The following is a 72,089-nucleotide window of genomic DNA, read 5'->3' as shown; positions in this document are numbered from 1 at the left end:
CCTTAATCTGGAAACTCACAGCAGAAGTGGCTCCAGTGCAGGCACAAGCAATCCATAGACTTTGTCTTTCACCCCTGCATGGATCTAGGTAGCTCCACCACACCAGAGAGGATCTGGCTGTTATATTGCAAGGGTGAATCTGTTTGAGGCCTGATTGTAACTGTTTCACCTGTGAGGTAGAGAGGCCGGTTTGGATGTTTGATACCATTCTGCCTATTATTTTTTTTCACCTACCCATGGCAGGGGCCTGAGGACTGCAGGCTCCAACCACACCATCTAGCCACCTGTGAAAGGGGTCCAAGGTTAAGTGTTGCCTACCAGTCCTTACAGGTAAAAGCATTGGGTGCCTATGGTATGGCTACAGAACCCTCCCACCAGAGTGCTCTAGAGAACAGGGATGTGTGTTCCTCACAGACGCTCAGGGGAAGGTTGTTAGCCCCCTGCCTTCCTCAGAGTGTGACTCCCCTGCTGCTACCAGAAAGCTGTGCATACACCCATCACAACTGCTTCTCTAAGATAGTAGGTGAGAGCCTACATTACACACTAGGTGATAGACTATCAGGACACCTGTGCTGAATCTATACAAGAATAGTGAATGGACTCCTAGGTTCATATAGCAGGTAATAGCTCTAGCCATCTGGAAACAGGACGTTAATGCTTCAAAGTTTCCAATAATCAAGTTAGCTCACTCTAGTAGCCTATCTGGGTATATCAAAACAAAACAAAGCAAGAAACTAGAACACAGAGGCAAACATAAAATAAATTAATACAATAACTCATAGATGGCTCGGAGACAACATTCAATATCAAGTTACATAAAGAAGAAGACAGAGATTGCTTCAATAAACTCCCAAAACAAAGAATCAAGGACTCTTTCAGACGAAGATGTATTCCTAGAATTACCAGATGTAGAATACAAAAGATTAATATACAGAACTCTTCAAGACATCAGGAAAGATTTCAGGAACAAGATCAGGATGAATGCAGAACAAGCCAAGGAACACTCAGATAAAGCAGTTGAAGAAATTAAAAAGGCTATTCAAGAACATAATGAAAATTTAAAAAGCTGCAAGAATCCATAGAGAGACAGCAATCAGAAATGCAGAAGATTAACAATAAAATTACAGATTTAGACAAGTCAATAGAAAGTCAGAAGAGAAGAATAGAGGATGTGGAAGGAAGAATTAGTGAGATTGAAGATAAAACAGTTTGCAACAATATATTTGAAGAAAAATCAGATAAAAGAATTTTAAAAAATGAAGAAACTCTAAGAATCATGTGGGAACTTATGAAGAAGAATAACTTGTGAGTGACTGGAATACCAGAACAGGGAGGCTTAACAGAAAATACAGAGAGAATTGTTGAAGATTTATTGGCAGAAAACTTCCCTGACATCATGAAAGATGAAAGGATATCTGTCCAAGATGCTCATAGAACCCCATACGAGGCAGATACCAAAAGAAAGTAACCAAGACATATTATAATCAACCTTGCCAAAACCAAAGATAAAGAGGAAATTTTAAGAGTAGGCAGCGATAAGTGAAAAGTCACCTACAAAGGAAAATCAATAAGTTCAGACTACTGGGAAGAAACCATGCAGGCAAGAAGACAATGGGATGACATATAGAAAACATTGAAGGAGAAAAATTGCCAGCCAAGAATCATATATCCAGCAAAACTGTCTCTCAAATATGAAGGCGAAATTAAGACATTGCCAGGTAAACAGAAGCTTTGAGAATCTGCAAAAACTAAACCAAAGTACAAGAAATACTAAAGGCAATTCTCTGGTTAGAAAATCAATATCGGATATCATCCCAATACCAGAACACAGGACAGAGCAACCAGATATCAACCCAGCTAGGGAAATCACAAAAATAAATCAAGATTAAAAAAAAAAAAAAGTACACTGAAAACAGAGAATGAGTGATGTCATTATTTAAAAGATGACCACATTAAATCAATAAACAGTGAGTAAATAAAGTAGGCATAGATCTCCCATATGGGGCAGAAATCAAGGCAATATAGAGGGATACAAGTTAGCTTTAAACTTAGAAAAATAGGGGTAAATATTAAGGTAGCAATAAAAAAGACTAACAATCCTACACATCAAGATAAAAAAAACAAGAAAAACATAAAGGCTCAGCAAAATCAAAATCAACTAAAATGAAAGAGGAACAGACAGTTTACAAAGAAAAACTACTCAGCACAAAAAAAAGTGCAAAAATGAAACTGTCAACAACACACAAAAGGTGTCAAAATGACAGCACTAAACTCATACTTATCTATAATCATGCTGAATTATAAATGGGCTAAATGCATGACTAAAGAGACAGAGTTGAGGAATGAATTAAAAAACATAATTTGTCTGTATGCTGCCTACAAGAGACAAGCCTTAGGCTTAAAGACAAAAACAAACTAAAACTCAAAAGATGAAAAAAAAATATATCAAGCAAACAACAATCAAAAAGAACAGGACTGGCTATACTAACTTCTGACAAAACAGACTTCAAACTTAATCTACCACAAAAGATAAGGAAGGACACTACATAATGACTAAAGGGGCAATATACCAGGAGGATATTACCATATAAAATATTTATGCACCCAACAACAGGGCTTCAAGATACATAAAACGAACTCTAAGAGCATTGAAAAGAGAGATAGATAGCTTCACAATAACAGTAGAATTCTTCAACACACCACTTTCAGTGAAGGACAGAACATCCAGAAAGAAGCTCAGTAAAGACACAGAAGAGCCAAATGCCACAATTAACCAACTTGACCTCACAGACATATACAGAACACTACACCCAACAGCATCCAAGTGTACTTTCTTTTCCAATGCACATCGAACATTTTCTAGAATAGGCCACATATTAGGCCATAAAATAACCCTTAACAGAATCCAAAACATTTAAATATTACAAAGCATCTTCTCTGACCGTAAAGCCATAAAACTAGAAGTCAATAACAGAAAAATCAGGGAAAAGAAATCAAACACATAGAAACTAAACATCACTTTGCTCAGAAACAATTGGATTACAGAACAAATTAATGATGTAATAAAGAAATTCATAGACTCCAATAAGAATGAAAACACTTCCTATCAGAACCTTAGGGACACAATTAAAGCAGTGTTCAGATGTCAATTTATATCAATAAATGCACACACACAAAAAGAGGAAAGGGCCAAAATCAAACAGTTGTCCCTACAACTTGAACAAAGAGAAAGAGAGCAACAAAAGAAACCTTCAGGAACCAGAAGAAAGCAAATAATAAAAATTAGAGTGGAATTAAAGGGAATAAAAAACAGAAAAACAATAGAAAGGGTTAACAAGACCAAAAGCTGGTTTCTTGAAAAGATTAACAAAATCGATAAACCATTGCCAGACTGACAAAAGAAAAACAGGAGATGAACCAAATAACCCAAATAAGAAACGAGAGGGGTTATATCACAACAGACCCAATAGAAATTAAAAGAATCATAACAGATTACTATAGAAGTTGTACTGTAACAAATTTGAAAACGTAGAGGAAATGGACAAATTTCTGGAAATATACTACCTACCTAAACTAATAGAAACAGAGGCAGAACAACTAAATAATAAACCCATAACGAAAGAAGAAATTGAAAAAGTAACCAAAAAAATCCCAACAAAGAAAATCCCTGGCCCTGACAGCGTCACTGGAGAATTCTATCAAACTTTCAGAGAAGAGTTAATACCACTACTACTAAAGGTATTTCAGAACATAAAAAACTATGGATAACTCCCAAATTCATTCTATGAAGCCTGCATGACACTGATACCAAAACCAGGTAAAGACACCACAGAAAAAGAAAATTACAGACCAATATCTGTCATGAACATAGACGTAAACATTCTCAACAAAATTCTAGCCGATAGACTTCAACAACATATAAAAAAAAATAATTCACCATGACCAAGTGGGATTCATACCAGATATGCAGAGATGGTTCAACATTAGAAAAACAATCAATATAATCCATCACAAAAACAAAGCAAAAGACAAGAACCACATGATCTTATAAATTGATGCAGAAAAAGCATTTGACAAAGTCCAGCACACATTCACGATAAAAACTCTCAGCAAAATAGGAATAGAAGGAAAATTCCGCAACACAGTAAAGGGCATGTATACAAAGCCAACAGCCAACATCATCCTAAATGGAGAGAGACTGAAAGCATTCCCCTTGAGAAGAGGGACCAGACAAGGATGCCCTTTATCACCACTGTTATTGAACATTGTGCTGGAGGTCCTAGCCAGAGGTATTAGGCTAGATAAAGAAATAAAGGGCAACCAGATTGGCAAAGAAGAAGTAAAAGTATCTCTGTTTTCAGATGACATGATCTTATACACAGAAAACCCTAAAGAATCCTCAAGAACACTACTGAAACTATTAGGAGAATTCAGCAGAATATCAGGATACAAGATAAACATACATAAATGAGTTGGAGGCCTCTACACCAAAAAAAAAAAGGACATCAAAGAGAAAATCACAAATCAATACCATTTATAGTAGCCTCCAAGAAGATAAAATACTTAGGACTAAATCTTACCAGAAATGTAAAAGACTTACACAAAGAAAACTACAAAACACTTCTGCAAGAAACCAGAAGAGAACTACGTAAGTGGAAAAACATACCTTGCTCATGGATAGGAAGACTCAACCTTGTAAAAATGTCTATTCTGCCCAAAGCAATCTGTGGATACAATCTAATCCCAATCCAAACACAAGTGGCATTTTTAATGAGATGGAGAAACAAATCACCAACTTCATATGGAAGAGACAGAGGCCCCAGATAAGTAAAGCATTTCTGAAAAAGAAGGACAAAGTGGGAGACCTCATTCTACCTGATTTTAGAACATATTATGCCACCACAGTAATCAGAACAACCTAGTACTGTTACAACAACAGGCACATAGACCAATGGAACAGAATTGAGAATCCAGACATAAATCCATCCACATATGAGAAGCTGATATTTGACAATGGTCCAAAGTCTGTTAAATGAGGAAAAGACAGTCAGTCCCTTTAACAAATTGTGCTGGCATAACTGGATATCCATCTGCAAAAAAAAAAAAAAAATGAAACAAGACTATACCTCACACCATGCACCAAAACCAACTAAAAATGGATCAAAGACCTAAGTATAAAATCATAAACGATAAAGATCATGGGAGAAAAAATAGGGACAATGCTAGGAGCCCTCATACATGGCATAAACAGTATACAAAAAATTACTAGAAATGTACAAACACCAGAAGAGAAATTAGATAACTGGGAGCTCCTAAAAGTCAAACACCTATGCTCATCCAAAGACTTCACTAAAAGAGTAAAAAGATTACCTACAGATTGGGTAAAAGTTTTTAGTTATGACATTTCCAATCAGCAGATGATCTCTAAAATCTACATGTTACTACAGAAAGTTAACAAAAAGACAACCTAATTAAAAAAATGGGCAAAGGATATGAACAGGTACTTCACTAAAGAAGACATTCAGGTAGGTAACATACATGAGGAAATGCTCACGATCAGTAACCATTAGAGAAAAACATATCAAAACTATACTGAGATTCCATGTCACTCCAACAAGGCTGGCATTAATCCAAAAAACACAACATAATAAATGTTAGTGAGGTTGTAGAAAGACTGGAACACTTCTACACTGCTGGTGGGGATGTAAAATGGTACAAACACTTTGGAAATCAATTTGGCTCTTCCTTAAAAAACTAGAAATAGAGCTACCATTAGGATCCAGCAATCCCACTCCTTGGAATATATCCTAGAGAAATAAGAGCCTTTACATGAAGAAATATATGCACATCATGTTCATTGCGGCACTGTTTACAATAGCAAAAAAATGGAAGCAACCAGGGTGTCCATCAATGGTTGAATGGATAAATAAATTATGATATAGTCACACAATGGAATCAATAAAGAACAGTGAGGAATCTATGAAACATGTCATAACATGGAGGAATCTGGAAGGCATTATGCTGAGTGAAATTCGTTGCAAAAGGACAAATATTGTATGAGACCACTATTATAAGAACTCAAGAAATAATTTAAACAGAGAAGAAAATATTCTTTGATGGTTACAAGAGCAGGGAGAGAGGGAGCGACTCAAGGTAATTATGAGCCCAAGAGACAGAAAGGGCCACATAAATCAGAGACTACATCAGCCTGAGACCAGAAGAGCTAGATGGTACCTGGCTACAACTGATGACTCCCATGACAGGGAACACAGCAGAGAATCCCTGAAGGAGAAAGAGAGCAGTGGGATGCAGACCTCAACTTCTCGTAAAAAGACCAGACTTAATGATCTGGCTGAGACTAGAAGGACCCCGGAGGTCATGGCCACCAGACCCTCTGTTAGCTCAAGATATGAACCATTCCCAAAGCCAACTCTTCAGACAGGGATTGGAGTGGACTATAAGGTAGAAAATGATACTGGTGAGGAGTGAGCTTCTTATGTGGGCAGCTCCTGTCTGAAGGGGAGATGTGAAGACCGAGGGGGCCAGAATCTGGCTGAATGGACACAGAAATACAGGATGGAAAGAAGAAGTGTGCTGTCTCATTAGGGAAAGAGCAACTAGGAGTATATAAACCAAAAAAACCAAACCCAGTGCCGCCGAGTCAATTCTGACTCATAGTGACCCTATAGGACAGAGTAGAGTTTCTAACGAGCCCCTGATGGATTTGAACTGCCGACCCTTTGGTTAGCAGCCATAGCACTTAACCACTATGCCACCAGGGTTTTCAGGAGTAGCAAGGTGTACATAAGTTTTTGTATGAGAGACTGACTTGATTTGTAAACTTTCACTTAAAGTACAATAAAAATTAAGAAAAAAAAAAGATAACAGGGTTTTTTTTTTTTAACTAAGGAATTAGTATGCCTGGGCCTGTGCTCTAGAAATACTGCGTAGTGTGCATGTGCATTGCAACAATATTAAACTTGTCTCAGTGCTGTGATGTGTTCATGTGTGTCTCTTTTCATAAAATTGCATGCAAATATGGTTACAGAATTAACAGTACATGTGTATTTCTTCTATATATTATATACATAAATTTGTATATATTTCTTGAACTTAAAAATAGTGTTATAGCCAGATTTAGTTTTAATTTTGTTTTTATATAATGTACTATTTCGTATTGTATTTCTGCTCAAAGGAGGTCATTTCAATTCTGTTTCATTCTCACACACGAGGGAGCTTAAATAGTGTGCAATACCAACCTGGGCCATATTAGAACTACTGGCTTAGAAATGAACATTGGCCAAAAGTCATTAGAAACAGATAGCTGTTTAGTGGTGTGTGGGAAATTAGTTGATGGTTGCAGTCCAGTTCCTACTTAACAGGTGTCTACCTCATAAAAACCACCATCATAATCAGCACTTATTGGCACCCTTATCCTCAGTGTGAGAAGAGAAGCCAAGATTTAAGGCTGCTTTTCCTTCTCAGTCTGTCAGGTTTGTGTGGGAGCTTCCCTTCAGCCTTTGATAGTTGCCCAATATTTTTCTTCTAATAATATTAATTGCTAATGTGAATTTAGTGTCTCTTTAAGAAGTCATCAGATATTAAATTCATCTTAGAAATTAATATTGCTAGAAGGAAAACATGGAGTTATTATAAAAGGTGTTTACAATGAGACCATTTGAAGAGATACAACTTCAAATCAGCAGTTTTAAAGACAGACATATGCACCCACCACAGGGGCCTCTCCTACTGCTTGAAAACTAGAAGAAAATTCATTACTTAAGGTCATTAAAGCATCACACTCAAACCTAATCATGATTTACAGAGTGAAATCCACAGGTTTATTCAATGTTGCTTGGTTGTGACATTGAATGCTACTTAGTGGAAGGAAAATGTATTTTTTCATGCTTGATCACATGTCATCTTCTATATTTTCATCCTTTAAGCATGAAATCTAGTGACAACAAAATAAGAAATATTCAAACCAATTCATTTGCAATAGAATCAGTTAAAATCTTCATTCACTGCCTGACTAGTGTCACAACTCATCTTTTGCACAATGCAGTATTTATACGTAAAAATAATACTTTATAAACATTCCGTTGTGCAGCATTTATCCATGATTGCTCTCATTTAAAAAAAAAATGTGTTTACTACGGTGGCAATCGGAAACAATTAGGTCCATTTAAATGACTTTGTGTGATGATTTGATGGCAGTTGTTTTATAGCATCTTTTGAGGAGTGACAAGGAAATGAACTTGAATGCATTCTAATGATTGATGTATTCCATTTTCACTGGCCTTTCAATTTATAAGACAGGACAAAAAGTAAAATTGGCTTTATAACATAAGAAAATGCATTCACGATGCATTTGTATTTATTACATTAACAATAAAAATCAAAGGACAATTTGCAAACACTTATATTAGCAAGAATATTATTTTAAATGTATAGATGGGAAAGAGAAAAAATAAGTATGAGAACTTTCTGAGTAGAATTAAAACAATAAACCATTGTATTTCCCCAATAAATTCTTAATTAACATAATGGTACATTTATTTAATGAAAATTTACAATACAGGAAATATAGGGTTGCTATGAGTCAGAATGGACTCGATTGCAATGGGGTTGGAAATATTGAAACTGTCTTATAAAACAAAAGGTAAAGCATTCTGAATATGAAAGGTGAAAGTGTATACATGCCTGATAATTGATTAGAAACAAAACATTACTTTCCATAATCTTTGATTCATTTTACATTGTGTTGTATCCTTCCTTTAACTCTGCCTACAAATACAACTTATAAGGACATGAGATTTTTTCACACAAATGGATAAAATAAAAGCTAAAATAAATTTCTAGATGTTGGCTTAAAATCTTGACATTATTGTTGCTCCACAAAGAGATAAAGTATATGATTTATACAATTTGAATAACAGAAAGATGTTTACCTGTGGTTTATTGACTATGCAAATACATTTGACTGTGTGAATCTTAACAAATTATGGATAACATCGCAAAGAATTGAAATTCCAGAACACTTTATTGTGTTCATGAGGAACCTGTACTTATATCAAGAGGCAGTTGTTTGCACAGAATGAGGGGATACAGCATGATTTAAAGTCAGGAAAGTTGTGCTTCAGGGTTGTATCATCCACCATACTTACTTGGTCTGTATACTGAGCAAATAATCTGAGAAGCTGGACTATATAAAGAAGAACATGGCATCAGGATTAGGAGAAGACTCATTAACAGCCTGCAATATGCAGATGACACAACCTGTTAGTTGGAAGTGAGGAGGACTTGAAGCACTTATTGATGCAGATCATAGGCCACAGCCTTCAGTAAAGATTACACCTCAACATAAAGAAAACAAAAATCCTCACAACTGGACCAATAAGTAACATCATGATAAACAGAGAAAAGATTGATGTTATCAAGGATTTCATTTTACTTTGTCCCACAATCAATGCCCATGGAAGCAGTAATAGAGAAGTAAAATGACGCTTTGCAATGGGCAAATCTGCTGCAAAACATCTCTTTAAAATGTTAAAAAGCAAAGATGTCACTTTAAGGACTAGAGTATGCCTGCCCCAAGCTGTGCTGTTTTCAATTGCCTCATATGCATGTGAAAGCTGGACAATGAATAAGGAAGGCCAAAGAAGAATTGATGCCTTTGAATTATGGTGTTGACAAGGAATATTGCTTATACCATGGACTACCAGAAGAATGAACAAATCTGCCTTGGAAGAAGTACACCCAGAATGCTCCTTAAAAGCAAGAACGGTGAGGCTTCATCTCACATATTTTGGGCGCGTTATCAGGAGGGACCAGTCCCTGGAGAAGGACTTCATGCTTGGTAAAATACAGGGACAGCAAAAAAAGAAGACTCCAATGAGATGGATTGACACAGTGGCTACAACAATGGGCTCAAGCTTAACAACGATCATGGGAATGGCTAGAGACTGGACAGTGTTTGTTCTGTTGTACATAGGATCACTATGAGTAGAAACCAATTGGATGGCACCTAACAACAACACAAAAACAACATAATTTGAGAAAGAAGGAATATGAAAGTACATTTGTAAATGGGAAAAAATTGTCCAAAGTCATAAATCCAGTTAAAAACAAAGTCAAAATGAGTGTCCCTGATTACAATTTTCATTGTGTAATAACACAATCACTCAATACTGGTAACCATGGCCTAACCAAGTGTCTTAGGCTGGGTTCTCTAGAGATGCAAAACCAGTAAAGGGTATAAATATATATAGAGAGAGATTTATATCAAGGAAACAGCTTACTTGATTGTAGATGCTGGAACGTCCCAAGTCCTCGGATCAAGATAAAGTCTTCTCTTAATTCATGTAGCTACAGAGGCTGGTGGACCCAAGATCGGCAGGTCGGAGATCAAGGCTTTTGCTCACAGGTTGTGAAGATCAACAAATCCCAAGACTGGCAGGCAAGACCGCAAGCCTTCTCCTGATTCACATAGCTGCAGGGGCTGGTACACCCAAGATTGGCAGATGGAACAGCAGGGCTTCCATTCACAGGCTATGAAGTTTGACGAATCCCAAGATTGGCAGGCAATGCCACAAGGCTTCTTCTGGTTCACTCAGCTGCAGGGGCTGGTGAACCCAAGATCGGTAGGTCAGAGGCGAGGGCTTCCACTCAAAGGCTGTGATGATCAACGAATCCCAAGATCAGCAGATAAGCCGATAGCTCACATCCCAAGAATCAGAGGTTAGACAAATAGGAGGCAACCACAGGATCCAGAGCTAGCAAAAAGCCAGAACGTCTGCTTATATTCTGATGCAGGCCACATCCCCAAGGAAAATCCCCTTCAACTGATTGGCTACTCACAGCAGATTCCATCATGACAGTGATCACACACAAACACGGAGAATCACGGCCCAGACAAGTTGACGCACAATCTTAACCATCACACCAAGATGACACACATTTTTAGGAGACACAGTTCAATCCATGACAAACTCAATTCATATTTATTAATTTTGTATTGATTAAGATAGAAAAAAAAGTGCAGGAATTATTCCAAAATCCATAACTAATAAATCATATTCCATATCGTGAAGATAGTATAAGACCGGGCAGTGTTTTGTTCTGTTGTACATACTGTCTCTGTGAGATAGAACCACCTTGACAGCATGTAACAACAACAATATTCCATACTGTGGTGTGATGATTAATTCTGTGTGGCCTCTCAAGCCATGGTTTTGTAACTCCCACCAATGTGATAATTGTGGCCCACCAAGAGAATTGGTCAGTTTTGCCATCCTGCTCGGCTTGACGTGAGCCATCCCAAAGGTGGGAAAGAGCGGATCCCACTACCAAAGAAGGAGAGCCAAAAGCAGAGCATGTCCTTTGGACCCGAGATCCCTGTGCTGAGAAGCTCCTGGAACCAGGAGACCAAGACAGAGAGAGAGGGAGAATGAGCTGAAGACAGCAAGAAGTGGTGGCAGAGAAATGGCAGCAGGAGAGACAGGCAGGAGGCTGCACAGTAGGCCTCCCAGCCCATGGAGTAAGAAAGCTGAGTACCTTTGGGCTGAGGCTTACTGGTGGAGTGGGGTACCTCTGGCCACTTATTGGCAGGGGCAAAAAGAACTTTGTAACACTTGCCTGAGAAAGGCAGAGGCGAAGAGAACAGAGAGGCATGTCCGTGGCACAACTGGGAAGAGGCTGTCCTGATGGAAGAACTGTATCCTAAGTGTTCCTGAACCTGAATTGTAACCTGTTACTTCCCTAATAAGCCTCATTGTCTGTGAGTTCTGTGTGGCCATTACAATGAATTATTGAACCCAGCAGAGAAGTAGAGTGCTGTGACAGGGACTATTGGTGTCAGAATTGGTAATGATGGTGCAGAGAGGAGGCATGTCTGACCCTCACCTCATAGAATCAGCCTTGGGTTGTTGAACTTGATTCTCCTTCACCCTTGTGAAGTTAGAGGAGGTATGACACTACCCCCACACAATTTTTACACACACAGAAAGAAACAAACAGCAAACAAATCTTACCTGGCTGATAAATTATTCATTGGGACAAGGATAGAAGCAAATTTATCAATTTCATTCTATAATAAATTGATATTATTTGAAAATACATTTTTCCACTTAAAAAATAAGAGCAAAAAACTTTTACATGTCCCCCTATTTTTTGACTGATAAGATTATTTTTTCAGTTCATAGTTTTTTTTTTTTTCTTTTTAGAGAGAATCCACTGGAAATGTTATTGCTTTACACTTTTTAACTCATTTTAGGAAGCGTATTCTGAACATTTAGAATACCCCTATGCTTGGAGGAAGAGCTAACATGGCAGTATAGACAGAAGAACCATGCCATCCCTCTAGAGAGCAAAGACCTGCAAAACTAAGTAAAACAGAGACAAACATCAATCCTGGAACCCTAAGCATCACATAAAAAGATAAAGAACTCAACCAAGCACTGAATGGAATAAGAAACTGACAGAGAATAGAGAGCAAGGATAGATGTACATTGGAGGTCCCCTCTCAAATAATGCAGCATGGATTTGTCATCTTGGACTCCTCAGCCACCGAGAGTGGTGGACAGGAAGTATAGGAAGACAGCTTCATGCAGCTCCCAGCAAGAGACAGAGCACCAGTAACTAGAGATACATGCTTCTGCCCCCATCCTTCTTCCTAATCTTGGCCTCCGCTGCTTCCCAGAGGACTGCAGTCACTTGGCCAGGGAGGCGTTGGCTCTTACTGCTTAGATTTGCTCCACCCACACTGGACAGACCCAAAGGGTAATTTTGTTGCTTTTTTTGGCTTCTTTTGGTTTCTTCTCTCTCTCTCACTTCCTTCCTTTCCTTTCTCTCGAACGTCTGACTTTGTGTGCCATCTACACTCTTTCCTGACAGGTTGTGAAGCACAACTCAGCCAGGGAGCCACTTCCCCAGTCCTTACCTCAACACCAGTGGGATCCCGGGGTGCATTTTTTTCTTTTTGTTTTTCTTGGTTTCCTGTCTATCTCTACTTTCCTTCTTTTCCTGTCCCCTGAATTCTTGTCACTGTGTGCCATCTCTGCCCCTTCTAAATGGGCTGCGCAGTGCCACGGCTTGGGAGCCACTTCCCTGGTCTGAGCCACAAAGCCACTGGGCTACCTTGGAGATTGTTTTCTTGTCTCTCTCTACCATCCTTCCCTTCTTTTTTCCTGAACACCTGTAAACATGTGCCATCTCTGCTCCTTCTGCATGGGCTATGCAGTGCAGCAAGGCTGAGGAGCCACTTGCATGGTCCACGTCACCATACCAGTGAGCTCCCTTGGGGATTTTTTTTTTCTTTTTCTCTTCTTTCCTTTTTCTTCTTTTCGTGGTTTCTTGTCTCTCTCTACCTTCCTTTCTTACCCTTCTCCTGAACACTCAGTGCCATGTGCCATCTCTGCTTTTTCTTGACAGGCTGTGCAGTGCCACTCAGCTGGACACCCACTTCCAGTGGGCTCACTTGGGGCATTTTTTTTTCTTTTTTCTCTTTCTACTTTTTTTTTTTCTTAGTCTCTTTTCTGTCTTTACCTCTCTTGCTTACCCTTCTTCTGAACACCTGGTGCCATGTGCCATCTCTGCTCCTTGTTGACAGGCTGTTCCCTGCCTCTCAGCTGGGAACCTGCGTCTGGTGGGCTCCCTGGGAGTATCTTTTTTTCTTGGCTTTCTGTCTCTCCCTACCTTCCTTCCTTACCCTTCTCCTGAACACCTGGTGGTGTGTACAATCTCTGCTCCTTCTTGATGGGCTGTGCAGTGCTGCTCAGCTGGGGACCTACTTACAGTGCGCTCCCTTGAGGCATCTTTTTTTGTTGTTCCCTTCTTTTTCTTTTTTTTTGTTCCTTGCCTCTCTCTACCTTCTTTCCTTACCCTTCTCCTGAACACCTGGTGCCATGTGACACCTCCGCTTCTTCTGGATGAGCTGTAAAGCTCTGCTCTGCTGGAGACCTGCTTCCAGTGGGCTTCCTTGGGGCATTTTTTTTCTATCATTCTTTTTTCTTGGTTTCTTGTCTATCTCTACCTTCTTTGCTTTCCTTTCCCCCAGCCATCTGGCATCTCTTTTTTTTTTTTTTTTTCTCAGTTTCTTGTCATTTTCTTTACATTCCTTCCATTCCTTTCTCCTGATCACCTAGCTGTGTGTGCCTTTCTCTCTCCTTTTTTATTTTATATATAATTTTTTATTACTCTCTCCCTTCCTTCCTTCCCTTTCTCCTGACCGCCTAACTGCATGTGCTGTATCTGCCCCTTCTTGATGGACTGTGCCTCACCACCTGGCTAGAAAGCCACCAGCATATGGATTCCTGGGTATGCATCACTGCAATGGTAGGCTCACTCAGTAATTTCTTTTGGTTGTATTTTTTGTTCTTGGCTCCTGTTTCTCTCTCCTCTCTCTCTTTTTTCCCACACCACTTAGCTCCACACATCACAGTCTCCTGCCTTCTTCCTGCCTATCTGCAACATGTACTGAGCATCACACCCCTGAGCAGCACAGACATGGTCTACCAGAACCTGCTCTGCACTGACCCCTAGCCCTGCCCTGTTGAGCCTGATACATGCCACAGACAATCCATCCCAGTACCTCCCCTTCCCCCAGACCTACCCTGCTGCACCGTAGCTGAGCAGCTGGCCTCGCCCATTGGACAAGGTGGTAAGAAATATCATGCTCCCACAGATGAGCAAACGACAAAGAATGGCCTGTCTGCCTACTCAGAAACAACAAAAAAATGAGACATAACAAAGAAATCTACAATCAATAATGAAGAAAATAACTACTGAATGCCCCAAAGACAACAGACAATACCAAAATATATTAAAAAAATAAATAAAAGAAAAATTTTAAAAAGGACAGGATGGTTCCAGTAAGCATCCAAAATGAAACACCAGATGACACTCCAGTAGAAGAAAAGGTACTGGAACTCCCTGATAGGGAATTCAAATCTCTAATATTCACAGCTATCCAAGAGTTAGCTGTGAATATTTTTTTTTATCCAAGAGTTGAAGGAAAAAAATAGACAACAAAAGAGAAAAAATAGACAAAATCAGGAAAAGGCAGAAAAGGATCATGGAAAAGAAAGACAAAACAATGGAAGAATTCAGAGAAATAACACAGAAACAAAATGACAAAATAAATTCACAACTAGAAATCACACAGAAACAGCAATTAGGAATCCAAAAATGGACAGTGTCATAGAAGGTCTGAGGAGCAAGCTTGAAACAATGGAAGACAGGATCAGAGAAATCAAAGACAAATTCTTGGATACCACTTTGTATGAGCGAAAAATCAGAGAAAAGAATGAAGAAAAATTTAAAAACCCTGAGACTGATGTGGGATACAATCAAAAGAAAAAAATTGCAAGTCATTGAGTTCCAGAAGAGGGGGAGAAAATGGAAAACATAGAAAGGATCATGGAAGAATCACTGACAGAAAGCTTCCCTAATACCATGAAAGATGGAAAACTGACCACCCAAGAAGCTCAATGAACCCCATATATGGTAGACCCCAAAAGAAAATAAGACATACCATAATTACACGCACTAAAACCAAAGACAAAGAAATAATCCTGAGAACAGCTCAAGAAAAATGAAAAGCAACATACTGAGGGGAAAAAATAAAACTAAGCTCTGATTACTTGGCAGAAACCATGCAGGCAAGAAGACAATGGGATGACATATATAAAACTTTGAACGAAAAAATTACCAACCAAGAATAATATATTCTGGAAAATTCTCACTCAAACATGTTGGTGAAATTCGGACACTTTCAGATATACAGAAATTAAAGGAATATGTAAAAGCCAAAACAAACTTACAAGAATTATTAAAGTGAGTCCTTTGGTTAGAAAACAAACAACATTAGATAATAGCCTGAACTTGGACACAAGACTGCATCAGCCAGATGCCAATCTAGGTAATAAACTCTCAAGGATTAATCAAAACTAAAAGATTTATAGTAGGCAACCAGAGAGGTTATTCGGTAAATGACAACAATATCAGAACAATAAAAGAAGGAATAAACAGTGTAGGTATACTTTCTAATGGAAAGGAAGGCAAGGTGATACCAAGTAATAAAGGATTGCTTTTTAAACTTAGGAAGATAAGGGTAAATTTCAAGGTAACCACAAATAAAATTAGCAAAGGTATTCATTAAATAAAGAAGAAAAACAAAGTCTCAGTAAACACAAAATGTACAAAAACAAAAGAAATGAAAAAAAAAAAAAACCCACAAACAAAAGGAATTCAGTACAGGAAGGTAAGACAAAGACGTCAGTAAGACAGAAAAAAGTACTACAAAATGACAGCAAAAAATTCATATCTATAAATAATTACACTGGATGTAAATGGCCTAAATACACCATAAAGAGGCAGAGAGTGGCAGAATGGGGGTTGGGGGGGAACAGGATCCATCAATATGCTGTATAAGAGATACACCTTAGAAACAAATAAATATATTAACAATCAAAGGATGGGTAAAAATATGTCAAGCAAACAGCTACCCAAAAAAGAGCAGGAGTGGCAGTACTAATCTCAGATAAAATAGACTTTAAAACAAAATCCACCATAAAAGTCAAAGTAGGGCATTATATAATGATTAAAGGGACAATTTATCATGAAGACATGATTATAATAAATATCTATGCACTCAATGACAGGGCTCGAAAAATACATAAATTCAAACAGCACCAAAAAAGAGAAATTGATAGTTCCACAGTAGTAGTAGACTTCAACACTTTGCTCTCAGTAAAGGACAGAACATCTAGAAAGGAACTTAACAAAGATACAGAAGATCTAAAGGCCACAATCAGCCAACTCGACCTCACAGACATGTATAGAACACTCCGCCCAAGAGCAGCAAAGTACACATTCTTTTCCAGTGCAAGTGGAATATTCTCCAGAATAGACCACATCTTAGGCCACAAAGCAACCCTCAACAAAATCCAAAACACTGTGGTAATACAAAGTATCTTCTGTGATTACAATGCCATCAAAGTGGAAATTAACAAACAGGTAGAGCAAGGAAAAACAAAAAAATCAGATAAATAGAAACTGAATAACACCTTGCTTAAAAACCACTGGGTAATAGAAGAAATTGTTGTTGTTGTTGTTAGGTGCCATTGAGTGGGTTCTGACTCATAGCGACCCTATGCACAACAGAACGAAACACTGCCCAGTCCTGAGCCATCCCCACAATCTTAGTCAAGCTTGAGCTCATTGCTGCAGCCACTGTGTCAATCCACCTCGTTCAGGGTCTTTCTCTTTTCCGCTGACCCTGTACTCTGCCAAGCATGATGTCATTCTCCAGGGACTGATCCCTCCTGACAACATGTCCAAAGTATGTAAGACGCAGCCTCGCCATCCTTGCTTCTAAGAAGCATTCTGGTTGTACTTCTTCTAAGGCAGATTTGTTCGTTCTTTTGGCACTGCATGGTATATTCAATATTCTTCGCCAACACCACAATTCAAAGGCGTCAATTCTTCTTCGGTCTTCCTTATTTATTGTCCAGCGTTCACATGCATGTGATGCGATTGAAAATACCATGGGTTGCGTCAGGCGCACCTTAGTCTTCAAGGTGACTTCTTTGCTCTTCAACACTTTAAAGAGGTACTTTGTAGCAGATTTACCAAATGCAATAGAAGACATTAGGGACAGAATAAAAAAATTGTTAGAATCAAATGAGAATTAAAACTCATCATACCAATACATTTGGGACACAGCAAAGGCAGTAGTTAGAGGTCAATAAATGCACATATCAAAACAGGAGAAAGAAACAAAATCAAAACATTAGCTATACACCTTGAACAAATAGAAAGGGAATAGCAAAAGAAACCCACAGCCACCAGAAGAAAGGAAAAAATAAAGATCAGACCAGAAATAAATGAAATAGAGAAAAGAAAAACAACAGAAAGAATCAACAAAACCAAAACTTGGTTCTTTGAGAGGATCAACAAAAATTGACAAACCACTGGCGAAACTGACAAAAGAAAAACAGGATGCAAATAACTCAAATAAGTAATGAAGTAGGGGACTGTCTTAGTCATCTAGTGCTGTTATAACAGAAATACCACAAGTAGATGACTATAACTAACAGAAGTTTATTCTCTCACAGTGTAGTAGGCTAGAAGTCTAAATTCAGGGAGCCAGCTCCAGGGGAAGGCTTTCCTCTCTCTGTTCATTCTGGAGGAAGGTCCTTGTCATCAATCTTTCCATAGTCTAGCAGCCTCTATGCAAAGGAACCTCTGTTCCAAAGGGCATACTCTGCTCCTGGTGCTGCTTTCTTGCTGGTATGAGGCCCCCATGTCTCTCTGCTCACTTCTGTCTTTTATATCTCAAAAGAGATTGGCTTAGGACACTAATCTTATAGATCTCATCAATATACCTGCTGCTAATCTTTTTTTTTTTAATCCATTTTAATACACCATTTTGTTAGGATTTATGACATATAAGGAAATCGCATGAGATGATAAAATGGTAGACAATCATACAATACTGGGAATCATAACCTAGCGAAGTTGACAGATTTTTTGGGGGACACAATTCAGTCCATGACAGGGACAATATGACAGATCCAACTGAAATAAAAAGGATCGTAACAGAGTACTATGAAAAACTACACTATTTTCAAACAAATTTGAAAACCTAAAGGAAATGGACAAATTTCTAGAAACACACTACCTACCCAAACTAACACAAACTGATGTTGAAAATCTGAACAGACCCATAACAACAGAAGAGATTGAAAAGGTAATTAAAAAAAAAAAAAAAAAAAAACTCCCAACAACAGTAACAAAAAGCCCTGGCCTCGATGGCTTCACTGGAGAATATTACCAAACGTGGAGAAGAATTTACACCAGTACTACACAAAAAATTTCAGGAAGGGATACTTCCAAATTCATTCTATGAAGCCAGCATAACCCTAATACCAAAACCAGGGAAAGACACCATAAAAAAAAAAAAAAAAAAGAAAAGAAAATTACAGACCAATATCTCTCATGAATATAGATGTAAAAGTTCTCAACAAAATTCTAGCCAATAGCATTCAGCATCATATCAAAAATATAATATACCATAACCAAGAGGAATTCATACCAGGTAAGCAAGGATGGCTCAGTATTAGAAAATCAGTCAACATAATCTACCACATAAATAAAGTAGAAGAATCACATGATCCTCTCAATCAACACAGAGAAGGCATTCTACAACGTCCAACACCCATTCCTGATAAAAACTCTTAATAAAATAGGTATAGAAGGGGAATTCCTCAACAATCTCTCAACAACATCATTCTTAATGGAGACTGAAAATAGCCCCTTTAGAACAGGAACAATACAAGGTTGCCTTTTATCTCCACTCCTATTTAACATTGTGCTGGAAGTTCTATCTAGATCAATAAGGCAAGAAAAGAAATAAAGGGCATCCAAAATGGTAATAAAGAGTAAAATTGCCCCTATTTGCTAACAATATGATACTACACATCGAATACTCAAAAGATTTCATGAGAAAACTACTGGAAATAATAGAAAGATTCAGCGGTATAGCAGGATATAAGATAAATACACAAAAATCAGTTGGATTCCTGTACACCAATAAATAGAATGATGACAAGGAAATCAGGAAAACAACACCATTTAAAATAGCCCTTAAAAAAATAAAATACTTAGGAAAAAATCTAACCAGGGATGTAAAAGACCTATACAAAGAAAACTACAAAACACTACAGAAAGAAATGAAGAGATCTGCATAAATGGAAAAACATAACATGCTCATGGATAGGTAGACTCAACATTGTGAAATGTCAATTCTACCCAAACAATCTACATATACAATGCAATTCTGATTCAAATACCAACAGCATTCTTTAAAGAGGTGGAAAAATTAACCGTTAACTCTATATGGAATGGGAAGAGGCCCTGGATAAGTAAAGCACTATTGAAGAAGAAGAATAAATTAGGAGGACATGCATTACCTGACTTCAGAACAGCTACGGTAGCCAAAACAGCCTGGTAGTGGTACAACAACAGATAAATAGGACAATGGAACAGAATTGAGAACTCAGGTGTAAATCTATCCACCTATGGTCACCTGGTTTTTGAGAAGGGCCCAAAGTCCATCAAATGAAGAAAAGACAGTCTTTTTAACAAATGGCACTGGCAAAACTGGATGTCCACCTGCAAAAAAAAAATGAAGCAGGACCCATATCTCACACCATTCACAAAAACTAATTCAAAATGGATCAAAGACCTAAATATAAAACCAAAAAGTATAGAGATGATAGAAGAAAAAATAGGATCAATGCTAGAGGCCCTATTACATGGCATTAACAGGATACAAACCATAATTAACAACACACAAACTCCAGATTAGCCAGATAACTGGGATCTTCTAAAAATTAAATACTTTGCTCATGAAAAGACTTCAAAAGAGTAAAAAGAGAACCTAGAGACTGGGGGAAAAAAAAAATTGGCTATGACAAATCCGACCAAGTTCTAATCTCTAAAATCTATAGGAAAATCCAACAAAAAATTACTCTCTTATTCATCTAGTGCTGCTATGACACAAGTGAATGACTTTAACAAAGAGAAATTTATTTCTTCACAGTAAAATAGGCTAAAAGTCCAAATTCAGGCTGTCAGCTGCAGAGCAAGTCTTTCTCTCTCTGCCGGCCTTCTTATCAATCTTCCCCTGGACTAGGAGCTTCTCTGCTCAGGGACCCTAGGTCCAAAGGACACGCTTTGCTCTAGGTGCCTCTTTCTTGGTGGTATGAGGTTCCCCTCTTTCTCTGCTTGCTTCTCTCTTTTATATCTCAAGAGATAGCCTGAAGACACGATTCAGTGTTATAGATTGAGTCCTGCCTCGCTAACACAACTGCTGCCCATCCTCCCTCATTAACATCGTAGAGGCACGATTTACAACATACAGGAAAATCATGCAATACTGGGAGTCATGGCCCAACCCAATTGGTACACACATTTTTTTGAGGGACATAATTCAAACCATGACAATAAGTTATATTGGAGAGGCTGTGAGGAAATTGGAAATTATACACTGCTGGTGGGAATGTAAAATAGTACAACCATTTTGGAAAACAATACAATGCTTCCTTAGAAAGCTAGAAATAGAAATACCATATGATTAAGCAATTCAACTCCTAGGCAAATATCCTAGAGAAATAAGAGCTGAAATATAGACATATGCACATCCATGTTCATTGCAACATTGTGTCCAATAGAAAAAGGTGGAAACAACCTAGACGCCCATCAACAGATGAATGGTTAACAAACTATGGTACATATGCACAACAGAGTACTATGCAACAATAAAGAACAACGATGAATCTGCGAAGCATCTTACAAGAATGAATCTGGAAGACAGTATGATGAGTGAAATAAGTCAATCACAAAAGGGTAAATATTGTATGAGACCACTACTATAAAAACTCATAAAAAAGTTTACACACAAAAAGAAACAATCTTTGATGGTTATGAGGTAGGGGAGAGGTGGGGATGGAAAAACACTAAATAGACAATAGATAAGCAGTAACTTTGGTGAAGGGTAAGACAGTACACAATACTGGGAAAGCCAGCACAACTTGTCCAAGGCAAGGTATGGAAGCTCCACATATACTTCCAAATTCCCTGAGGCACCGAATTACTGGGCTAAGAGCTGTGGGGACCATGGTCTTGGAGAACATCTAGCTAAATTAGCATAACAGAGCTTATAAAGAAAATTTTCTACATTCTACTTTGGTGAGTAGCATTGGGGTCTTAAAAATTTTGAGCGGCCATCTAAGATGTTCCCCTGGTCTCACCCCTTCGAGAGCAAGGGAGAATGAAGAAAACTGAACACACAAGGCAAAGATTAGTCCAAAGGACTCATGGATGACAACTACCATGAAGTCTACCAGATTGAGTCCAGTGCTACAAGATGGTGCCTGCCTACCACCACTGAGTGTTCTGACAGAGGATCACAATAGAGGGTCAAGGACAGAGCTGGAGAAAAATGAAGAAAAAAATTCTAAACCACTAAAAAAAAAAAAACCCAGACTTACTGGTCTGACAGAGACTGGAGAAACCCTAAGAGTGTGACCCCTGGACACCCTTTTATCTCGCTAATGAAGTCACTCCTGAGAATCACCCTTCACCCAAAGATTAGACAGGCTCATAAAACAAAATGAGGTTAAAGGTGCACACCAGCCCAGGGGCAAGGACTAGAAGGCAAGAGAGGACAGGAAAGCTGGTAATAGGAAACCCAAGGTTGAGAAGGCAAGAGTGTTGACATGTCATGGGATTGGTAACCAACGTCACAAAACAATATGTGTACTAATTGTTTAATGAGAAGCTAATTTGTTCTGTAAAACTTCTAAAGCACAATAATTAAAAAAATATAAGTGGTAATTGTACATAATTAAAAGAGTTTAAAGAGAAAAGAAAACCTTGATCCACAAAATGAAGATTTTTTTTTTATCTGTGTGGCCTTATTAACTTTGTGAAATCTTTGTAATCCTTTAGATTGATAATTTCTATTAACTACAGGTTTTCTTTGTCTTTGTTCACAGTATGAACCTCCAGCTGTCAATATTCATATCAAAGGTTTTTAATGTTATGTTTTCTTTGATATATGAAATCAGATATTAAGTGTCATTTTTAGTTATAGTAAACTGTGTAGTGAATGCAATGTGATAACGAGAATGAACACATCGTTTTATGAAGTATTTTGTGCGTTAGCTACTAAGCCTAGGGATATTCTTGTTATTTATTTATATAATTATCACAATTGCGTTCACTACATGGTTTACTATAACTCAAAAAATGACACTTGATATCTGACTTCATATATCAAAGAAAACATAACATTAAAAACCTTTGATATGAATATTGACAGCTGGAGGTTCATACTGTGAACAAACACAAAACAAAAACCTGTAGTTAATAGAATTTATCAATCTAAAGGGTTACAAAGATTTCACTAAGCTAATGAGGCCACACAGATAAAAATAAATCTTCATTTTGCGGATGAAGGTTTTCTTTTCTCTTTAAACTCTTTTAATTGTGTACAATTACCACTCATATTTTCATCTGAATGCCAGTTTATGCATTGCTCATCTTTGAAGCTTTCCAAAAGTGGAAAAAAATTCAAGGTAGTTTAAGGCAGCTCAGCAAAGTGGTATGTTATGAAACACTTCAATTTAACTTCTTCAGGCTTGTTTCACTCTCTACCCAAGCACACCTCAAATGCTGCACCATTCATTGCTATCACTGCACTATATCCTATGGCTCCTCAAACATTATCACCACCTGTCAAACCCGGCATGAAATAGCTTGCAAGGTTTTTATGTTGATTTTAAGGAATTAGAAGCATCAAGCATGTTATTTATTCTGGGTTTATCTTCAGCGATGTACTCTGTTACCAGTAGCACTGCATTGCATCCTGAATAATCTTTTCAGGACTGACTGCTGAAGTATTATATTGTCCTCTGGATTAAGGTTGTCTATATGCTGCACCGAAATTTGCTTTTATTTAGAAAGGCTTCAAGCTGTTAAATTCAGTCAACAAGAAATCTAGCTTCCCACAATTAAAATTTACAAGGGCACCTCCCAAAGTAAATACAGACTATTTGGCACCTTAGTATTTTGTAACTTTGGCTGCAGAGTTATGGTCTTGTTTCTACTCCTTTTTCACTAAAAAAAAAGGTGTTTGTTATGGGTTTGTTTTCATCCTCAATCAACAATAAGAGCAGGGGTGACTAAGCAGTTGCACAAAATCAGAGTAGAAGTTGGCAGAATAACTTTAAGCAGTGCCTATTTTTTTTTTTTTTTTTATTAGAGAGATGCAGTTTCAAAATCTTGGATATCAAAAAGTAAAATGAATTTCTGTAGTGTGAGAAGACACATGGATACAACAGGAGAAGAGAAAAGAGAGTAAGCCAGCGAAAGCCTGTGATGGTTTTTCCCACCGGCTTTGCTCATTGTCCTTGCTCCCTCTTAGTCTCATTCTCTTTTCTCTATGTAGCACTGAGTCTTCCTCCCAGCCAAGGGTCCAGTACTGGCCAAGGTCAGCCATTGTTAGACCGTAAATAAATTTAGTAACAGATCAAGATTTCATTTTTCTCACAGGTAAAATTAGGGGCTGGGACTAGATCAATTGTTCTTACATGTTTTTGGTCAAATGTCCCTTTGAGAATTAAATGAATGCTTTTGAACCTCCCTCCACAAAAAGATCACATAAGTGCAGAATTTTGAGGGGTTTAAGTGGCACAGTGGTTAAGTGCTACAGCTGCTAACCAAAGGGTTGGCAGTTCAAATCCATCAGGCGCTCCTTGGAAACTCTGTGGGGCAGTTCTACCCTGTCCTATAGGGTCAATATGAGTCGGAATTGACTCAATGGCACTGTTTTTTTTTTTTTTTAAGTCTATCCATGATGCCAAATTAAGAATCCAGAGATTAGTTTAAAAAATATATGTATGATTTCGTAACATGCCTGAGTAGTGGTGTTTTGAATAATATCAGTACTTTCTTTGGTCTCTCCTGTAATTACGAAGCATCTACATTGAACACACACTTAAGAGTACAGTCTCTGAAACTAGCATACGTAAGTGGTAATTTCCGTTCAGCCACTACCTTCTTCTGTAGTATTGAGCAAGTGTTATGAATTAAACTGTGTCCTTCCAAAATATGTGTTGGAAACCTAATCTCTATACCTTGGATGTAATAGTGTTTGGGTGTAGGGTTTTCTTTGTCATGTTGATTAGATCCTACCCAAGTAGTGTGGCTCTAAATCTAATCACTTTTGAGCTATAAAAACAGCAGATTAGAGACAGACACAGGGGGAACACAGAAAGATATCTGACTACAGAGGCAGATGAAACTTCAAACCCAGGAACTCCAAAAATTGCCAGCTACTAGAAGCTAAAATGGAGCCCTGGGAGTGCAGTGGTTAAGAGCTACAGTGTGCTACTCCTGCTAACCAAAAGGCTGGCAGTTCTAATCCATCAGCCACTCCTTGAAAACCATATGGGGCAGTTCTGTTCTGTCCTGTAGGGTTGCTATGAGTCAGAATTCACCCGCTGGCAATGAGTCAGTTGGTTAGAAGCTAAAATAGACAAACAAGGACCTCCCGCTAGAGCTACACCTTGTATTTGGACTTCTAGCCTTCTATCCTCAGAGAAAATAAATTTCTGTTCTTAAAACCACCCACTTGAGTATATGTGTTACAGCAGCACTAGGAACCTAAAACAGTAGTTATTTAACTTTTCTTTCAGTCATTTTCCTGGTGAGCTCATTGGGGATTACAACATTTACCTCATATGATTATTGTGGGCATTAAATTAATGTGTATGTGTGTGTAAAAGTCTATACCTATCTATCTACCTACTTATCTCTCTATCTATCTCTATCTATCTATCTATCTATCTATCTATCTATCTATCTATCTATCTATCTATCTATCTATCATCTACCTACCTACCTATCTATCTATCTATCTATCTATCTATCTATCTATCTATCTATCTATCATCTATCTATCTATCATCATCTATCTAATCTATCATCTATCATCTCTCTGTCTATCAATCTATCAGTCTGTCTGTCTCTCTGTCTGTCTATCTATCTGTCTACCTACCCATCTACCTATATCTATATACAAAACCTGGGCCCGGAGATATATATATATATGGCACGTGTTGCAGGGTAGAATTGCACTCCATAGGCATTTCATGACTGTGACCTTCTGCTAGCAGATTACCAGACCTTTCTTCCGAGGTACCTCTGAGTAGGTTCTAACCACCAACATTTTGGCTAGTGTCTGAGCACTTAACTGTTTGTGTCACACAACTGTTTGCTCAGACACTTAACCAAAATGATGCTTAGAACAGGGCCTGGAACATAGTAAGTGTTCAATATATGTTAGATATTACTTGCGTAAAGTTTAAAAATTCTCTAAACATGCATAGATATAAACTAAAAGAAGAAACCTTTTATTCTCTTGCTTAATATATTTTTTCTTTCTAGAATTTTCAGACCTTGCTTTTTATACACAAAGATTAACTGTATTATTTGATTTGTAATGCAACATAGTCTGTGCCTTTTTTAGTGCTGCTGTGCTTGTGTCTTCTAAATTAATGTGAAAGGAAAGGAAGAGTATTTTTATATTGCCACAGGAAAAGAATGAATAGCTTCTTCCCAATTGAAAAACCACTGGAAACACATAGAATCAATAATACTTAGCGTGCATGTAGTGGCTTCACCTGCACTTAGCATCCTTCACTGTATCACGTATCTCGGGAACAGGTTCCTCTTCTCCCATCTCTTTTCAGTAACGGTGTATCAGTCTTCCATCCTCATGTGGCTGGCATAAGATTACTCACATTTATATGTGTACTCACTGGTTAATGAATCTTTTCTGAAAAGGCTTTCCTTACTGTGCTAGTTTGTCCCCATTTCTCTTTGAGTTAAGTTTTGTTAAACTGAATATGCAAAATTAATTTCAACAGGCTTCTGATCTATTTCTCTCTCTACCTCTGCTTTTTACAGCAGAAAATCAGATAATATTCCAGACAAGATTTGGTCCAAATTGTTACACCAGGTCCAATTTACTTTTTAACCTTAAGTCCTTAAATATCTCTCTTCCCTTTCCTTCATTCCTCCAGTGGTGAAGTGTGACAGATAAAATGTCAATTCTGGTAAACAAGAAGATACTTACGCTCAATGTCACTTACCACCCCCACCTCTACATTTGTAATGAAACTCAGTATAATATAAAAATATTTGGAAAGGTAAAGCCACATACATTTTCAGCTTAGGAAAACAAAACCTTTTTTTTTTCCTTTGTAGTCTTTTCTTGCTAGTACTATATTTCTCCCCTCCAAACACAGCTAGTATATTCACCATGCACTTCACCACTTTATTATGCCCAACAATTTTTCAAGTTCTATAATTTTGTCTCCATTTTTTTTTTATCCCAAATCTGCACCGCCACTGCCTCGCCCCCCACACACTGTATTTTAGATGCTACTGCATGTCAGTTGCATCCATCCCCATTCGCACCATTGGTCATGCAGCTATGATGCAGTTGGATGACATCTGCCAAAGCACCCTTCTATGCAACAGTAATGCACTTGAATTTTGATGCAGGAGGATATTGGTTTGCAGGCTCATAATTAATCACAGCATCTTTTCAAGCATGATGTCTTGGAGATGAAACAGAGTTAATCACATATTCTTAGACTATGATTATACCTGAGTATAAGAGAGTTCCATGTTGTCAGCTAACGTTAATAACTAAAATATAATTTATAATGCTCTGAAAAACCAATGCCATGGTAGTTAGTTATGCCACACTACATACTGCTTGTTCAAAAAGAAAAAGAAAAAGCATGTATTAAAAAAAAATTGGTGTGTTATATATGTAAATATTATATATGTACTAATATATATTATATTCATATTGTATACATATTAGTCATTTTCTTCACAAATATCAGTAGTTCTAGTGTTTTATATATTATTAAATTTTAGACAAGATTTGTTTCATTCTAATATATAAAGCATAAAGAAAAATAATCTTACATTTAATATTCCTGCCTCTGGTGATATTTAGTGTATACATACACTGTATAGTAGCCGTGTTGATGGTAATGTCTGATATGTACAAAAATCATAATATACCATAGAAAATGTGAACAAAATATAAGGAAAATTTTGAAAATAGAAACAATTAATGGTAAAATGTGGTATCTGATAGAATTGCTTAACTTGATCTCATTTGGGACTAGGCCCTGGGTTGGAATCCTGAATCCTTCCAAAGATGTCTCAGAAGAAAGGCTTGGTAATCTATTTCCAAAAAAAATTCAGCCATTGACAACCCAGTGGAGCACAGTTCTATTCTGACACACGGGGTCATTACGCGTCAGAATGAACTCAACAGCAACTGGGTCACACAATATTTAGTTCTCAGGCCACCAACTTGCATTGTAACCTCAGTTTACATCCAAAACAGTTTCATCAAGCTGAACAATCTGTACTCTTTATATTTTAGGGTATTTTGTTTTAATTTAATGGACTAAGAAACGTATACTAAATGATTACTTAATGATTAGCATTATCTTCATGCATCCAACGATCACCTATTTCTACGTTTTTTCTTACACTTCTTCATCCCAGACAAATCCCTCTTTCAAGGAACATCTACCTAATAACTTAATTAAATTGTCCCCATCTTTCAAGGCCAGTTTTAAATCTTACCAGCCCCATGAATATTTTCCTGATTTCTTCTGAAATGAATTAAGGTTATTTTTTTTTCTCTCCTGTGTTCTCATCTTGTTTATTATTCACTTTTCAAAAACCACCTTAATTTAGTTCATCGTGCCTCTTTATACTGTCCTGAATTACATGCTCATACTCAGAATTGACTTGACCACAACTGGTTCAATGGGTTAAATACACGCTCAGCAGAACATTTATTGAACAAATTTCTGGTATGTGACTCAAAAATCTACACTAATTAGGTGAATAAGGTGGTTTTATGGATTTTTTTGGAATATGATCATATATATACATACATATGTAGATATATATATTTGTTATTTTTGCAATAGTCAATCCATGTAACATACCTAGCTTAGAACCCTTTGCTTCACACCTACAAATGTTAATGTTATCTTTAGTATAACACCCCTGCTTTAATATTATCTGACTATAGAATTATTATAGAATGTTGAAAAGTAAAGATGTCACCTGGAAGCCTCAGGTGTGCCTGACTCAAGCCATGGTGTTTTCAATCACCTCATATGCATGTAAAAGCTGGACAATGAATAAGGAAGACCAAAGAAGAATTGATGTCTTTGAATTGTGGTGTTGGAGAAGAATATTGAATATACCATAGACCGTCAGAAGAATGAACAAATCTGTCTTGGAAGAAATACAACCAGAACGCTCCTTAGAAGCAAAGATGATAAGATTATGTTTCACATACTTCGGACAGATTATCAGGAGGGACCTGTCCCTAGAGAAGGACGTCATGCTTGGTAAATTAGAGGGTCGGCAAAAAAGAGGAATATCCTCAACAAGATGGACTGACACAGTGGCTGCAACAATGGCCTCAAGCATAACAATGGTTGTGAGGATGGAGCAAGACCAGGCAGTGTTTCATTCTGTTTACATAGGGTCACTACGAGTTGGAATCGACTCGATGGCACCTAACAATGACAATAACTATAGAATAAAGTGGTGCAGTTAATCAAACATCTTGTGCAATAGATGAAAAAAATAAAAATGTATGTATGTTTGTATGCATGTATATATACAGAGAAAGAGATCAACCAACACACATGCACACACCAGCTCAGCTTGGCTGGCCTACCAGGGCTCCTCCATAAAAAAACAGTAACCAAGATCCACCTTTTAGTCATTAACTATTAAAAAGAATTTCAGAATTTTTGTTCCTATGGTCCATTATACTTCTACCCATGAGATAATGTTTATCTGCTAACTGAAAGTTTGATAGTTCGAACCCACTCAGTAGCTCTGAAGGAGAAAGACCTAGCAATCTGCTTCCATAAAGATTACAGCTAAGAAATCTCTATGGACAGCTGTAGTCTGTCACATTGGGGTCACTATGAGTTGGAATTAATTAGACAGCACCCCCCCCAAAAGAAGCCCATAAGATGATTAAAAGGGAGTATCTGACACATAACATGGACTCAATAAGTAGAATCCAGGAATATTTGGAATGTATGGGAGGTGTTGTTTTTGTTTTGTGCTGTCAAGTCTATTCTGATTCATAGCGATCTTACAGAACAGAGTAGAACTGCCCCATAGAGTTTCTTAGGCTGCAATCTTTACCAGGGCGGATCACCAGGTCTTTTCTTCCATGGAACCAATGGTGGGTTCAAACCGCCTACCTTCTGGTTAGCAGCCCAGTGCTTAACCATTGTACACCCAGGGCTTTAGCAAACCATAGAATTCTTCAGCAATTGGAGTGTTACTGACAAAGAAGCTAGGCTGACTGTGGCAGAGGCTAAAGAAAGTCTCCCACCAGGAATCACCCAGACAATATATATAATTTAATTTATGCAATTGTAAACACCTTTGGGAAACAGAAGAAAAAAAAGGTAGGTCAGCTTTTTGTTGCTGTTAGGTACCATCGATTTCATTCTGACTCATAGTGAACCCACGTACAACTGTACAAAACAGGAAACATGCCTGGTCCTGTGCCATCCTCACAATTTTTGCTATGTTTGATCTGGTTGTTACAGCCACTCTGTGTCAATCCATCTCATTGAAGGTTTGCATACCAAACCAAACCAAGCCAAATCCACTGCCGTTAAGTCTATCCCAACTCATAGCGACCCTATAGGACAGTGTAGAACTGCATCATAGGGTTTCCAAGGAGCGCCTGGAGGATTCGAACTGCCGACTTCTTGGTTAGCAGCCATAGCACTTAACCACTACGCCTCCAGGGTTTCCGAGGGTTAGCATATGAGCATTAAAAAATAGGAGCATTAAAAAAAAAAAAAGATGATGGACCTTTATTTCTTCCATTTCATCTTTTTTGGGGTTTTGTGTTTGGAAGGGAGAGGCGCTTGGATCTATCCTATATTATGTGGGTTAGCAAGCAATATTTACATTTACTAAACATCTTATTGTGATAAATGATACTTATTTTGATGGAAACTAAAGTAACTTCTTTCAAGCTTGAAGAGATGCCTTAAAATTCCAACATTAAATAACAGAATGTATACCCTCCTCCCATTTACTTTATTGACTATCATCTTTCCAGAAAGAAAAGGAATTTGTGATTTTTTTTATTCTTATCTTCAAATGTCAGTGCCTTCCTATGAACTATTTTATTTTTTTTTTTGCTCTTTTCATTTTGACAGGAACTTTATGCTTTCTCTCCTATTATTCACTTTCAAAATCTGCTTTAGGGATAATGATATCAGTCATTTACATCAGAGTGTGAATTTAAGATACTAATATCCAAAAACCAAAACTCGCCACCGTCAAGTTGATTCCGACTCACAGTGACCCTACAGGACAGAGTAGAACTGGCCCATAGGGTTTGCAAGGCTGTAATTCTTTATGGAAGCAGACTGCCACATCTTTATCCTGCTGAGCCGCTGGTGGATTCTAACCACTAACCTTTCAGTTAGCAGCCTAGCACTTTAACCACTGAGCCACCAGAGTCCCTTAGATACTAATATACTAATTAAATAATATACTAATAAAATGACACTCAATGTAATATAACTAATGCAACACAAAGGAGCCACCAGCCACTACACAGGAGAAAAATGTGTAAGAATCCTTCTGTAAACACTACAGCCTTGGAAACCCTATAGGACAGTTTTACTCTGCTTATATAGGGTTGCTATGAGTCGGGATTGACTCAACGGCACTGGGTTTGGTTTTGGTTTTTTTATAGGGTCACTATAAGTCCAAATTGACTAATGCAGTGATTTGGCGTTTCCAAGGGAGTTGTAATACTTTTATTTGTTAAGTATGTGTGTGTGTGTGTGTGTGTATATATATGTATATATATATATATATATATATATATATATATATATATATATATATATACATATATATATATGGAGCCCTGGTTTCTCAGTGGTTAACAGCTCTGCTGCTAACCCAAAGGTCAGCAGTTTGAATTTACCAGCTGCTCCTTGGAAACCCTATGGGGAAGTTCTTCTCTGTCCTGTAGGGTCGCTGTGAGTTGGAATCTGCTCAATGGCAATGGGTTTGGTTTTCGGATATGTATATACACACACACACATACACACACACTACAAATATATATATATATATTACATATTTATATATAATGGAGTCCCTGGATAGTGCAAATGGTTAACACACTCCACTGTTAATTGAAAGGTTAGAGGTTCAAGTCCATTCAGGGGTGCCTCAGAAAAAAAGGCCTGCCAATCTATTTCCCCAAAAATCAGCCATTGAAAATCCTGTGGTACATAGTTCTACTCTGACCCACACAGGGTTCCCACTAGTTCGAGTTGACTTGATGGTAACTGTCTCATATATATATAGAGAGAGAGAGAGAGTCCTGGTGGTACAGTGGATAAGAGCTCAGCTGCTAACCAAAAAGCTGGCAGTTGGAATCCACCAGCCACTCCTTGGAAACCCCAATGGAGCAGTTCTACTCTGTCCGATAGGGTTGCCATGAATTGGAATTTTCTCAATGGTAATGGGTTTGTTTTCTTTTTTTTGGTGGCGGTGGAATACTTACATGCTTGACTGCTAACCAAAAGGTTGATGATTTGAACCCTCCCAGCAGCTCCATAAGAGAAAGAGCAGGCAATCAACTCCCATAAAGATTATTGCCTAGAAAAACCTATTGTGCAGTATCTACACTGCCTCATTGGGTATCTAGGAGTTGAAAATTGGCTCAATGGCATCCAATGGCAACAACAATTGTGCTTTAGTGGATATTCTTAACAAAGACAGTATTTAATAAAGCTTTTGGCTAACAGTTTGTGGATTTAAAGCATATTTTGCCAAATTTATTGGTATGTTAAGTGGTCTATTACAAAAGTCTTGCTATAGTCAAGATATTTCATTCATCACTTCACCTCTGTATGTCAAGACTTATCACTCTTTCTTAAAATCAGATTAAATTTGTGTCTAGATGAAAGCTTTCAATCCGTGAAAAACCTAAGAATTTAAACAGACATGCCAAGTTTTTCTTGACTGAATACTGATCTAGTTAACGGACAAATTTTGCCATGAGAATTTATGATCATGCACTTAATTCAATTTGCTTTAAATCACTTAACACTGTGTGGTGAAAAGAACACTGGTTTGAAATCAGATTGAGACAGATTTAAAGCCTGGTTTGGTAACCAGTAGACAGTTTGGCCAATCTCTTCAGTTGTCAAAGTTTTTGTTCTCCCATCTATAACACAGGGATAATATTTACCCCCCTAAAAAAAAAAAATATTTCTTTTATTACCCCTGGGTGATACCGTGGTTAATGAGCTTGACTGTTAATCTGAAGGTTGGATATTTGAGTCTACCCAGAGGTACCTTGGAAGAAAGGCCTGGTGATCTATCTATGAATAATCAGCCACTGAAAATCCTAAGGAGCACAGTTCTACCCTGACACACATGGGGTCACCATGAGTCAGAACAGACTGAATGGCAACCGGTTTTATTTGCCTTTAAACAGTGGGTGCCTGACACAAAGTTATTCCAGGTAAATGATAGTTCCGTCATGACCAACTTTAAGACGGAAAGAAAAAGAGAAAACATAAAATCAAATGGAAAATAAAAATAAAATCTGATGATAGAGATATCTGTTATTACATACGAAACTAGAAAACAATTTGATCTGGGCAATTAGGTACTAGCTATATATCTAAGCAATATACAATTTGTCTGCTCAGAGACCTAAGATTTAGTTTTTAAATGTCCTTAATTTTTTGTTTGCTGGATAAATCATATAATTTTGTATTTATTTTGAGAGTGCCAATATTTTTATTTTAATCTTACAATTTTTCTCATATTATTAATACTGCCTATTCTTATTCTTTTCCTCTTTTTCTACATATTTTTTCATATTAGTCTTTTTTTTGTTGTTATACTCTTGAACAGCGAAGTGGAGAAGTCATTATTAAGCATTTCAATTTTAATTCCAATATTCAAAATGTGGTGCCATTCATATATATTTTATATACATAAACATTATATACATATGCATATATATGAGATTATACTCTAGAAAATGTTTGTATCTTGCTATTTTTACTCAATACCATATTTTAATGTTCTTCTTATGTCAACAGAAAGAAACCTACCATTCTTTTAAGTACTAAGTGCCCCATATTATGTAATTTATTTATCTATTCTTCATTGATAAATGTTTAGATTTCTATTTTTTAATTACAACAAGCAATGCTACCAGGAACGTCCTTACACACACACACATACACACACAGATACTTATATATGTAAATATACTATTTATGCCCATGAGAAGACATATTTAGAGTTTGGAGAGCTTGAATTCTGATTACTCTATGTAAGGGAATGAATTTTAATTTGGATATATAGCACCATGTGGTTCTCCAAAATTTTCATCAGTAAATATATTTTTGTTATAAACAAACACTTAAGAGAAAAAATAGAAGAAAAAAAATACCCTCAAAACCAATAAAATCCTCCCCCAATCAATTCATTTTTTCCCAGAAAATTGGCAAAGGATTTTTATTATTCTGTTTCAAGAAACACACACCGTTTTCCATCTCCAGGATGTTCTACCTGCATAGTGTAATATCTTAGTCAGTAGTGTTTAATTATTACTGGGTAATAAAACATTGGAGCCCTGGTGGCACAGTGGTTAAGAGAGCAGCTGCTAACCAGAAGGTCAGCAGTTTGAATCCACCAGCAAATCCTTGGAAACTCTAGGGGGCAGTTCTCTGTCCTAGAGGGTCACTATGAATTAGAATCAACTCCATGGTGAGTTTTTTTTTTTTTTTTAAACAATATATTATTGGCTAAAAGTTACAATATATTCATATTTACTGGTATTGGCTATTATATGTATTGGTAATATAAGATCAGGGTTTCAGATTTAAAAATAAAATGAGGAACTAGTAGCTTTGTGGCAAAATTTGACCATATAATTAACCATTATGGTCAAATTGGAACACTGATGGGTCCTGAACATCACAGATATATATATCAAGGAACTTTATATTAGAGCATAGAAAATTGTAAATTTAGGCTACATAGAAAATTGTACACCCAAATATTCATATTCAGCATCCTTGTTCAATGAATTTGGTTTGAGTAATATGGAAAGAATCATCTGAGTCAAGTAAAAGATAAGCAACATTGCTAAAGTTTATAAGTTAGCGATTTAACATTACTTGTTTGCACATCATAGATCAATATTAAGAGATCTAAATGCATTCGTTGCTGTTCTTTAGAGTTTAGGCAACACTTAATAAGCTATATTGTGTAACTCACAAGAAATGACTGACCTTATGTTTGGGCTTAAAGACTGAATCTAATAGGGTTTAAACTGAATTAGTCAAATAAATCCACTGCTTAGTTGGCTTAGAAAAGCAATTCTACCAAAATGCAGTTAATTGATATTCTGAAGTATGTCTTTAGTTATAATATTGAATTATATAATTGGCAGTCAGAAAGCAAATTAGTTTGTGCTAATATGAAAACATTGTCCCTTACCTTGTTTAGATACAGAATTCATATTCTGCTGGAAAGAATGTTATTATGCAAAATATCGATAAAATAACCATATTGGAAACAGATTGAAAATTCACATTCAAATTCAAGGTTCTCAGTATTCTGATTTATTTAAATAATAATCAACCAGCTGCCTAAGGATTGTACGGAGAACGTTGCTAATAGCGGCATACCTACCAGTATGTGGGTGATACCTAATTTTAACCTTTGTTGTGATATTATACATTGGCCATTTTAAAAATATTTTGCAAATTCTTATGTGACAAAAGCAATCTCATTGGTAGTGATTGTCAATTCTCTTTCTCTTTTTTTCTGGCAACCATGAGACCCAGATGCTAAGCACTGGAAGATATTTCTTCCAATAGCAGCATCTGGTGTGCTGGCAGACTCCATAAGCAATTTTGTTTTACGGCTTTAAAGCAGCTTCTGGGTCTATTACATGGTTAATCTGATGGGCTGTCTGGGCTGCCTTGTCCTCCTGGATGCCATATGCCAACAGCTAGAGATGCAGTGAACTGTTCGCCCATTAGGACTGCTATAAAGAGCACACCTGAAAAAAATCCACTGCAAAGAGTGTACTCTACTTCTGTTCAGCCATTACGGTACTAGTGATGAGTGACCTGGCTAAAATAGTGCTAAAAACTTGCCAAAAATGTTCAATGCCCTCTGAACACCAGGGAAGACTAGAAAACTGGAAATAATGAAATATTCAGGAAATCATTGTGTCCTTATTTGATACTGAAACAAGCATTTGCTTTTTTCCCCCATGCAAGAGAAAGAGCATGAAATGAGTAGAATTTTGAGGGTGAGAGACATAAATTTGATTACTGCTATTCAGTGGCAAATGGCTCAAGGGAGGATGAATTTCCTGATGTTAGGGATTTTGACTAACTTATTTTTATATTTTCAGAACCTACCAGAGTGTTTGCACATGGTAGAAAAAGAGTAAGTGCTTTTAAATAAATGAAAGCAAATAACATGATAAAAACCATTTCAATAGGGCAATATTTTTTATAATCTTTAAGTCCTTTGCATCTTTAACTTCTTCTCCTTTGATATTAAGTCCAATACGACTTTTTCAGAGAACTTTTTCCATATCACCCAGAATAGATTGAATTAGTAAGCCTCAATATCTGCCAATACATATCATCATATAATTTTTCTATATTTACATGAGTATACTTGTGTGGTCATGGGAAATTGCATTCCTATCCCTTAATTAAAAATTGGTTTTAAATTTATATATACACACATACATATGTGTATATGTATGTGTGTGTATATATATATATATGTACACACACATATTTATATTAGAGACTAATTCAAAGTCTGCAGCTATGGCCTATGTGCCAAATCCAACCCATGCCTCTTTTGATAAACAAAGTTTTCATGGAACATAGTTACCACCACTTATTATGTTTTATTTATGGCTGCTTTTGCACTAAAATGTAAGAATTGGGTAGTTGTAACATAAATCATTTTCCCTGCTAAACCTAAAATATTTATATCTGATCCTTCACAGAAAAAGTTTACTAACCCTTCATCTAGTTGATTGGAATTTTGCATCTTTTTGACATGCATCAAAGCACTGCCTTCAGTACAACACATATAATTTCCTTTCCTTTTTTTTTTTTAGTGCAGTGAGAACTTAAAAACCAGTGTATAAATTTGAATTTGCAATCATACCAGAATTTTATGAATTCAAAAGAAAACATTCATTTCATTCAGACTACCTCTAGATTTAATTAATGACAAGCCTTAAAAACTATTTGGATTTAACCACTCCCTAAAAATTTTGAAATTTATTTTTTATGGAAAAAATTATTTCCATAAAATATCACATTGGTTTTCATGGTATTTGATTTGTTATGAATGTAAATGATAAGAGAACAGGAAGTACAGAACGTTGTTGGTTAAAGAAATAAACCAATTAAGTGGAGACTTATGTTAAACTTCCTCATTAACATCAGATGCAAGTAAAATTTTGCTGAAGATCATTCAAAAGTGGCTGCCACAGTATATCTACAGGGAACCACCGAAATTCAAGCTGGGTTCAGACTAGGATGTGGAACCAGAGATAGTATTGCTGATGTCAAATGGACCCTGCCTGAAAGCAGAGAATGGCGGAAAGATGTTTACCTGTGTTTTATTGACTATGCTAAGGCATTCAGCTATGTGGGCCATAACAAATTATGGATAGCATTGTGAAGAATGGAAATTCCGGAACACTTAATTGTGCTCCTGAGGAACATGTACGCAGATCAAGAGGCAGTTGTTCAAACAGAACAAGGGGATACTGATTGGTTTAAATTCAGGAAAGGTGTGCTTCACGGTTGTACTCTTTCACCATACTTATTCAATTTGTATGCTGAGCAAATAATCCAAGAAGCTGGACTATATGAAGAAGAGCAGGTCATCGAGATTTAAGGAAGACTCATTAACAACCTGCATTATGCTGATGACACAATCTTGTTTGCTGAAAGTGAAGAGGACTTGAAGCATTTACTGATGAAGATCAAAGACCACAGCCTTCAGTATGGATTACACCTCAACATAAAGAATACAAAAATCCTCACAAATGGATCAATGACCAACGTCTTGATAAACCGAGAAAAAATTGAAGTTGTCAAGGACTTCATTTTACTTGGGTCCACAATCAACACCCATGGAAGCAGCATTCAAGAAATCAAAAGACACATTGCGTTCGACAAATCAACTGCAAAAGACCTTTTTAACGCGTTAAAAAGCAAAGATGTCACCTTGAAGACTAAGGTGGTGCACCTGACCCAAGCCATGGTGTTTTCAATCACCTCATATTCATGAGAAAGCTGCACAATAAATAAAGAAGAAGAATTGATGCCTTTGAATTATGGTATTAATGAAGAATATTGACTATATCATGGACTGCCAAAAGAATGAACAAACTGTCTTGGAAGAAGTACAGCCAAAATGCTCTTTAGAAGCAAGGATGGAGAAACTTTGTCTCACATACTTAGGACATGTTATCAGGAGGGACCAGTCCCCGGAGAAGGACAATATGCTTGGCAAAGTAGAGCATTAGCAAAAAAGAGGAAGTTCCTCAAGGAAATGGATTGACACAGTGGCTGCAACAATGGGCTCAAGCACAATAACAATTGTGAGGATAGGGCAGGAACAAGCCCTGTTTCGTTCTGTTGCATGTAGGGTCACTATGGGTAGGAACTGACTTGATGGCTCCTAACAACAAGGTTTTGATTAATATTTTTTATCTCTAATGAAACCACAGTGACTGTTTTATACATATTTTCTTTAATATTAATACAAAACATCTACCTGTATCTCCATATAGGTATTATGTAACAGTCAATAAATATTTATTGTATCAATTAATTAATTGTATATAGGGTCACTATGAGTTGGAATCAACTAGATGGCGCACAACAACAGCAACATTATTCATTTAAAAGTATATATATGTATATATATATACTATATGTACACTTTTTTCTCTAGCTACCTCATTACCTTGTATTTAGTTGTGTTAACCATTAAAAAATGTTTCATGATGTCAGGGACCATATAGTATATTTTTATAATTTCCAGGGAATCTGTTGTTCCAACTCATAGCAATCTCATGTGTGCTATATGGAACTACTCCGTAGGGTTTCAGAAGCAGATCACCAGCCATGTCTTCTGAGTTGCCTCTAGGTGGGTTTGAACCACTAATCTTTTATCAGGCAATCAAATGCTTAACCATTTTTGCCACACAAGAACTCCATCCTTGGAATCTAGCTCAGTGTATTTGTTTATTTAACATTTGGTGTAATTTGGTTGTTGGTTGAAATTCATAATCTTCTAGGTTTTAAGCCTAAATTTTTTGCCATAATTTGCTTTCTCCCTATCTATCAACTTTTTTTCCTACTCCTCTGCACAAATTGTGTATTTTTATCACATTTTGTCTATATATTTCATGCAGATATAAAGCACATAGTTAATTACCACAAGTGCAAGGAACCCTGATTTACCACACTAGGATGGTAAAACAAGTTTGAAATCAAGCACAGGCCTAAGTCAATAATTAACATGAAATAAATCAAGAGAGACCAGGGATGTTGGTGTCTCTGGGTCAATGCCTCCTTATCAAGTTTTATCTGCCTGTGTTAGGTTATTATTGCTTCTATTACAAATTAAGTTATATGTACTGGTTTAAACAACATAAATTTATATATTACAGATCTAACATGGGTCTCACCAGGCTAAAATCAAGTTGTCCGTAGGGCTCCATTTATTTCTGCAGGTTTTAGGGTAGAATGTGTTTTCTGTTCTTCTGGTTGAGCTGTGGAAAAACTCAGTTTCTTGATGCTTTAGAGCTGGTTTCCTTTCTGGCTGTGAATTGAGGACTGTTCCCAGCTTCTAGAGATCACCTAGATTCCTTGGCACACTTCTTCCATTTTCAAAGCCAGCAACGGCAGTTGATTACCTGTCATACTTCAAATCTCTTCTCTTCCTTTTTCAGGTTCCTTTTTTGGATCTACTCTTCTGTCTTTCTTTTCGTTTCTAAAAGCTCATGTGATTAGATTGAGCTCACCGAGATAATCCAGGATAATCTCCCAATTTAATGGGCAGTGGAATAGCAACCTTAATTCCATCTAAAACTTAGTTCCATTTTTACATGTATCATAACATATTCATAAAATGGGTTTCAGAAATTAGGGCCTGAACATCTTTGGGAGAGGCATTAAAAAAAAAAATTTTTTTTTTTCTCTGCCCAATTACCAGAATTTAAGGGCATAGATAGAATATATATCTGAGAAAGTAACATATCTTTATGCAAATAATGAACTCATTCTACGTTTGTTTGCCAACCGCACTCCCCGCCACTCCAGCCAGGTATTTTTGTAAGCACACTGTGCCAAATTTTTTTTTCATGTTGCTGAAAAAAATTAGTATTTTGTGCAAAGGGCATAGTAGGCAAATGAACATAGAATGCGTGAGTTATTTGCATAAAATATGGTGTCCCAGATGCTATCCAAGAGAGATTTATTAACACACTGCATGATCAGGCTGAACAAAATTTTTAAATGTTTTAGATATGCACCCTCAGTTTATATAAGAAGAAATCAAATCCCTAAAACCTAAATGACAAAGCCAAAACTAATAAAAGAAATGGAAATTAAAAAATAAATAAATAAATAAAACGAGTTGCTGTGGGGTCAACTCCGAATCAAGGTGGCCCCATGTTTGTCAGTAGAACTGTGCTCCATAGAGATTTTAATGACAGATTTTTTTTCAGAAGTACATCACCAGGCCTTTCTTTTGAGGTACCACTGGGTAGACTCAAACTGCCAACATTTCCTTTGGCAGTCAAGCATGTTAATCATTTGCACAGTTTCAGAATTAGTGATAATAAGCACTAGTGTCCAATGGTTAAGCACTGAGCTGCTAATGGAAATATTGGCTATTCAAACCCATCCAGTGGCAGGAGAAAGAACTGACTATATGCTTCATGAAGATGACAGCCAAGAAAACCCTATGGGGCAGATCTACTTTGTCACATGGGGTTTCTATGAGTAGGAAAGCAACTCAACAGCATCTAAGAGCAACAGATTTAGAGATAGTAACCAGTTTACAACCTTTAATTTAGTGTTTTTTTTTCCTATATCATCCTCCCTTATCCTTCGCTTCTGGTTAGGCAGAAAGTTCATGGAAGGATTCTATTTCATGAGTAGCTTGATACTTCATGATTCATAAAAGTAATTACAGAAGTAAATGTAAGATTATTTAAAAAATATGAAATTGTTATACAAATTAAAATATAATTAAAAAAGTAAAGAGTACAGATTGAACCAAATTAAATACAAACATAAAATAATTATTTTATATTTAGCAAAATATTGTTTATTCCCAAAATGAATTCAAAGTTAAACTTTTTTTGCATTTAGTACCTAGAAAATGTATATAGTTTGTTCTTCACACGTGTTAAATGAGTCAGTAAATAAATGAAAGATTTAATTAACTTACTTAACTACGGCTCTACAAATTGTATTGGTTCAGAATCAGAATACTCTGTGAGTTTAATCCCCTGAAGCCATTGCGGAAAGTTATATAGATAGAAATTCTCATCTTTAGGACAGGGTCACATATATGCTGAGGAAAAATGTAGCCTATCAGCTACGTGTTTAGAGGTTTGTCCAGAGGTATAGCCAGAAGAAAACATTTCGAAGTTGATAAACTAGTTTTACGGAACTGTACTGCTCCAAGCTTCATGCTTTAACCTCATCTAAGAAGAACAGTTTTTATTTTATTTTTTTACCCTTGACTCCTACCAAATAACTTCATGATAAACTGCTTTTACATGTCTTTATAGTAGCAAACCAGAGAATACAACAACAAAAAATAATTGTGTTGAATTAGCTAAGTAATTATCGATATGGTTTGACAGCCCAAGCAATTCAATATTAACTAAAAAATTAACTAAAAACTGAGAATGTATAACCGTAAACTAAATTACTTACTTGCGGTATTCTCTCTATACCATTAACTCTTCACTAGATAAATGATCTAAAGAGACTCTATGCTTTCATTTGGCTGAGCAGATCTGGCTTCAATACCACCCCAAATCCTGTTTGCCATTTGGAGATCCCAGCTGCACTAGAACTGATGGAGTTCTAATGAAGACAATTCTTACAGAATTTTCTTTTTTTTTTTTTTCCTTCAATGGCCAATGCCTTTAAAAGAATTACTACCTTCATGCTATTGCCATCTGGTTACTCTAACTCCCAGAAGTGCCTAGCCACCACACTGGGAAGATATATTGATTATTCTTTTGTTCACTGACAATTTTGTTTTCATATACTTGGATTTAGGAAAGACTGAATAATATTTTAGTGTTCCTATATGAGAAACCAAACCAAATCATTGCTGCCTAGTTGATTCCAACTCATAGCAGCCTTATAAGACAAGGCAGAACTGTCCCATAGGGTTTCCAAGGAGTGATTGGTAGATTTGAACTCTTTAACCACTGTGCCACCAGGGCTGGGGTACCTTATTCTGTAGGAGATAGAAAAATGATTTTGAATAAAGTTGCTTTTTCTAATTATGAATTGTAAAATATTCATCCTGCAATTTTACATTAAATAAAACATGTTTTGAGTGATATTTTAAAAAATAACCACACTTTTTGTTGACAGAAAACAGGCAGAAAATATGGAAATTAATTTTGTTCTTAGGAAAATAATGGTATCCAGTGCTTTTATATGAAATAAAGCATATATTGAGTAAGAGATACTTTAAAAAATTAACCAGACACTGATAATTGTCAGAAACAAACATAAATATGAAAATTAATTTTTTTCCTTAGGAAAATGTCCTTAGAAAAATTGCTAAGAAAATTAACATTTCTCTGGCTTTATCATGTTTTCTCAATCTCCCCTTTCATTACTTCAGCTTTTCTATATTTTGTTAAAACCAGAGTCAATTTTTAGATGGATATCAATGAATTCAAAGTAAAAAAGAAAAATTCTAATGTTCATTCACGTCTACTTTAGTTACTCAGGAAATAAAAATCAAACCAGAAAACAAGCAAACAAAAAACTAACAGGAACACCATCCTACTCCCTTCCTTTGTGTTAAAAAACATGTGATTGCTTTGACAAATATACAAACGGAACCTATGAGGAATTTACCGTTGTTTTGTTTATAGCCAATGGCAGCTCCTAGACAGTTCAGAGACTTTAACGTTGTTGCTATAGAATACCCATTTAAAATGTTTAGAGTTTTAGAATATAAAAATATTCTTCGAAATCAATTTTATGGAGAATTACTAAGATACATAGAAAAAGCATGTCTTTGTGGATCGTGGGTAGGTTTCACATCTCATATTACAATTGTCATGCTGAGCTTTGCCTATGACTGGTAGCCCAAAGGCATCACTTTGAGTGGAATCATATTGTTTAGGAGCAGTAACTCATGCTGCTCTACTACAAAGCAATCAGTAATGCACAGACCTGTTTGACAGGAGAGAAGAAAAGGGGAAGAGGAAGTTGAAATGTCATTATTTCTAATATTAAAAATATTAAGAATAAAAATATTGAGAATGGTTTAATAAAAGTTGTATTGGCTTTTGCAAAATAGTTTCTGCATACATACTTATGGCCTAAATAATTTCAGTAAATATATATTTTCAAGCATATATTGGATAGTTAAAGTGTGGCATAAAACTTGTTGTGCATAAGATATATAAGTATAGCTTTAACGTGACAAAGATCTTTTAGCATTAATAAACTGACTTAGGTTATATTAAAAAAAAATTCTCCCATTTCTTAAAATTTATCAATAAAATTAAATGTAATTCATACATGTAAGATTAATTCATACTTTTTTTTTATATGTTAAGAAGATAGCAATTTGATGATTTGGTTTGATTATTTGACATTTCTCCAGGCTTTCGATGTCTTTAATAGAAAACTGAAAATAATGTCAAGAAATTAAATCTTGATGAAGATGAATAATTTCCACTTTCCAAAAATAATAAATTTGCTTAAAATAACCTAGTTTTGATTGAAGAGGCTTGCTTCATAAAACTTGAAGAGTAAAAGAGAATAAATGAAGACAAATCTGGAGAGACCAAGAGACCCAGTTTCAAATCCTGACTATGACATTTACAAAGTATTTGACTTGGGTGAGTTCCATAATGTCTCTCTATGCCATGATTTCTTCTTTAAAAAAAATTAACTATATGAAGCGAAGTGATTATATGTCACTTCTTGTCGCAAATTTTTTTTGTATCTAGTATCCGCTTGCTAACTTCCATAATCTTACTATTTTGCACATTAATTCTACACTGAAAATCAACTTCCAATTCATTTTTTACCAGAGTGGATGAACATATAGACAGCATTAGGTATGAAGATTCAATGGACCAAAGATCAACTATATCCATATATTTTGACCAAATTATATAGTTTATTATTTATTGTATTTGTATTGAAGCATGCCTCATCAAGGTAAAAGCCAGTTGCTTTGGAGTCAATTCTAACTCAAGGCAACCCCATGTGTTTCGAAGTAGAATTGTTCTCTATGGGGTTTTCATGGCAGTTTCAGAAGCAGAAAGCCAGGACTTTTTTCTGAGATGCCTCTGAGTAGATGTGAACTGTTGACCTTTTTGTGAGTAGTCCAACACTTAACCATTTGTGTCATCGAGGCCCTCTGTCCTCAAGGCACCCTGTCCTACTATAAAATCATTTTTAAATATTGCATGCAACAGACGTCTCTGTCAGTACAGTATATGTAAAGTAAGGTTAATATATTCAAGAAGCTCATGGAAAGAAAAAAAAGTGACTATTCTCTGTTGCTGTTAGATGCCATTGTGTCGGTTCCTACTCGTGGAGACACTATGTACAACACAAGAAAACACTGTCCAGTCCTGCACCATTCTCACAATCGTTGTAATGCTTGAGCCCATTGATGCAGCCACTGTATCAACCCATCTCAGTGAGGGTCTTCCTGTTTTTCCCTGAACATGTACATAGATCAAGAGGCAGTTGTTTGAACAAAACAAGGGATACTGTATGGTTTAAATTCAGGAAATGTGGGCGTTAGGGTTGTATCCATTCATCATACCTATTCGATCTGTATGCTGAGCAAATAATCCAAGAAGCTGGACTGTATGAACAAGAACGGGGCATCAGGATTGGAGGAGGACTTATTAACAACCTGTGTTATGCAGATGACACAACGTTGCTTGCTGAAAGTGAAGAGGACTTAAAGTACTTACTGATGAAGATAAAAGACCACAATCTTCAGTATGGATTACACCTCAACATAATGAAAACAAAAATCCTCATAATTGGACCAATAGGCAACACTATGATAAATGGAGAGAAGATTGAAGTTGTTAAAGGTTTCATTTCACTTGGCTCCACAATCAATACCCATGGAAACAGAAGTCAGGAAATCAAAAGATGCATTGTATTGAGCAAATCTGCTGCAAAAGATCTCTTTAAAGTGTTGAAAAGCAAAGATGTCACCTTGAAGACTAAGCTGCATCTGATCCAAGCCATGGTGTTTTCAATCATCTCATATGCATGTGAAAGCTGGACAAAGAATAAGGAAGACTGAAGAAGAATTGATGCCTTTGAATTACAGTGTTGGTGATGAATATTAAATATACCATGGACTGCCGAAAGGACAAACAAACCTGTCTTGGAAGAAGTACAGCCAGAATGCTTCTTAGCAGTAAGAACGGCAAGACTTCTTGTTACATAATTTGGACATGTTATCAGGGGAGATCAGCGCATGGAGTTGGACAACATGCTTAGTAAGTAGAGGGTCAGAGAAAAAGAGGAAAACCCTCAAGGAGATGAACTGACTCAGTGGCTGCAACAACGGGCTCAAGCATAACAATTGTGAGAATGGCACAGGACTGGGCAGTGTTTTGTTCTGTTGTACATAGGATTGCTATGAGTTGTAACCAACTGGATGGCTACTACTACTTTACCAGGCATGACACCCTTCTCCAGGGATTGAACCCTCCTGATAACATGTCCGTAGTATGTGAGACGAAGTCTCACCATCCTGGCTTCAAAGGAGCATTCTGATTGTACTTCTTCCAAGCAGATTTATTTGTTCTTTTGGCAGTCTATGGTATATTCAGTAGGTAAAGATAAACTATGCCCAATTCTGGAGATACCTAAATTTAAGATGCTTTCATTATTTCACACCCTAGTCAAGATTTCTGTTTCTACAAACTAAGGTACCTTGAATTTTACATTTGATTTTCCAACTGCACACATTGCCTTTTTAGTCTTTCATCCTGCAAATCTTTCTGATGTGACTTTCTGAGATGAGGAACTGCAGTAAATTTCTGACTCCTAGGTGTCTACGATAAATTCAAGATATCTCCAAAAACTACAGGGAAAATAATAAAAAGCTATAAATGTAATGGTTTGATTTTTATACCACTGTAACATTATACCAGCAGCCTCTGTTTTACACTGTAATAATGACATAGTCTATAAATGGAACGGAAAATACAGGTGACGTGGCTAATGAATACTATTAATTGAAATACTGTTTTAATTCTTAATTTATGTATTTTGAGAAGGTGATATGATTTTAATGTATACAGCTGTGGTTTATATCCCTTAATTGTAATTGCTGTTAGGTGCTTGGAGTCAGTTCAGACTCACAGAGACCCTGTAGTTAGCAGTATGATATTAGGCAAGTTGAGTAACTTATCTAAGCCCAGGTGTCCTTATCTCTGAATAGTTACAGCAGCTACCTCATGGGTTGTTGTAACCATTAAGTGAATAATGTATATAAAATACTTAATAGTGCTCCTAACGTATAACCCTTTGCTGTAGAATTGATTCTGACTCATAGCGACCCTATAGAACAGAGTAGAACTGCCCCGTAGAGTTTCCAAAGAGCACCTAGTGGATTTGAACTGCTGACCTTTTGGTTAGCAGTAGTAGCAAGTAACCATTATGCCAACAGGGTTTCTGCTAACATATAAAAAAATATATATAGTATGTACTTAATAAATCATAATTATTATTAGTTATAATATTAATATTTTAATTATTAACTCATATTAAGGGACATCTCAGGACAACCATTCTTAAAAACTTCAACTCAAGAGTTTTGTCATAGAATAGGTGTTTGATGAGTCTTCGTTGGCTAAAATGACATGCTTCATAACTTTGGGTAAAATATGAACAAGGAGAGGCATGTAAAGCATCTCTACTTCATCCTCCAAAAAGTGGGCACCTGCCACAAATAGTGCAGATTCATCAGAGACCTAAGACGACTGCTGTTTTTTAAAAGAATTTCAAACATTTCAAGGAACACATAAAACAAGCCTGGCAAGGATCATCCCCTGTGCCCATGAAAAATCCCCAAATTTCAGATGTACGAAAGCCATTTTATTCACAACAGATTATTTTTAAAATTTATTTCAACCCAAATCTAGCTTTTCATTTGCTTTGGGTAGGACAATTTGTTACTGTTTTGAAGTACTTTTCAAGCTTTTGTGCTGTTTCAAGGACACATTGCCATTGGATTTAAGTGAATAATTTAAAAAATAATAATTTTTATTGTGCTTTTTTAAGTGAAAGTTTACACATCAAGTCAGTCTCTCACAAAAAAACCCATATACACCTTGCTACACACTCCCAATTACTCTCCCCCTAATGAGACAGTCTGCTCTCTCCCTCCACTCTCTCTTTTCGTGTCTTTTTTGCCAACTTCTAACCCCCTCCACTCTCTCATCTCCCCTCCAGGCAGGAGATACCAACATACTCTCAAGTGTCCACTGGATCCAAGAAGCTCACTCCTCACCAGCATCCCTCTCCAACCCATTGTCAAGTCCAATTCATGTCTGAAGAGTTGGCTTCGGGAATGGTTCCTGTCCTGGGGCAACAGAAGGTCTGGGGGCCATGACCACCGGGATACTTCCAGTCTCAGTCCGACCATTAAGTCTGGTCTTATGAGAATTTGTGGTCTGCATCCCACTGCTCTCCTGCTCCCTCATGGGTTCTCTGTTGTGTTCCCTGTGAGGGTAGCCAGGCACCATCTAGTTCCTGAGGTCTCAGGATGATGTAGTCGCTGGTTTACATGGCCCTTTCTGTCTCTTGGGCTTGTAATCGCCTTGTGTCCTTGGTGTTCTACATTCTCCTTTGATCCTGGTGGGTTGAGACCAATTGATGCATCCTAGATGGCTGCTTGCTAGCGTTTAAGACCCCAGATGCCACTCTTCAAAGTGGGATCCAGAATGTTTTCTTAATAGATTTCATTATGCCAATTGACTTAGATGTCCCCTGAAGCCATGGTCCCCAGACCCCTGCCCCCTCTATGCTGGCCTTCCAAGCATTCAGTTTATTCAGGAAACTGCTTTTGGTTTAGTCCAATTGTGCTGACCTCCCCTGTATTGTGTGCTGTCTTTCCCTTCATCTAAAGTAGGTCTTATCTACTATCTAATTAGTGAATACCCCTCTCCTACCCTCCCCCTTCCCCCTCTCATAACCACAAAAGAATGTTTTCTTCTCAGTTTAAACTATTTCTCAAGTTCTTATAATAGTGGTCTTATACAATATTTGTCCTTTTGCAACTAATTTCACTCAGCATAATGCCTTCCAGGTTCCTCCATGTTATGAGATGTTTCACAGATTCCTCACTGTTCTGTTTCGATGCATAGTATTCCATTGTGTGAATATACCATAATTTATTTATCCATTCATCTGCTGATGGGCACCTTGATTGCTTCCATGTTTTTGCTATTGTAAACAGTGCTGCAATAAACATGGGTGTGTGTATATCTGTTCATGTAAAGGCTCTTATTTCTCTAGGATATATTCCAAGGAGTGGGATTGCTGGATCATATGGTAGTTCTATTTCTAACTTTTTAAGGAAGTGCCAAATCGATTTCCGAAGTGGTTGTACCATTTGACATTCCCACCAGCAGTGTAGAAGTGTTCCAATCTCTCCACAGCCTCTCCAACATTTGTTATTTTGTGTTTTTTGGATTAATGCCAGCCTTGTTGGAGTGAGATGAAATCTCATTGTAGTTTTGATCTGCAAAAGTGAATAATTTTTGATTTCCTTCCTTATTTTAGCAATTTGCTCTGATTTTTTAAACTATATTTCTAAGCCACACATTTTCTTATATTTTTATATCATTCTCACTGGCTATAGTCATTAGAAAATGAATATTTTTGCTGTGTATCAAAACCAGACTATCTGAGCAAATGTATTCATAGAAATTGAAGTCCGGTAGAACCAGTTATTAATATTCCCTGAATGAATGCATTCCTGAGGATATGATTTGAAGGCACAGTTCTGAAAAAACAGACAAATAAATTGATGTACATTCAACTTGGTTTCTATGGAGAAGTTATTCTGATACACACTAAACGTGTTAAAATGATGTCAATTATGTATACGTTTTATCTGTCAAACCAATAGATTTTCAAAGACGATATGTTACAATCTCAAATAAAAATAATTCTTGTATACAATCTTGCCCATTCACAATCTCAAAATATCTGTTAAGATATTAGGATTCTAATAAATATTTAGTTTTATTACGCAACTGTGGTGTCTTACAGAAGAAAATAGGAGACACGAATCCTTAAAGTACCTTAGAGATAAATAAAAATGAAAATCCTGTTGCCAGGTTGATTCTGACTCATAGTGACTCTAGGGGACAAATAGAACTGCCCCACAGAGTTTCCAAAGAGCAGCTGGTGGATTTGAACTGCCCATCTTTTGGGTAGCAGCTAAGCTCTTAATCACTGCATCAGCAGAGTTCCCCAAAGAAAACCAAGTAGTATGCAATTTTTAAATGTAAAAAAATTTATTATACAATTCATATTTATTTTATTAAATTATGGCTTACATCTAAATTTACTTACAATTAGCAGAATTAAAAATATATTTAATGAGTGTATATTGATTTTCTTAATTTTAATGATCATACCTTTAACTCTAGGAAAACTGTTTATGTGATGTCCCTCAATATACATATTGGCTTCTTAAATTTAATAATTATACATGTTTCTACTTTGTAGGGAAGGTAATAACTAAACAGAATGACTGTAAGTACTTTTGATGTGTTTTGATTTGATCCTGTACTAAGTCCTCACAGTAGCTGATGATTGCTGCTGACATGTGGATACTGGTGATGTAAGAGCACATCTTTTACCTCATATGAAATATATAAATATTGCTTAAAGAAAAAAATTTCCCTTATATTATAGAAAATATTTAAAATTTCAAAATATAATTATCACAATTGTTAAGTAAATTTTACTTCTATGTAGAAGGGGCTGGCTAGTGTCCCACCAGGTTGTGAAGTATAGAAGAACACATTTTGTTGCTATCTCACAATTTTTTAAAGTAGCATAATCCAGGTCCAAACAGAAACAATATATCCTGTTTCACAGCAGGATCCAAAAGACTGAAATTGAACATGATAAAACCTGAGGTAATTCTTCCTAAAATGGTATCCCTCAGCAACAAACTTCTAACAATGCTGGTATATTATTTCTATTTTTTTCAGGCTTAATAACTTTAAATGTGTTTTTCTTCTGAAATTCTCTCACATTGTATTTTTGACCTTGGCATAATGCAGGTCTTAATTTCCTTTCTTATTGTCATACTGAAATAGCCCAAGCTTGAAGGTAGTCATGCTTGGACTTTGTGTACTTCTTACCAGCTTCTGTTCTTTTATTTTCTGTTCACTTTAGCCCATCATCATTTTCTGGTATATGAGGTGAGAACAATTTTCTTCTAATATCATTTGCATGCACATTTAAATTCAAGTTTTCTCAAATTTGAATTATCCAGCAGAACACTAGTCCAAGAAAGCCTCTAGAAAATCAGTTTCATATGTGTATTTGAAAAATTTAGGGTGCAGCCCTTTCTTGTAGACTCATAACTTACATCAGCATCGTAAAATTTTGAGAAGTCTTGCATTCATACAAGCACAGAGTATCTACTATATGCCATGCTCGCTCTGGGTATTGGATATGTAACAGCAAACAAAACAGAAATGAAATCCATACTTCCCTTGAGTATATGTGACAAACACTATATGCTATAATGGAGTTCTGGTGGTGCAGTGGTTAAGCATTCAGTTGTTAACCAAAAGTTTGGCAGTTCAAATCCACCAGTCAGTATTTGGAAACCCTACGGGGAAGTTCTACTCTGTCCTATAGGAATCGACTCAACATCAACAGGTTTTTTGTTTGTTTGTTTTTTATATGCTATAATGAAAAGTAAAGCAAACAGAAAGGTGATGCAATGCTGTTTTTGTGTTTTTCTTTTTTTTTAAATTAGTAGAGTTACAATCTTCACAGAGCAGTGAGTAAAGCAAATAAGTCTTAAGTGTTCAGCTCAATTAATTTTTTTTCACAGTATACACCCATTTGGCCACCCAAATCCAGACATAAATTGTTGTATTTTTGATAGTGTGGTCAGGAAAGTTCCCACTGATGAGGTGATAATTGAGCACAAAATTTGAAGAAAGTGAAAGAAACAGCAACTCTCTGAAGAAACCATTATACTGTACTTAACCTGGTGCCAAAAGGCTAATGGACCACAGCTACCATAACCTCCACCAGACTGAGCTCAGAACAACTATATGTTTCAGATATTAAGCATAGATGGGTAGCCAGGCAAAGTGCCTGGTTTTAGATTTTCATTCTAGAAAGGGGAGATAGATGATAAACCAATAAATATGAAATATGGCAGGTGGTTATAGGTTTTAGAAAGAAAAATAAAGTTTTAAAATAGAGAGAGATAGTGGAAGAGCTAGATGGTGCCTCCTTACCACCACCAACTGCTATGGCAGGAATCACAATAGAATATTCAGGACTGAGTTGGAGAAAATGTAGAACAAAATTTAAATTTACCAAAAAAAAAAAAAGACCAGCCTTGCTACTCTGATAGTGACTGAAGGAACCCCGAGGGTATGGCCCACAACCCCCCTTTTAACTTAGGAGTAAAACCATTCCTGAGATTCACCCTTCAGCCAAAGATTAGACAGGTGTACACGGTCCCTTTAAACTGCTGAAAAGCAAAGATGTCACCTTGAAGACTAAGGTGAACATGACCCAAGCCATGGTGTTTTTGATCACCTCATATGTGTGTAAAAGCTGGACAATGAATAAGAAAGACAGAAGAAGAATTGATGCCTTTGAATTATGATGTTGATGAATATTGAATATACCATGGATTGCCAGAAGAAAGAACAAACCTGTCTTGGAAGAAGTATGACCAGAATGCTCATTAGAAGCAAGGATGGTGAGAATTCATCTCACATATTTTGGACATGTTATTAGGTGGGACCAGTCCCTAGAGAAGGACATCATGCTTGTAAGAGTGGAGAGTTAGTGGAGAAGAGGAAGACACTCAAAGAGATGGATTAACACAATGGCTGCAACAATGGTCTCAAGCATAACAACAATTGTGAAGATGGCACAGGACAGGGCAGTGTTTCATTCTGTTGTACATAGGGTTGCTATGAGTTGCAACCTACTCGACAGCACCTAACACCGACAACATAGGGCCAAAAATAGCACACGTGAGAAATGTGCTTCCTAATTCACTTCATGTATAGGACACTAATGGGTACACCAGTCCAAAAGCAAAGACAAGAAGTCAGGGAGGGACAGGAAAACCGGACAAATGGAAACAGGGAAACTGGGGTGGAGAAGAGGAGAGTGTTGACACATCGCCAGGTTGGCAACCAATGTCACAAATCGATTTGTGCATTAACTGTTTAATGAGAAACTAATTTGCTCTGTAAACTTTCACCTAAAGTACAACAAATAAATAAAAGTTGCTAGATAGAATCAAGAATTTGAAAATACCTCTTATACAAATTAAAATCTCAAGAGCTAAAATAATAAAATAGAAGAAAAATTGTGTTACAGATAAAAGAAGGTCCCAAGCCCATCCAAATAATGATTTTCTTGTTCCCACAATTGATAGAAAAAAACTTCAAATAAAAGATTAAAAAAAAACCTTGCAAATCTTGAATAATTTAATGATTAACTTAAAATGTTGTTATTCGGTGCCCACAAGCCCTTTCCTACTCAAATTAACCCTGCAACAGAACAAAACACTGCCTGGTCCTGCACCATCCTCACAATCATTGTTATGCTTGGGCCCATTGTTGAAGCCCCTGTGGCGATCCACTCATTGAGGGTCTTCCTCTTCTCCACTGACACTCTACTCTACCAAGCATCATGTCCTTCTCCAGGGACTGGTCCATCCTGATAAAATGTCCAAAGCATGTAAGACTAAGTTTCACCATCCTTGAATCTAAGGGGCAACCTTACTGTACTTCCTCCAAAACAGATTTGTTCATTCTTCTGGCAGTTCATGGTATATTCAATATTCTTTGCCAACACCATAATTCAAAGCCCTCAATTATTCTTCTTTGGTCTTCCTTATTTACTGACCAGTTTTCACATGCATATGTGGCGATTCAAAGCACCATGGCTTGGGTAAGTCACACCTTAGTCCTTAAATTGACATCTTTGCTTTTTAACACTTTCAAGATGTCTTTAGCAGCAGATTTGCCTAATGCAATATGTCCTTTGATTTCTTGAATGCTTCTTCCATGGGTATTGATTATGCCACGTAAGATGAAATACTAGGCAATTTCAGTCTTTTCTCCATTTATCATGATGTTGCTTATTGGTCCAGTTGTGACAGCTTTTGTTTTCTTTACATTGAGGTGCAATCCATGCTGAAGGCTCTAGTCTTTGATCCTCATCTTAAGTGCTTCAAGTCCTCTTCACTTTCAGCAAGCAAGGTTGTGTCATCTGCATATCACAGGTCTTTACTGAGTCTTCCTCCAACCCTGATACCCTGTTCTTTATATATTCCAGCTTCCCAGATTATTTGCTGAGCACATGAATTGAATAAGTATGGTGAAAAGATACATCGTTGATGCACTCCTTTCTTGATTTTAGACCACACAGTCTGCCCTTGTTCTGTTCGAACAACTCCCTTTTGGTCTATGTACATCTACCTCCTGAGCACAGTTAAGTGTTCTGGAATTCCCGTTCTTTGCATTGTCATTCATAGTTTGTTACGATCCACACAACTGAATGCATTTGCATAGTCACTAAAACATAGGCAGATATCCTTCTGGCATTATCTGCTTTCCGCCATGATCTATCCATCTGATATTGACAATGATATACCTTGTCCCACGTTCTCTTCTGTATCCAGCTTGAATTTCTCACAGTTCCCTGTCAATGTACTGCTGCATTGCTTTTGAATGATCTTCAGTAAAAATTTTTGAGAAGGCCACACTTTCACAGTTGTATTTTGAATGTCTTCCAACTTGAGGGGCTCATCTTCCAACACTGTATCAGACAATGCTCAGGGGCTGTGCATAACATTTTCACTAGCCAATGTTTTCAGAAGTAGAGCACCAGGTCCTTCTTCCTAGTCTGTCTTAGTCTAGAAGCGCCAATGAAACCTGTCCACCAAGGATGGCCCTGCTGGCATTTTAAATAACAGCGGTAAAATTTCCAGTATCACAGCAACACCCCAGCCACCACAGTATGACAAACTGACAGACAGATGGTAGTAACTCATAGAAATGGGGAATTCTGCAAAGATAACTACTTCAGAATAGTTTTGTGGGGAAAGGTTTTGCTCATCAAATAACGTTGGGTCGGTTGTTAGGATAATGTGTTTTTACTGCCTATGATTTTTAAAATACAATTTTATATTAGTGTAAATAAATATTGTTTACCCCTGGTTGGCATAAATGGTTAAGTGCTGGATTGCTAGCCAGAAGGTTAGCTGTTCGAACTGACTCAGAGGTGCCTTGAAAGATAGTCTTGGCGATCAGCTTCTGAAAGGTGACAACCTCTAAAAGCCTATGAAGCCATTCTTCTCTACACACAGGGTCACCATGAGTCAGAATCGACTCAACAACAGCTAACATCAGTAACATAGGCCCACGTTTGCAACAGAATACCCCTCTAAAAATCATTTGTGCATTAAAGTAGGGAGTTTTGATGCTTTTTTTTTTTTTCTTTTTTTGTATCCAACTTTAATAAATACTGCCTTTTGGAAATTTAAGATCATGTAAAATGAGTGGTTTAATTAAAAATAATAATCATTTAATGTATCCAGTAAATTCTTTCAGTTTCAATTGACTAAGAGGCTCATCCATATTTCCATTTTGCTTAAGCAAAAAGGAAAGTTATTTGTTCATGTAAATTGAAAACAAGTTTTCGGATCTTTAGAGAAAATCTGATTCAAAACTCAAATGATGTCACATGGGTTCAAATTTAAATTTTGCATGTGTTTGGTTTTTACTGAAGCCACTCTAAAGTTGTCACAACACGGCTAAGATAGTGTTGATGTCTATTATCCAAATGTGGCAACTGCACATAAAACCCAAAAAATCAAACCCATTGCCATCAAGTCCAACACCTAGTGACCCTATAGGACAGAATGGAGCTGCCCCATAAAATATCCAAGGAGTGCCTGGTAGATTCAAATTGCTGACCTTTTGGTTAACAGCTGCAGCACTTAACCATGCCACCAGGGTTCCCACTGGCACATATAAGTTCTCTTATATTCCATTCTGTCTGTGCAAAATAACAGCTTTAAACTAGCATTTACATGTTTGCTTTAAGCAGCTCCAAGAAAAAAATATTTCTATTGTGAAATACAGAATAATAGAAATTAATACTGTCTAAACAAAAATCCTAAAATACAGTCTCCTTAGGAGGGCTTAAGACTTGTATCCACTCTGAATGAATTGTGGTGCCCAGGGTGATGGAATGTGTTGCTGAACCTTGCCTAGGGGCCCTCCCAAGCATGCTTCTCTTCATGCTGTCTCTCATGTTTGCACCCAAGTAATTTTCTAAACTATATTTCTGCAAATATTTCCTATCCCACCTTCCTACAGGATTGTTGTAACCATTAACTAAGAAATTAGAAAAAAAAAAAAAAAGAAGGCTTAATCATGTTATATAGTAAATGAGCAATAGATGTTAAAAGCTAAAATAATTATTACGCAGAACACAAATATTACTTCACATTTCTTTCTGAGTAAAACCAAATTGCTTATTACGGCATCCATCTGGTTCCTAAACAACTTTCTGGCTCTGTCCTCTTCTGTTTCATCATTACTGTCCTATCCTTCTCCAAATGGAATCATTTTCATTTCCTTGACTATTCCAAATAATTTTAAGCTTCAAGGCCTTTCCATATTACCAGCCCTCTGCCTCTAATGCCCCGCTTTCATTCTCTGACCGATTTACCCTTCAGACCCCCATAACTCATCTCAAGCATGTCTTTGTGAAGCCATCTGTAACACTTAGCAAATATGATCACTTTCTTCTTTGCCTTAACACATATTCCAAGAAAAATAACTAAAAATGAAGTCATTGGTTTATAATTTTTCCTCTTTAATGAGCTTTAACTATTGAGAACAGAAAAATGTTCAACTCTGCATGAACGAGCATACAGCTTGGCTTATAGGAGGTGCATAGTAAATGGGTGATGGATAAATGATAAAGAAACCCTAGGCTTATGATTACAGGTTCCTGTAAACTCTGAAAATAGTCTACTTATTCTTGGTTAGATTAAGTGTCTGCTCATTAACATGGGGATTGGAAGGGGAATGGCTGGGTATGTGTAAGTAAGTAATTTAAGTAAGTAAGTAAATAAATTTATTCCTAGGAATCTATAAAATAACTATATTAGAATCCATCTAATTTTTGATACAAAACATCAGTCAAACACATGGTGTAGGACAGAGCAGAACTGCCCATAGGGTTTCCAAGGAGTGGCTGGTAGATTTGAACTGCCAACCTTTTAGTTAGCAGCCAAACTCTTAATCAATACACCACCAGGGAGTCTGGCCTAAATATGTCAAATTAGGTTTTTCCCCTTTGCCTATTTTACTTCTTCAGAGAAAAGCAGGAACAGTCATAGACAGAAAAGTGAAAACATTTCTTGTGTGAGTGTAAGGGTGGAGGTAATATCATGTAAACTATGGTTTACAACCATGTTTCTTGCCTCTAGTTAATTGAGATGCTAAAAGTTAAATTATATTTGAAAATTTGAGGATGACATTTCATGAATGAATGGAGGAAATATTATTCGACTTGTGGCTCTGGATTCTCACATTATCAGGGCTCTAAAGGTATAGCAGTTAAGTGAGGAATTATGCAGAGGCAGGAAGCATGAAGTTGCTCCTCTGCTGAATTCTGATCCTGGAAATAGAGGTAGAGAAAGAAGAGAGAGGAAACACTAAACTGAATTACACAGAAAAGAGCATGTTCACAAATAGTAATTTTTCATTATTAATTTATGAGGTAATTCATATGATTTAGTAGACTGACACTTTTTTCAACCCTCACCTCAAACCCCAACCACTCATTACCCTTGACCCTCCGTAGATACATGATTTGCTTTCATGAAAGTAACAAGTTGTTAAAAAGTTCCTTAGACCACAAAGAGAAGTATGAACCTATATAACTGCATCGAATAAAACTAAGCCTGTCAGTAATGGAGATGGTTGAAAAGCATGATGGAAGCATTTAATGTCACTGAACTATACATGTTATATGTTCTGTTACCTATATACTTATCACAGTTAAAAAACAAAACAAAAAGTAAGCCTATCAGGATGGTCATTTTTTGTTTGGCAAAGCATTATGACAGTGTCCTTTGGCAAATGACATATGTTCTGTTACCTATATACTTATCACAGTTAAAAAACAAAACAAAAAGTAAGCCTATCAGGATGGTCATTTTTTGTTTGGCAAAGCATTATGACAGTGTCCTTTGGCAAAGAACTAGTCAGAAGTTCCATGCTCCCATAAGCTGCCCTAAGCTAGCTCAATAACATCTTCACGGCTCTAAGTAGGAACAATCTTCAGCAAGTATTGACGTCAGAGTATTTGCTTTTGTGCTTCCCACTGTCAATGATTCTTAACACTCTCATATTTCCTCCATTCATTCATGAAATGTCATCCTCAAATTTTCAAATATAATTTAACTTTTAGCATCTCAATTATCCAGAGGCAAGAAACATGGTTGTAAACCATAGTTTACATCATACTACCTCCACCCTTACACTCACACAAGAAATGTTTTCGCTTCTTCACTACCCCATCTTTTTTGTTTGTTTTAAACGGTATTTCTCTACTTACTCTTAGATATTCCCCCTTCACTTTTACCCACTGAGAATAAAGAAAGGTGGATGAAGCAGGAGATATGGAAAAGAAAATTATGGGCTTTGGGAAATTATAGGCACAAACATTTAAAACTAACTTGTATTTCATGAATAAATGCAAGCACCCTCACTTTTCCAGGCTTTCTTTAAAACTTAAATGAGAAAGTAAATATATCAAATTTGTATACTTTTGGCTACAAGTGTAAACCCAATATGTCGAAGATCATATTTTGTCCAAAATATTTTCCTGCCTCCTGGGAGCCAACTCTATATTAAATGCATCAAATATAAGAAAATATAGATACAGAGATATGAATTAAAACTTGGAGAAGATAGTATTACATTGAATGATTTGAGAGGAGCACCATGAAAAATGGAAAGTAGTACCAAGAAATAAAATTTTAAAACACACGTTTTATTGGTACAAAAACAATGTACGCTTTTGGTACAAAATTTGGATAATATGGAAAAAATAAAGAACTAAACAAAATTAAACTGTAATCCTACCATACATAATATTTTAAATCTTACTCTCACCTAGCATAACAAAAGTATTTTTTATTTTTGAAATATAAAAATTATATATACACAATAATTAACCATATTAAATAAATCAGAAAAATAAAGCTCTTTATAAGTTCTTAGGCCTTGGACATTTGAGAGATCAATATTTATGCCTATTTCCAAGAATGCGATCCAATCAAATGCAGAAATTATTGAGCAATATCATTAATAGCACACGGAAGTAACAGGGAACTTCCAGATATTCAAGCCAGATTGATAAAAGGATGTGGAACCAGGTATATCATTACTGATGTCAGGTGGATCTTGGCTGAAAGCAGAGAATACCAGAAAGGTTTTACCTCTGTTTTATTAATCATGCAAAGGCATTCAACTGTGTGGATCATAACAAATTATGGATAACTTTGGGAGGAATGGGAATTCCAGAATGCTTAATTATGCTCATGGGGAACTTGTACATAGAACAAGAGGCAGTTTTTCAAACACAAGAGGATCCTGCATGGTTAAAAGCCAGAAAAGGTGTGTGTCAGGGTTGTATGTTTCACCATAGTTATTCAATTTGTATGCAGAGCAAATAATCCTAGAAGCTGGACTATATGAAGAAGAATTTGGCATCAGAATTGGAGGAAGACTCATTAACAACCTGTGTTATACAGAAGACACAACCTTGCATGCTGAAAATGAAAAGGACTTGAAGCTCTTACTGATGAAGATCAAAGATCACAGCTTTCCATATGGACTACACTGCAACATAAAGAAAACAAAAATCCTCACAACTGGACCAATGAGCAACATCATGATGAATGGAGAAAAGACTGAAGTTATCAAGGATTTCATTTTACTTGGATCCACAGTCAATACCCATGGAAACAGTAGTCAAGAATTTAAATGACTCGTTGCAGTGGGCAAATCTGCTGCAAAAGACCTCTTTAAAGTGTTGAAAAGCAAAGATACCACCTGAAGACTAAGGTGCACTTGAACCAAGCCATGGTGTTTTCAATCGCCTCATATGCATGTGACAGCTGGAAGATGAATAAGGAAGACTGAAGAATTGATGCCTTTGAATTATGATGTTGGTGAAGAATATTTAATATACCATGGCCTGTCAGAAAAATGAACAAATCTGTCTTGGGAGAAATACAACTAGAATGTTCCTTAGAAGCAAGGATAGCGAGACTTCATATCACATAATTTTAACATGTTATCAGGAGGGACCAGTCATTGGAAAAGGACATAGTGCTTGGTAGCTTGGAGAGTCAGTGGAGAAGAGGAAGACTCTCAATGAGATGGGCTGACACACTGACTGCAACAGTGAGCTCAAGCATAACAATGATCATGAGGATGGTGCAGGATCGGGCAGTGTTTCATTCTGTTTTACATAGGGTCACTATGAGTCAGAACCAACTGGATGGCATCTAACAATGACAACAACAATGACTTAAGAAGCACATGCAAAGGCCAGGCAATTTAAAAGAAGGACAGAAGAAGAATTGATGCATTCAAATTACTGTGCTGGTGAAGAATATTGATTATACCATGGACTGTCAAAAGAATAAGCAAATCAGTCTTAGAAGAAATGCAGCCTTAGAAGAGAGGATGGCAAGACTTCCACTCACTTACTTAGGACATTTTATTAGGAAAGACTTTAGAAAAAGACATCATGTTTGGTAAAGTAGAAGGTCAGTGAAAATGAGGGAAACTCTCAGAGAAACGGATCAACACAATAGCCACAACAGTGAACTCAAATTTACCAATGATCATGAAGATGGCACAAGACTGGGCAACACTTTTCCTGTGTCTATTTTTTTTGGCATTTTATATACTTTTTTTTTTTTTTTACTTTATATAACTTTCTTTTGTTATTAGGTTAAAGAAAAATCCTTCTGCCTCTCTCCCTCTATAATACTATAATACCCCTCTATAATACTTAGCTAACAAAAATATTGTTAGTTCTGCACTTGTTGGCAAATACATTTTTATAAATGTTAAAATGTTCAAATTGATAGAGTAATTCCAATCATATAAATTTTTACTTGTTTTCTTTACTTGTACTATAAATTACTAAAAGAGAGATGTTAAAATTTCCAACTATTGTGAAATTTTTATATTGTTCATAATAACACAGTTAGTTTTTGCAACATCTATTCTGAAGCTCTATTATGCCTAACTGATAAATAAACCTCTTTTATCATTATGCAAAGAGACTTTTAATCTCTAATAATAATCCTCTTGAAATCTACTTTTTTTCTGTTATTAGTATTTTTCTGCAACTTTCTTATATATACATTTTCCATACAAATATTTTTCATTTTTTACCTTTAAGCTATTTGTGTATTTATTAAAAATGCATTTATTGTAGATAATATGTATGCATATAGCATATAAACAAATTTGGGACTTTCTTTTGTATATTATCTAACAGCTTATAATTTTAATAGGGGTTTCAGTTGATATATTTAGGGTTAAGCCTATTGTGTTTATATTTGCTTTCTATTCAACTTGTCTGTTTTTTGTTTATCTGTTCCTCATTTTCTTCTTTTCTTGGGGTTAATCAAAAACTTATTTTTATATATTAATTGATTTATTAAATTTTTATGGCTTCTTTACATTTTAGTGGTTACCATAGTGATTATAATATATGTTCTTATATAATTAATATTGAACCTCTGTATGTAAAATGTAAGAAAATTTCATCAGTATAATTTCATGTACATTCTCATGTTATTATCTCATACAGGGCAGTCATTGGTGGTAGCCTGGCACCATCTAGTTTTTCGGGTCTCAGGCTGAAGGACTCTGTGGTTTATGTGGTCCTTTCTGTCTCTTGGGCTCATATTTTCCTTAGGTCTTTGAGTTCTTCATTCTCCTTCGCTTCAGCTGGGTTGGGACAAATTGATGCATCTTAGACAGCTGCTCACTAGCTTTTAAGATTCCAGATGCCACTCACCATAGTGGGATACAGAACATTTTCTTAATAAACTTTGTTATGCCAATTGACCTAGATGTCCCCTGAAACCAGGGTCGCCAGAGCCCTGCTCCTGCTACTCTGTCTCTTGTAGTGTTTGGCTGTATTCAGGGAGCTTCTTAGCTTTTGGTTTAGTCCAGTTGTGCTGACTTCCCCTGTATTGTGTATGGTCCTTCGTTTCACCTAAGATAATTCTTGTCCTCTATCTAGTTTTTTTTTTTTTAAAGTTAGCGAATACTCTTCTCTCCTGCCCACCCTTGTAACCAACAATGAATGTTTTCTTCTGTGTTTAAAAAAAATTTTTTTTGAGTTCTTATAATAGTGGTCTCATACAATATTTGTCCTTTTGTGACTGACTAATTTCACTTGGCATAATGCCTTCCTGATTCATCCATGTTATGAGATGTTATGAGATTCATCATTCTTTATCATTGCTTAGTATTCCATTGTGTTAATATACCATACATTGTTTATCCATTAGGCCATTAATGGGCACCTAGATTGTTTCCATCTGTTTACTATTCTCAACAGTGTTGCAATGAACATGGGTATGCATATATCTATTCTTGTGATAGTTCTTATTTCCCTAGCATATATTCCAAGGAGTGGGATTGCTTGAGAAGGAAGTGCCAAATTGATTTCCAAAGCGGTTGTACTATTTTGCATTCCCACCAGCAATGTATAAGTTTTCCAGTCTACAACCTCTCCAACATTTATTTTGTGGTTTTTTGATTAATGCTAGCCTTGTTGGGGTGAGATGGTATCTCATTGTAGTTTCGATTTTCACTTCTCTAAGGGTTAATGATTGTGAACATTTCCTTACGTATCTGTTAGCTGCCCGAATGTCTTCTTTGGTGAAGTGCCTGTTCATGTACTTTGTCCATTTTTTAATTGGGTTATTTGTTTTTTTTTTTGCTGTTGAGGCTTTGCAGTATCTTGCAGATTTTAGAGATTAGACCCTGATGGGATATGCAGTAGCCAAAAATTTTTCTTCCCACCTTTTAGGTTGTCTTTTTACTCTTTTGGTGAAGAAGGTTTTTGATAAACGTAAGTGTTAGATTTTTAGGAGCTCCCAGTTACCTAGTTTCTCTTCTGGTGTTTGTGCATTGTTGGTAATGTGTTTTCTGTTTGTGCCATGTATTAGGGCTCCTAGCATTGCCCCTATTTTTTTTTCCATGATCTTTATTGTTTTAGATTTTGTACTTAGGTTTTTGATCAATTTTCAGTTAGTTTTCATGCATGGTGTGAGGTATGGGTCTTGTTTCATTTTTTTGCAGTTCGATGTTCAGTTATGCCAGCACCATTTGTTAAATAGACTGTCTTTTCCCCATTTAATGGATTTTGGGCCTTTGTCAAATATCACCTGCTCGTAGGTGCATGAAATTATTTCTGCATTCTCAATTCTGTTCCATTGTCCTATGTATCTGTTATTCTACCAGGCCGTTTTGACTACTGTGGCTCTATAATAGGTTCTAAAATCAGCTAGTGTGATGCCTCCACTATGTTCTTCTTCAGTAATGTTTTACTCATCCGGAGCCTCTTCCCTTTCCATATGATGTTGGCTTTTCATTCCTCCATCTCATTAAAAAATGCCATTGGAATTTGGATTGGGAATGCATCATATCTGTAGATCGCTTTGGGTAGATCTGACATTTTCACAATGTTGAGTCTTCGTACCCATGAGCAAGGTATGTTTTTCCACTTATGTAGATTTCCTTTGGTTTCTTGTAGTACTGTCTTGTAGTTTTCTTTGTATTGATCTTTTATGTCTCTGGTTAGAGTTATTCCTAAGTATTTTATCATCTTGGGGGCTATTGTAAATGGTGTTGATTTGATGATTTCCTCTACAAAGTTCTCTTTGTTGGTGTAGAGGAATCCAACTGATTTTTATAAGTTTGTCTTGTATCCTAACATTTTGCTGAAATCTTCTATTAGTTCCAATAGTTTTCCTGTGGATTCTTTGGGGCTTTCTGTACATGAGATCATATCATCTGCAAATAGAGATAATTTTATTTCTTCCTAACCAAATTGGGTGACCTTTGTTTCTTTTTCGAACCTAATTGCTCTGGCTAGTTCTTCCAGCACAATGCTGAATAAGAGTGGCAATAAAGGGCATCCTTGTCTGGTTCCTACTCTCAAAGGGAATGCTTTTAGACTCTCCATTTAGGATGATGTTGACTGATGGCTTTGTATAAATACCCTTCTATTCCTATTCTGCTGAGAATTTTTATCATGAATGGGCGTTGGACATTGTCGAATGCCTTTTCTGCATCAGTTGGTAAGATCATGTGGTTCTTGTCTTTGGTTTTATTTATGTGATGGATTATATTGATTATTTTTCTAATTTTGAACCATCCCTGCGTACCTGATATGGATCCCACTTGGTCATGGTGAATTATTTTTTTGATATGTTTTTCAATGCTATTGGCTAGAATTTTGTTGAGAATTTTTGCATCTATGTTCATTAGGGATATCTGTCTGTATTTCTCTTCTTTGGGGTGTCTTTTTTTTTACCTGGCTTTGGTATCAGGGTTATGGTGGCTTCATAGAATAAGTTTAGGAGTATTCCATCCTTTTCTATGCTCTGAAATACCTTTAGTAGCAGTAATGTTAACTCTTCTCTCTAAGTTTGGTAGAATTCTCCAGTGAAGTTGTCAGGTCCAGGGCTTTTTTTTTTTTTTTTTTGGCTGGGAGTTCTTAAATTACTTTTTCAAGCTCTTCTTTGGTACAGGTTTAGTTAGTTGTTCTACCTCTGTTTGTGTTAGTTTAGGTAGGTAGTATGTTTCTAGAAATTGGTTCATTTCCTCTAGGTTTTCAAATTTGTTAGAGTACAATTTTTCATAGTATTCTGTTATGATTCTTTTAATTTCAGTTGGGTCTGTTGTGATATCACCCATCTCATTTCTTACTTGGGTTATTTGCTTCATTTCCTGTTTTTCCTTTGGTATTTTAGCCAAAGGTTTATCAGTTTTACTGATCTTTCCAAAGAACCATCTTTTGGTTTGATTAACTCTTTCAATTCTTTTTCAGTTCTCTATTTCATTTAATTCTGCTCTAACTTTTATTATTTGCTTTCTTCTGGTGCCCAGCGACTACTTTTGCTGCTCTTTTTCTATTTGTTCAAGTTGTAGGGTGAATGTTTTCATTTTGGCACTTTTTTATTTTGGGAGGTGTGCATTTATTGCTATAAATTGACCTCTGAGCACTGCTTTTGTTGTGTCCCAAAGGTTCTGGTAGGGTGTGTTTTCATTCTCATTTGATTCTGTGAATATCTTTATTCTGTCCTTAATCTCTTCTATATCCCAGTAGTTTTTGAGCAAGGTGTTTTTCAGTTCCCGTGTGTTTAATTATTTTTTTTCCCTTGCTTTTTTTGTTATTGATTTCTACTTTTATGACTTTATGGTCAGAAGCGATGCTTTGTAATATTTCAATGCTTGGGTTTCTGTTAAGGCTTGCTATATGGCCTAATGTGTGGTCTATTCTGGAGAATATTCCATGTGTGTTGGAACAGAAAGTATACTTGGCTGTTGTTGGATGGAGTATTCTGTACATGTTGATTAGATCATGTTGGTTTATTGTGGCATTTAGATCTTCTTTGTCTTAACTGAGCTTTTTACTGGATGTTCTGTACTTCATCGAAAGTGGTGAGTTGAAGTCTCTTACTACAACTGTGGAGTGTCTATTTCTCTTTTCAATGCTGTTAGAGCTTTTTTTTTTTTTTTTTAAATGTGTTTTGGAACCCAGTCTTTGAGTTTGTAAGTATTTATTATGGTTATGTCCTACTGGTGCATTGACACTTTAATCATTATACAGTGTCCTTCTGTTACTGGAAAATAGCCTCGGTTCTCGTCTTTGGTGTAGGAAAGAGTTCAAACCCTGAGACAAATAGTGCCAAGAGAGCAGAGGTTTACTAGCTAGCAGAGGGTTGGTAGTGAAAGTATACTTGACTAGGGAGCATCATGCGGGCTACTCAGAGAAAGAGTCCGAGTGCCCTGATACAGTCATTTTCTAGGGGCTTTATACCCCTTTTCTCCTACCTCTTCTTGTTAACATTTAACTGCCAAGTCAGGGACCCCTGTAGAGACTATTTCCTTGGCTTAACATTTAACTGCTAAGTCAGGGACCCCAGTAGAGACTATTTCCTTGGCTTTTCATTTAATTATCAAGTTAGGAACCCCTGTAGGAAACATTTCCTTGGCTTAACATTTAACTACCAAGTCAGGGACCCCTGTAAAGACTATATTATTGAGGAATGTCACCACCCCCTGTCTCTTCCTTCTCCTGAGTGCAATCTCTCCTCCTCCCCCTTACATCTTTCTCCTTTCAAGTGCCATTCTCCCATATCTTTGGGGTTGTTGAAGGAGGTGGTCTGTCTTGTTTAGCTACTTGCTGCTGTCAGTGGGGCATAAAGCTGTCCCTAGGAGATGCACTTGTTCTCTAATGGGGGGTTTGCTTGACTTTGGGAGCCAAGGATGGAAGTGTTGGGCAGCTTTATCCAAAGGGCTTTCAGGGCTGATGATGATGTCTGAATTACAGCCATTTGTATTTGAAAGTTTTGTAATCTGGAGGATACAAAATGAGTTAGTATTTTAAGGAGGCAGGGTCCAAACAGTAAAAGGAGAATCAAAGACATTAAAGGGCCAAGAAATGGTATTAGCCAAGATCCCCATGACCAGATGGTTGCCCAAGAGTTCCATCCTTGTTGGGCTTGTGTTTGGAGTTGTCTGGCCTTATTTAAAAAGTGGAGGATATGTTCTTGGACTTGGCCAGTTTGGTTCACCCCAAAATAGCATTGTTCACCTAGCATGGCTCATATACCCCCATGGCTAGCCTTCAACATGTCTAATCGTCTTTGATTTTGAAGTACTACAGCTGCCAAAGAATTTATTTCGGTTTGTAGAGTAGCTATAGAGGATGTTACCCAGGTATTGAGCTGGGCTAGTTCAAGTGAGAGGTTTGCATAAACTTGAGCAGTTCCTAGTGCCCTGGTGGTTCTGGCTGTGAGGCCGGCCATTCTGATAAGACTGCTAAGTCCTATTAATATGGGAATTAGGTGCCCCAATCTTTTTGTCACCTTAGGAGTGGTGCTTAAAGGTAAAGGGATAGGAGCTCCTGCTTCAGCTAAAGACACAGGAGGGAGGACATATCCTACTGTGCATAACCACGTCCATTTGTGGTTTGGCATATATAAACTGCAGTTCCAAGTACATAATATAGACCTGAAGATAATGGAAGACAACCTGAGACATGGTGTACACCCAATGAGGTGTAATTGTATGCAGTTGGCTTTTGGAAGGTGGAGGTATATTTCCAAAAGTACATGGCAGCTAGGGAAGCTTCTGTTAGTGGACTAAAAAAAGCAGGGGGTGATGTTATAGGTAGCATTGTTTTTTAGGTTTTCCCAGATAATTCTGCACATGGATTCTATGAAAACCTTTTCCTTGGGAGTTTCATGTACCAAGGTGCAATTATTTCTGTTGTTGCCAGATTTCCATGTGGAAGTGGCCAGAAGGGCCAAACGGTTGCAACCCAGTAGTCTCCCCTGGTAAAACCCTCCAGTGTAGTCTGTGTGTCTGAAGATGTATTGGGGAGAAAAGTTAACTAGCAGGACAAGGGCGGAGGATCAGGGAAAGATGTAGTTAGGTTTCTGAGGTTGTATGTTATCATGACGGTTACATTGCAATGGGAGTGGTTTAGAGATCCCACTTGAGTATCTTTGGCGACCTGGTGAGTAAATGCACAATGGGCTTTGCCCTCCTGTTATTTGTACTTCTAGGTATATGGCCTCTGTGATAGGGTGTACAGCTTGGTTATTGCAACTTTTGAACACCCCTTGTGCTCTGATGGAAAGGGTATAGTGAAAGAAGCCTGAAGTTTGAGCCCAGGCCTGCCAAGAGGCAAGCCAGCTTTCTGTGGACTGTCCCCAGGCCTGTAGACAAATCCAGCAGAACTGGTGGTATTTGGTATGTGTAAGCCCCTTTATGACTCCCTGTAATGGTTTAATAAATGAAGAGATAGGTTCAGGCTATGTTAGTTGGGTAAGTGAAAGTGTTATGGCACAGAAAAGAACACAATGCATTTCGACTTATCTGTTGTTATTGTCATGTTTTCTTTTGAACAGATACTTTGAGTCTTCTCTGGGTTCACTCATCTACTCCTGATGTTGGCCCCCGATTTCTTCAAATGTATCTTTAGTGTGGTAGGGTTTCACTCTGGAATGATGTATCCAGGTAGAAATGCCAGGCACCTTCACAGCTGTAGGGGTAGAGAACATAACAGGATATGGTCCCTTCCACATTGGGGCAAGCTGGGATGCCGAGGACCCATCTTTCCAAGTTTTAACTAGGACTAAAGCTCCTGGCTCATATAAAGGTACTGAGCTGTATACTGGAGATTTTGGTACTCCTAGCTCTTGAATAGCTTGTTGGAAACTTGTCAGAGAAGTTACAAATTGTACTAGTTGGTTGGTTTCTTCATCTAGGACCAGATCTGTTCTAAGGAATGGTCTGCATTACAGGATTTCAAAGGGACTAAGCTTTAGATGAGAAGTAGGGCTTACCCTCATGCGGAGCAACATTATAGAGAGGAACTAGATCCAATTTTGGTGGGTTTCCTAGCCTAGCTTGACTAAAATTCTTTTTAGTGTTTTATTTGCTCTTTCTACCTTTCCTGAGGATTGAGGCTTCTAGGCCGAGTGTAAGTTCCACTTGATTGCAAGTGCTGTACTTACCCTTTAACTTATGGTTGAAATGAATGCTGTGCCATTATCACTCTGTAGAGACCTAGGAAGCCTATACCTGGGGAAGATTTCTTTTAGTAGTTTATTTATGACTTCCTGGGCTCATTCTGTTTTTGTGGGAAATGTCTCTACCCCTCCTGTGAAGGTGTCTATGAAGACTAATAAATATTTGTAGCCTAGGCATTTTGGCATCTGGGAGGTCTAATTGCCAGTCTTCTCCTGGTTATGACCCAGTTCTTTGGACAGGTTTTACTAGCTCAGGTGGCAGGCAGCCACCTTGAGGGGTGTTTATTGTACAAAGTGGACATCCTTGGATAATTTGCTTAATAGTTTTCCGAAGCCCTTTACCTGAAAACAGGTGAGAGCAAAGCTGAGTTGTTTTATCTTGTCCAAGGTGACATGAATCATGTAGACCCTTTAGGACTTCCCATTGAGCATTTTGGGGCAGATGAATGACTCTTTCTCTTTGATACCACCCATCTTTGTCTTGGGAATACCCATTTTTCTCAGCCCACTGGTTTTCTTCTTTGCTCTACTGTGGTGTAAGGCATTGAAATCTGGCTGAAGGAAGTAGGACACCAATTAACGGGCCAGCTGTCTTTGCTGCCTGATTGGCTAGTTGGTTACCTAGGGCTGTTTTACTATCCCCTTTTTGGTGTCCTTTGCAATGCATTACGGCTACTTGTAGAGACAGGAGGACTGTCTCCAGGAGCCGCAAAATATAGGGCCCATATTTTTGGGACTATTCTTAGCCTTTAGATACCCTCTTTCTTTCCATAAATCTGTATGGGCGTGTAGTATAAGGAATGAGTACTTAGAATCCGTGTAAATGTTCACCTTCTTTTTTTTCCCAGCTCAGGCGCCTGGGTCAATGCAATTAGTTCTGCCAACTGTGGTGAGGTTCTCGTGGGTAAAGATTTAGCCTCCACTACCTGATGTAGAGACATGATTGCACACCCTGTGTGTCATTTCCCTTGTTTGACAAAACTGCTGCCATCAGTAAACCATTCCTCATAAGAGTTTATGAGAGGTTGTATACTCTCGGACATTCAGATTCTTTGTAAGGGGATAACAGATACAACTTTAGTTAGTCTGATGAATCACCTTAAGATTCTTGATTCAATGAGGCAGATCAGTGTACCTTATTCATTCTTTTATAACATGAAAGCAGGAGGAGCTGATCAAGGAAGGCCACCTGTGTTTAGCTTCACAATGGTGGTATAAACAGGAAAGGGAGAGAGGTCCTTCACCGGAACAATAATCCCTTAGCCTATTACAAATACGACACTGACCCCTTTTCCAAAGCATACACAGAGGATATAGATACAAGTATGTTAGCCAGAAGTTGGATGGGGCTGAGAGGTGCAAAATGTAGATGGGTGACTGGTCTTTTAAAAAACTCACCTACTTGGCATGACTATTGCTGGGGGTCAAGTGTTCTGGGCTGAAAATGTGCTGCTTCGTGAGCAGGACTCCTAGATGGTGTGACTCCTCTAGTCTGCGGACACTTCTCTTATGTGTCTTGGTTTCTCTCCTGGTTGTCTAAGATGGTCAGAAGGGCCCAGAGGGCCAGGTAGCCAACACTTATGTGCGCATCCCTGGAGGAGCCTGTTTGCTAATTAAGTGAAGTTGGAAGTCCCTGCGAGGCCCCTGCACGTCTGGGGTTTGACCCAGGCACCTCCACAAAGCGGAGGGAGGAAGTGTCTCTTTTCTTCGGAGTCTGAAAGAGTCAGACACACGTTATTACCATCTTCTTGTTAATAGACCAAGTACAGACAAATCTTTCTAGCACCTCTCAGACTTCCCTCCTAAGAAAAAAAACAAAACACACACACACACATAAATGTAGGGGTACTCGGCACAGGGCTGGAAAGGACAAAGGAGCCATGCTCTGAGGTGGACTCACCACTTTCTGGACGAAGGACGAGGAAGTTTTCAGTCCGAGTCATGGTACCAGAAGATGTTACTGGAGAATAGCCTGGGTTCTTGTCTCCGGTGTAGGAAAGAATTCAAACACTGAGACAAATAGTGCCAAGCAAGCAGAGGTTTATTAGCCAGCAGAGGGTTAGTAGCAAATGTACACTTGACTAGGGAGCATTAAGCAGACTACTTAAAGAAAGAGTCTGTGTGCCCCGATACAGTTATTTTGGGGGTGCTTAATACCCCTTTTCTCCAACCTCTCCCTGTTAACTTTTAACTGCAAAGTCAGGGGCCCCTGTAGACACTATATTATTGAGGAATGTCACCACCCCCTGTCTCTTCCTCCTCTGGAGTGCAAGCTTTCCCCCTCCCCCTTACACTTCTTTATCCTTTATGGTGGATTTTACTTGTAAGTCCTTTGCCAGAGATTAATATTGTCACTCCTTCTCTTTTTTGATGGTTGTTTGCTTGGTATATTTTCTCAATCCTTAAGCTTTAGTTTTTGTCTTTAAGTTCAAGGCGTGTTTTTTGTAGGCAGCATATAGACAGATCATGTTTTTTTTATCTGTTTCTCCACTCTGTCTCTTTATTGGTACATTTAGTCCGTTTACATTCAGTGCAATTATTGATATATATGATTTTAGTGCTGTCATTTTGATGTCTTTTTTGTGTGTTGCCACAGTTTCTTTGTTCCACTTAATTTTTTGTGCTGAGTTGTTTCTCTTTATGTATTTTCTTTTCATCCTTTCCATTACAGTTGGTTTTGTATTTGCTGAGTGTTTATGTTTTTCTTCATTTTTATTTTGATGTGTAGGATTGTTTGTTTCCTTTGTGGTTGCCTTTATACTTACCTCTATTTTTCTAAGTTTACTTTTACTTTATATCTCCATGACTTCCTCTCCATATGAAAGATCTATGACTACATTATTAGTCCCTCGTTTTTGTTTAATGTTGTCATCTTTTATATATTGATGTCTCTATTCCCCTATTTTCAGTGTTTTAGTTTTAATTTATTTGTGATTTCACTATCTGGGTTGATGTCCCATTGTTCTATCCTGTGTTCTAGTCTTAGGTTGTTACCTGAAGATATTGATTTTCTAAACAGAGGACTTCCTTTAGTAATTCTTGTAATTTTGGTAGGTTTTTACAAATTCCCTAAATTTCTGTATACCAGGAAATGCCCTAATTTAGCCATCATATTTTAGAGACAGTTTCTCTGGACATATAATTCTTGGCTAGCAATTTTTTTTTTCTTCATTCCATTGCCTTCTTGTCTGCATGGTTTCTGCTGAGAAGTCCAAGTTTAGTCTTATGGACTCTCCTTTGTAGATGACTTTTCATTTATCCTTAGTCACTCTTAAAATTCTCTATCTTTAGTTTGATCATAATATGTCTTATTGACTTTCTTTTGGGATCTACCTTGTGTGGGGTTTGATGAGTTTCCTGGAGAGATATCTTCTCATATTTTGTGATAAGAGGGAAGTTTTGTGCCAACAAATCTTCAACAATTATCTGTATTTTCTGTCACTCCCCCCGCCCCCCACGGATACTCCAATCACTCATAGGTTATTGCTCTTGATAGAGTCCCACGGAATTCTTAGGGTTTCTTCATTTTTTTGAATTCTTTTATCTGATTTTTTACCAAGTAATTTGGCGTCATACTCACTAAATCAGACTTCTATTGCCTCAGTTCTGCTCCTGTGACTTCTATTGAGTTGTCTAATTCTGAAGTTTTGTTGTTAATCTTCTGTATTCCTGTTTGATTTCTGATTTCTCTCTGTGGATTCTTGCAGCCTGTTAAATTTGTCTTTATGTTTTTCTACAATCTTCTTAAGTTCCTCTATTGCTTTTTCTCTGTGTTGTTTGGCTTGTTCTGCATTTTGCCTGATCTCCTTCCTGATCTCTTGAAGAGTTCTGTATATTAATTTTTTGTATTCTACCTCTGGTAACTCCAACAAGTTCTCCAGGAAGATTTCTTGAATCTTTGTTTTAAGGGCTTGCTG

The sequence above is a fragment of the Loxodonta africana genome, chromosome 2, assembly GCF_030014295.1.
Source record: "Loxodonta africana isolate mLoxAfr1 chromosome 2, mLoxAfr1.hap2, whole genome shotgun sequence".
NCBI classification, from domain to species: Eukaryota; Metazoa; Chordata; class Mammalia; order Proboscidea; family Elephantidae; genus Loxodonta; species Loxodonta africana.
This window is presented reverse-complemented; position numbering follows the sequence as displayed.